The 72,089-nt window shown below is 44.6% G+C and overlaps 1 protein-coding gene and 1 long non-coding RNA gene across 3 annotated transcripts; both read left to right on the forward strand.

The window, feature by feature from the left end:
• The first annotated feature begins 6,413 nt into the window (after positions 1-6,413).
• LOC307218190 lies at positions 6,414-39,071 on the forward strand. Its single transcript, XR_013839869.1, has 2 exons — positions 6,414-6,512; positions 39,017-39,071. It is a non-coding gene; the product is annotated as an uncharacterized lncRNA (long non-coding RNA).
• On the forward strand, positions 19,970-36,483 carry ZFP64 (ZFP64 zinc finger protein; the record flags this gene model as incomplete). Of its 2 annotated transcripts, none has more annotated exons than XM_079979264.1 (6): positions 19,970-20,170; positions 23,571-23,810; positions 25,125-25,286; positions 28,429-28,491; positions 29,955-30,206; positions 34,253-36,483. In XM_079979264.1, 6 exons carry the CDS (start codon positions 20,122-20,124, stop codon positions 35,533-35,535), a joined length of 2,049 nt encoding a protein of 682 aa, XP_079835390.1. In that variant the 3' UTR covers positions 35,536-36,483. The 2 variants fall into 2 exon arrangements, with proteins under 2 accessions (XP_079835390.1, XP_079835391.1); XM_079979265.1 differs by lacking the exon at positions 19,970-20,170 and adding an exon at positions 23,190-23,223.
• Positions 39,072-72,089: the final 33,018 nt, after the last annotated feature.

The raw sequence follows: 72,089 nt of genomic DNA on the forward strand, positions 1-72,089 counted from the left end.
CATTTGCTGTCTTCAGAAACACATCAGAGTTATTGGACCTGGGGAAACATTTTGTGGTTCTCTGGACTCACCTCCATACATAATTAACAGTGGGAAGCCTGCTTGCTTCTCTTGGGGCTAGATCTAGATAAAGTTAGCCGAACATATATCCCATTGATTTCCATAAGAACTAAGTCACATCATGCCTGTATTAATTGAATCAGCATTTAACCATGCTATCATAACAGAACTGCAAGCATCCTGCAGTCTGTGACTGATCAGAGAAGCTAAGCTTTAAAATGTGCAGATACAAATAATAATAGTAATAATATTTTATTTTTTAATTATTATTAATAATAATAATAATAATAATAATAATACCCCACCCATCTGGCTGGGTTTCCCCAGCCACTCTGGGCGGCTCCCAACAGAATATTAAAAACACAATAAAACATCAAACTTTAAAAACTTCCCTAAATAGGGTTGCCTTCAGATGTCTTCTAAAAGTCAGATAGTTGGTTATTTCCTTGACATCTGATGGGAGGGCATTCCACAGGGCAGGTGCCGCCACCAAGAAGGCCCTCTGCCTGGTTCGCTGTAACCTCACTTCTCACAGGTTTTTAAGCAAATGTTGCCTTGTACAAACAGAATATTGGGTCTCAAACCCTCGTTGAGTAAGGCACTTCTGCATGCAAAGACCGGTTCTGCAGATTGAGTTGACAAGACCAATAGTGGGTTCAACAGGGGTTATCTTGTTGCCAAGCCCTGACCTACACGGACGGGCAACAGGATTTCTGAGAGAAGTATATCTCCATCAAACCTACAGATTCAGGGGTCATCAAACTTTTTCAGCAGGGGGCCGGTCCACCTTGTGGGGGGCCGGACTATATTTTGAAGGGAAAAAATGAACAAATTCCTATGCTCCACAAATAACCCAGAGATGCATTTTAAATAAAAGCACACATTCTACTCATGTAAAAACATGCGGATTCCTGGACCGTCCGCGGGCCGGATTTAGAAGGCGATTGGGCCAGATCCGGCCCCTGGGCCTTAGTTTGCCTACCCATGTTCTAGTTATTCAATATGCAACCTTTCACAAAGCATATGTTCTTCCACTAAGTTACAACCCTTTCCCAAAATGCAGTTAAATGTTTCCTGAACTATGCTACATCGTTCCTGAATGGCCTGGGGGTAAACTTGCTGAATGCAACATCAATAGGAACAGCAGAGTTGTAGACAGGTGGGGTACAATATGATAACAGAATCATAGAATTGTAGAGTTGGAAGGGACCCTGCAGGGGCAGAGGAAGGGGGTGCAGTGGCTTTGGGCTGCCCCGGGTATCACCACTGAGGGGGGGGGGGGACAAAATACTGGGTGGCACTCACTGCGCCCGAGCCACACCTCTCTCTTGGGAGAGAGACGGTGAATTGGGCACACACAGGCTCTGCACTGCCCAAACAGTCCACCCACTGCCTCCTCCCCAGCTGCAGGGCAGCTGAGTGGCAGGCAGACTCCAGAGCCTCTGAGTGGCATCCTCCACCACTGCCTGAGGGTCATCTAATTCAACTCCCTGCAATGCAGGAATCTCAACAAAAGCATCCATAACAAATGAGCATCCAAACTCTGCTTAAAAACCTCCAAGGAAGGAGAGCCCGCTGCCTTCTGAGCGAGTCCCTTCCACTGTCAAACAGAGGAGGGTTGGGAAAGCAATCAAAATCTTTACAATGAACTGTAAAGAACTCTATTCAAAAACATTTGTTTTGCTGGTGTTCCATGCGGGACAAAGGGACATGAATGCCACTCAGCTTTTCAGCATTGCTGAATACAGAGGGAGTTAGGTAAAGGTAAAGGGACCCCTGACCATTAGGTCCAGTCGCAGACGACTCAAGGGTTGTGGCGCTCATCTCACTTTATTGGCCGAGGAAGCCAGTGTACAGCTTCCGGGTCATGTGGCCAGCATGGCTAAGCCGCTTCTGGCGAAACAGAGCAGCGCATGGAAACACCGTTTACCTTCCCACCGGAGCGGTACCTATTTCTCTACTTGCACTTTGACGTGCTTTTGAACTGCTAGGTTGGCAGGAGCAGGGACCGAGCAACGGGAGCTCACCCCGTCGCGGGGACTGGAACCACTGACCTTCTGATCGACAAGTCCTAGGCTCTGTGGTTTAACCCACAGCGCCAACAGAAGGAGTTACCCATGTGCTTAAATCCTTCACAAAGACAGACATTGGGGTCCACTGCAAAGCAGCATCAGAAAGGGAGCACTGGCTCTCAGGCTGATGCAATGAGCTGCGCAGTCATTGGAAGCTGCTACAGTTCTTTGCTGTTGGAAAACTTATCCTGCTTACTGAATTGGTGGCAGAGAGAGATTGTCTGCCAGTAGCTTTTAAGGATCTGATCGTCCGTCCCTAATTGGTGTTATGTCACAGCAGATAAAACTTGCAAACTCTAGTACCCACATTTCATGAAAACTTTTATTTCTGTCCGAAGAAGTCTAATTCTTATATTCCAACTAAGCATAATTATTAAAGTACCGGGTGTTTGTTTTTTTAAAAAAAATATAAAAAATCTCTTTTTTTCACTCTTCTGTCTTCTTATTTCTCCTCTAATGAGAGAATATAAGCACAAGAATTCCATCTGGACTTGAACTTGTGACCCTTTTAATTAGTGAAATACTGCATTGACACAGGGTTTATAACACTGGCTTGCATTAGGATATGGGGTTTCATTATGATTTAAGGCCGACTTTGTAAAGTTCACAGCAAGACTGAATTAAGGAAGTTAGACATTTTGCTGGAAACCATTTAAAGAGGCCTAATCTGGCTATCCAGATTAATAAATAGTAAATCAGTGTGTACCGTTTGTCCTCTTGAGTGATAAGAAATATATTTATTTCATTTTATGTCCCACTTTTTAGCAGTAAATCCTCACAAAGCACTGTGCTTTTAATACATATTAAAAAGATGCAATTTCCAGCTTTTCAGAATTCACTTTGTATATACTGGTTCTTAAATAATGTCTTTGCAAAGAAGGAGTTGACGCAATCCCATTCTTTGTATTGGAGTCCACAATGCCCCCCCCCCAAAAAAAATCCTGAAATATTCACAGCAAAATCTATTAGGGAGGTGAGATTCATGTTGTTTTGAACTGCAGTTCAGTTGCTATCCCTGTGGAGGCCAGACAGTATTCTTTAGTTGGGATACTGTCAGAGAATCCCAGGAAAAACAAAGAAAGAAGCAGAAATTGCTGCAATTTGTGTCTGTCTGTGGGCAGAAAAGTAAATGAATCAAACGAATACAAAAGATATTCACAAATGATTAATGACTTTTTAAACTATCGCTTTTACGTTTCCTTTACAATGAAATGTATGTAAGTTACACAAATAGTTAAATAACTTACGCTGAGCAGCAGACAGCGAGGCAAATAATGTTGTATTTGGTGGAAACCAAACTGAGGTGGAATGGAAACGATGCTGATTGTGATGAACACAGGTTGCAACTGTTGCCTTTTTGCATCCATACGTTGAGCAAGTTCATTATACAGAAGAGTCCCGTTGCTGCAGTAGCACTGGAAGAAAGGAAAGTTTTTTATACAGGAAAGATTGATTTGCCAGCCACAAGAATCCTACTAGTGAACTAGGAGTGATGCAGACCCAGCTGGCAGGATTAGTGTGGACGACCACGTCCAAGTGTATCCACTATTGCCACATCCATTCTTCAGGAATTACCATGCATAAATGCTGGAAAACTCTGCTCTCTTACATTTAGAAAGCTCTTAATAATGTTTTGCCCTGCAGTTAAACCACTGCTTCTTGTCCTCACCTGCAAGACAAGTCATTTCCCTTCCGGGAGATTTCTCCAAAGCCAACACAATCTGAAGAGCCACAACTACGTCCAGAGGACACCACTTTCTGTGGTTACCTTGCATGTTGAAATCCTGGCCCCCAGTTTTCCTCTGAAAAGCAGCACTGAAAGGGAAGAAATGGGGAGAATTTAACCCTTCCCCTCCCTGCCACTTTCCCACCTGCAGTTTTTACAAAGGATTAGATCAGCAGTTGGGGCGCGGGTGGTGCTGTGGGTTAAACCACAGAGCCTAGGACTTGCCGATTGGAAGGTCGGCGGTTCGAATCCCCGCGACGGGGTGAGCTTCCGTTGCTCAGTCCCTGCTCCTGCCAACCTAGCAGTTCGAAAGCACGTCAAAGTGCAAGTAGATAAATAGGTACCGCTCCGGCGGGAAGGTAAACGGCGTTTCCGTGCACTGCTCTGGTTCGCCAGAAGCGGCTTAGTCATGCTGGCCACATGACCCAGAAGCTGTACGCCGGCTCCCTCGGCCAATAAAGCGAGAAGAGCGCCGCAACCCCAGAATCGGTCACAACTGGACTTAACAGTCAGGGGTCTCTTTACATTTACCTAGATCAGCAACAGGGAACTGCTGAAACTGGAATTTCAAGAGGAAAGTGGTGGATAAGGAAATGGATGAGTATTCTCTCCCCTGACTTACACATCTTTCCAAACCACCTTCTTACACTGCTGCTTTGCAGAAGAGAACCAGTGTCTGGTGTTTACATAAGCAAGGTGGTTGCAGAGCATGTAGTTCTGGCTCAGGGCCGGAAACCCGAATGGTCTTCCTTTATGTCTTTGCCCATTTCCTGCTTAGCCGTTCAGGATTTGAATACAGTCTACAGTAGCATGCCTTGTGTGGCGTTGTTGTTTTTCTGTATCGAATGCTGCTTTTAGCCATTTCGGTTATGTGATTTCCTTATCTGTATACCTCTGAGAGTGCCTTTACAAGACTTTATAAACAGCTGCTAAGTTTATCGGCCCTGTCATTTGGGTTTTCGTTATGCCAGATAATGATCTCCCTCGTATCTTATGAGAAGATATAATGCGATTGTTTTTAAAAGACAGAGAAGGGAGAGAAGAAAGGCTGGGCTGGGGAAGAGAGAAGGGGAAAAGAAATGAAAATCAAGTAAACGTCCTTTGCTTCATCACTTGTAACCTCAAACAATGTCAGCGCGGTTCCCATCATCTTTGTATTTATTCTTGCTGTAATGCAAGGAGGGGGGGGGAATTATCTCTCTCATTACTTTTGTACTCAGAGCGATCGACAATTTTCTTCGCCCTATCCTCGCCTCTCCCGACACTCTTCGCTCTGTGTTGGGGCGTCTTATCAGGAATGTGGCAATATCTGGATCCAGCTTTGCTTAGTCCTGCCTGCTTTGCAGCAAGCACAGATGGAATGGAAAGGAGGGATGAGAGGCAATTGTCAACAGCTCTCCCTTTTGAATATGGATAGCTATTACTCATGTAATTTGACAGTTCTTGACTCTCAGCTGTATAATGGCAGCAAAATGGTAAGAATTTCAGCAGCCTAACTTCTGTCTTACTTCAAGATAAGCTTATCAACTGTAGCCCGAATCCCTGTAGCTTATGAGCAGATGAAAACTCATGTCATGTTGAACTGCTCCTTGGATACTTAAGTCTTACTACTATTGGATATTTTTTGCATTCATACATATATATTTCTTTCTACTCCCCCACCAACACACACACAACAGGCACTGGTGCAATACCCCATTATACATACCATCACTGGTGCATACCTCGTAAAGCTAAGGCATATCCTCCAAATATACCAATTGTGAGGTTAGGACACCAGCTTCCTTACTTCAGATGTAACATCATAGCTCATATAGCTATATGTGCTCAGTTAAGGCTGCAATCCAGTTACCTGGGAGTAAGCCCCAAGGAAATCCATTGTACTTACTTCTGAGTAGGCATGCATTATTATTATTATTATTATTATTATTATTATTTTCTTAAATTTCTATACTGCCCTTCATCCAAAGACCACAGGGCAGTTTCCAATAAACTATTTATTAGAGTCATTCATTTCATAGAATAGAGTGGATTTTTACTAAATAATAGAAAAAGGTACATCCCTGATGCATAGAGTTGTATTCAATGAGTAGACCCACTGAATTGAATTAGCGTTGCCATCTTTCAAAAAGTGAAAATCTGGACACAAAAGTTGTTTAAGGAAAATCGGCAAAAATGACACTGCCAACACAGGTGGCCATACATCCAGATTATCACGGACGTTTTCCTGATTTCCGCCCGGACACTGCTTCTGACTTCAGTATTCCGGGTATGTCCGGGAAATTCCAAAGGTATGGCAACCCTGATAATGGCCCCAAAACCATCATATCAGTTTAGTTTAATGGGTCTACTTTGAGTAGCACACCCTACAACATTTCTCTGATGAAAATAGGGATGTCCCATTCCATAATGATTTTCCTACAGTGGTACCTCAGGTTACATACGCTTCAGGTTACATACGCTTCAGGTTACAGACTCCACTAACCCAGAAATAATACCTTGGGTTAAGAACTTTGCTTCAGGATGAGAACAGAAATCGTGCTCCGGGGGCACAGTGGCAGCAGGAGGTCCCATTGGCTAAAGTGGTGCTTCAGGTTAAGAACAGTTTCAGGTTAAGAACGGACCTCCAGAACGAATTAAGTATTTAACCCAAGGTACCGCTGTATTTCTTTCCCACACATCTTACTGGGTTGCCCCAGCCACTCTGGGCAGCTTCCAACATATATAAAAACATAAGAAAACATTAAACATTTAAAAAAGCACTTCCCTATACAGGATTGCCTTCAGATGTCTCAGGGCCTGGCTAACTCCATACCCTCCAACATTTCTCCAATGAAAATTGGGACATCCTAAGGAAAAGCAGGACGTTCCGGGATCAAATCAGAAACTGGGACTGCATCTCTAAATTAGGGACGGTATTGGAAAATAGGGTCTGGTGGACCTATGTTAGCCAAGCCCATTCATTTCAATGGGTCTGCTCTGAGTAGGGTGATCGTTGGAAACAACCCATAAAGGTGTGTAGAATATAGATGTTAAAATAAGCTGCCTGCTTGACATCTAGGAAAAATTTGAACAAGTTAACCAGCCTGATCCTTTTTGTGTTTACTTAGCAAGTAAGGCTACTGAGTTCCATGGGCAAAATTTCAATTAAGTGAGCGTAGGGTTGAAACCTTAGCAAGGATGAGTGGTTGCCCAGAGCGCATGGAACTAGTTTTGTCTCAGCTCCGCTAAGAGGGCCGATATCATATTACCTATTCAGAAACGAAGGTTGTGCATTTTTCATTGTAGTCTCTCTTTTATTTTTTTTATTAGTGGAGCTTTTGTCATTTTATTATTATTTATTATTATATACGTCGAGGCAAAAGGATGAAACAAGCCATACATCTAAATAAATGAATTAATCCATAAACAAGTAAATAAAACCTAGGCATTTTTATTTATATATATAAAAACAAAACATTTTGTTATCCTGCTTTTCTGTATTAAAAATAACAGAAGCAAAACACCCGGCTGCTAAGAACAATTCTCTGTGCAAACATTACAGTCAATGAAAATGCATTCAAAGAGCTGCCAAACAACAGATTAAGGACAGCTTCCTATGTTCGTGTGGGAGAGCTTTCCACATTAATATTTCTGAGGACCAGCTTTGGAATAGGAAAGCGGTGTGGTGCATATTTATCCTATGCAGTAATGTAGCAGCAAATTCAGAAGCCATTCTAGAAGTATATAATAATGTTATAGACAATAATAATAATAATAATCAGGGATGTATTGCAACGATCAGTGCAGATCTCCCTGTGTTGCCTTTCACTTAGACCAGGCATAGGCAAACTTGGCCCTCCAAATGTTTTGGGACTACAACTCCCATCATCCCTAGCTAACAGGACCAGTGGCCAGGGATGATGGGAATTGTAGTCCCAAAACATCTGGAGGGCCAAGTTTGCCTATGCCTGACTTAGACCAGCTATTTTCTGTACATGAACATGGGCAAATGATTTGGGAGTGCTCCGATGTTTTATTTCAGTTACTTCGGTTGTGTTTTCCTTGAAGTTCCATTGTACATAACAGAACTTATACATGGTTCTCTTGAAACTGAAGCACCTTGTGTTTTCAGTGCTCCTAAATGCTTAGCGGGTGGAGCATTTTCCCTTGGTTTTCTTCTCCAGAGTGACGCTAGGAGCCAATCCTCAGTGGCTGATTCGTCTCCTTTCACTCTGATTGGCTCCAATCGGCACAAACGGTGAGAAGCCTTATTCTCAGTGGCTGAAAAGCTCCCCTTTTGTGCTGATTGGGTGGCTGTCGGACGCTGGAGTCAGGGACCCTGCTGCAGAAATAGTAGCTGGTTTTCGAAACCCCTGCGACCCCAGACCACTACACCTGCACTCCTATGTGGCCATGGGCTTCTAACATTATCAGGAGGAGTGGCAGTGTAGCAGCTCCCATGCCACTAACGGTATGGGCCCTCAGTATCTGTGAGCGTGCAAAAACATTGCTTGCAACGTAGAACGTTCATGGTATTGCTCTGCCAGGATATGGCCTAGGGATAAAAACACACGTTTATTCCCCAGCAATCCGGGGGCAATGTGGGGTAAGGGGGATGCAGAAGACCCATTAGTTTATCTTTCTTCAGTGCTTTTGAAATGACAAAAAAAAACCCGCTCGGTATTCTTATCAATAATATATTCTTATTTCCTTGTTTGAATTATTTTATTTAGTTCACAGGGAAAGGCCTCTCGAGATGTACACCTTATTTTCATGCGAGCCCCAGGGGGACAGAAGTTGTATCACTCTGAAGTTACCTTTCTATTGGCAGACAGAGGCGACAACTGGTCCACAGACACCAGGGAGCTCTGGAATTTAAACTTGATAGGTGTTTTGCTTAATACAGCTGAGCTGGAATTTATGCTGGTATTGAAGTTTTCAGAGCTCTTTGGAATGGAATTTCACACTAATGAGCCTTAAAAAAAGGAAAATGTCTGGAAGCAGATTTCAAAGAATGTTTGGTTGTGGCGTTCCTGTTCCATGCAGACAGAGGGAAATGACATAATCAACCAAACAGCACCCTCTACCGGACAAAAGGGCATACTCAAGATGTAACATGGAAATTCCAAAACATTGTCTCGTGTGTCGTGCAGCATATGAGCGGCTAACTTATATGATCATAACACAACCACCGGATTTGGGTTCCAACTGATGGGATTTGGCAAGCCAACAAGACAGTGATGAGGGATTGAGGATTGGAGTGATTGTTCTGTGGTATTGTGGCAGTTGACACAAAGCTGTAGGGTAACTTTTGAATAAATGTGTAAATAATAATAATAATAATAATAATAATAATAATAATAATTGCAACCACCAGGTACAGAGGCCTTTGGGGGGGGGGGAGAGACCACAGCTGAGCCTGTATTAAAGGAACAGTTATTGACTCTGCTGACTGAGGGGGTGCTAAGGGTGGGAAAAATATTCACGTTGGTTTTCATTTTATTGCGATCCCAAGTCCCATTCCCTGAAATAAGACGCGAACTGAAGCACACCTTATCCTTAAAAAATTCACACCTCTCTGAACTTTGCAACAACAAAATTGTACATAAATGTATACATTAGGGGGAAGTGTGTGTTTTAAAATGCATACATTTGGGAAACTAGCGTACAAGTGTGTTATATTAGGGAACATTGCTTGCCAAATTGTGTATATTAGGCAAAACTGCATGTTTTTAAAAAATTGTGTTTATGAGGAGAAATGTGCACTAAAATGCTGGGAAAATGAGGAAATGTGACAGCCCAAACTTGGGACTAGAAAAACTGATAGAAACCCAAACTAGACAGATTTGTCCATCCCTAGGGTGCGTCAGGATGAAATGGGGGGAAGGGATTCATTGCACTGGTCATGCAATGGAGATCCATACATACCAAAGGATCCTGTAAAGAGAAACAACAATTTGTGGAGAAGCATGCAAATAAAAAATCCTGGGCAATAGGGCCACAACTTGCTGTCAAGACCATGGTTTCTGCACATTTATTATTATTACTATTATCACTTTTAACTGAATTTGTTTGCTGCTTAAACAAGGAAGTAATGTCCCAAAGCAGCTGAACACATATGCAGTAGAATGAGGTAGAATCCAAAATCTCTTTCAAATGGGCCCCATGAAAGAAAAATTCTACAAAGAACTGACTAAATAAATTGTAGTGCGGTCCTCAATGTCCAGCCTCGTAAGGTTGGGGTTCCCCACCCCCCCTTCCCTCAACACAGCAAAGGGTAGTGAAAAATATGATACTCCCTCTGCAGTCTGAAATGGTGCAATCCATTTTACTATATTGATTCTGTTGCTTGTGCAGGACAGCACCGACTGGCTTCAGAGCAAAGTTTGTGTCATGGCAACTAGCAACCCTCCTTGACAAGCGTGGAGCTGACAGAAGGCCCGCCAGTGAAATGAAGATGTGCAGGTGTGCATAACTTTTAGCAGTGGATTTTGCGTGAAAATGCACTCTTGGCATTTTAAGATGATTGTTAGATGGATATACAGTACAGTGGTACCTCAGGTTAAGTACTTAATTCGTTCCGGAGGTCCGTTCTTAACCCGAAACAGTGCTTAACCTGAGGTACCACCACTTTAGCTAATGGGGCCTCCTGCTGCTGCCGTGCCGCTGGAGCACAATTTCTGTTCTCATCCTGAAGCAAAATTAACCTGAGGTACTATTTCTGGGTTAGCGGAATCTGTAATCTGAAGCATATGTAACCTGAAGCGTATGTAACCCGAGGTACCACTGTATAGTGGTACCTTGGGTTAAGAAGTTAATTCATTCTGGAGGTCCGTTCTTAACCTGAAACTGTTCTTAACCTGAGGTATACCACTTTAGCTAATGGGGCCTCCCGCTGCTGCCGCGCAGCCAGTGCACAATTTCTGTTCTCATCCTGAAGCAAAGTTCTTAACCCAAGGTACAATTTCTGGGTTAGAGGATTCTGTAACCTGAAGCATATGTAACCCGAGGTACCACTGTATTGTAATTTGCCCTTGAACCTTATGGTGAAGGATTAGATGGAGAAGGAGGAGCAGAAAGAAGAAGCAACTATCTTCTCTCCAAGATCAAACTCCTTCCATACCCTATTCTTCCATACCCTTCAACATTTCTCCATTGAAAACAGAGTCAATAATAATAATGATAATAATGATAATGATAATGATAATACCCCCAGCCATCTGACTGGGGTGCCCCAGCTACTCTGGGCATCTTCTAACATATATAAAGACATACAAAAACATTAGAAAACTTCCCTATACTGGGCTGTCTTCAGATGTCTTCTAAAGGTTGTATAGTAACTTATCTTCTTGGCTTGCTTCGTAACTCCATACCCGCCAACATTTCTCTGATGAAAATAGGGGTGTCCTAAGGAAAAGCGGGACATTCTGGGATCAAATCAGAAACTGGGATGGCTTCTGTAAATCCAGGAAGTCACTGGGAAATAGTGACACTTGAGGGGGGTGTATATTCTTCTGGTTTGCAACCCAAGGGTCTGTTTGTGGTGCTGACCGGTTGGTCAGTTCTTATCCCTGCCTCTCGCCCTGTCCACCCCTGGCATGGAAACAGTTCAGGGAACGGAGGACCTAAATGCAGTTGGTCTCTCAGATGAGAGGGGCCTGCTGTCCAGTCTTTCTCTCTGCTGCAGCCTAATGGAAAAACAGCTGCTCCGTGACAGTTCCGTTTGAATTCATGTCTGGGAAACATGAAAGTTCGATCCCTGGTGATTAACTCCTGGTGGCTCGTTCGCACACGTCATCGCTCGTGAGCGATTAGTTCCTCGGTGCAAACGAGCCCTTCGTTACAAATGCAAGTCCATGGCATAGTTCCCCTTCTCTCCCAAGGATCCTTCAGTCCTTGTATCTGAGGGGCAGAGCACAAAGGCTGCTTAACAGCAAGCTAAATCACGACACCTTGCCAAATCCAGAATGATGTAGCCTGCCCACGTCCCTGGATTTTATGAAAGATGGTAAGATTTGTGGAGGAAAAAGCTCAAGGAACATTATTCTTGGTGAGCTTTGGCGTGTACGAGTTAATAAATTCTAGTTGTCTTGGCCCTTAGGAATTCAGTTCTGTCTAAAATTTCAGTTTTGTTTTCCACATTCTTTCCCTGGTGGAGCTTGAACTTGGAAATAGCATCACTCAATGGCTCGTTAGTTTGATAAACTGGTATAAGTGACTCAAGCTTAGAATGGGTACCTCTAGCACAGAAGCATTTATAGGGCTCTGGGGAATTCTGCAAAACACCAGACAGTCCTTGGGTACTGAATCAAAGCAAAACACTCTGAAATCTTTAATGTTTACATGTAGATGTGTGTGTGTGTGTGTGTGTGTGTATCTGTATATAAGTGTGCACGCACAAACATACATGTAAACATTAAAGAACCAGACTGTGATTCAGTACCTAAAGACTTTGTGGCGTTTTGCAGAATTCCCTTGCTTTTCTGCACACACAAGAATGTGTGCGTGGGTATCTGCTGTGAAAATGTCATCACTAAAATATGGAATAGGTTTTTCCCACTTGGTTTCTATTACTAGTAAAGCATTCGAAAGCTTCTGGAATAGAATTACCCATCGAATGCAAAACACCACAGAGTATTCAAAGAGTCCCTCTGCTGGTGTTGCTTTCCATTTTCAATCCAGCGTCGCAATAAAAATGGGTAAATATTAATCTGGAGCTGTCCAACTTTTTGAATCCACCATACATTTGCTGGTTATCATGCACTCCCAGAAGTATTTTGCCTTGAAGCTTTATTTATATAAACATGTGTCGGTATAAATTTTGGAGATAACTAGTTTGGTGTGGGGTTCCTTCCCCACCCCCACTCTTTCCTGAAGTGACATGTCTATCATTGGAGAGCTTCCTTAAATGCCAAAGATCCAGCTGGCAGAATAAATTTCCTGTTTGGGGGTTTATGTGGGTGATAAGGGCAGCTAGCCACTCCTAGGGACCTGAAGATGGGGATGGAAGGAGCACAATGACCAGGAATTAAAAAGGCAGAAATACACCCAAAAGGACAAGAAATGAACATGATTGATGGACAGCAATTAGTAAAAGACAAGCAGGGAAAACAAGGTTTGATATAATGGTGGGCAGGCTTGTAGCATCTACTTTGTTTTCTACCCCAACCCCAAGAACCACCAAATGGATCCAGGAATCAGCAACCTTTTCAGGGTGAATGTAAATGTCATTGTTGTTGCTGCTGTTTTGTTCTTATAAATTAAGGTTACCAGAAGTCCCCGTTTCCCGGGGACAGTCCCTGGATTTGCAAACCAGTTCCCTGACAAAATCCTATCATTCCTACTTAAGTTAAAAAGTGTCCCTGGATTCATTGAAAAAATCTGGTAACCTTATTATAAATACCGTATTTTTCGCTCTATAGGACGCACCCAACCATAGGACGCACCTTGTGTTAGAGGGGGAGAACAAGAAAAAAAAAATCCCCCCCCCCTCTACTCAGCACCCCTTCAGCAAAGCGGCAGGAGAAACGGAGCCCCTTCCATTTCTCCTCCAGCTTCGCTGAAGGGGCGCTGCGCAGAGAGGGAAAGCTGTGCAGCGCCTCTACAGCGAAGCGAAGCCAGGAGAGCAAGAGGGGTCGGTGCACACCGATCCCTCTCGCTCTCCTGGCTTCAGTGAAGCAACCCAAAGCCTCCAGCTTCAGGCAGCTATCCCTGAAGCCTGGAGAGCGAGAGGGGTTGGTGCACACCGACCCCTCTCGCTCTCCAGGCTTCAGCGAAAGCAACGCAGAGCCTCCAGAGCGTGGAGGGAGCGCTTCCTCTACACTTTGGAGGCTTCACGTTGCTATCGCTGAAGCCAAAGAGCCTGCATTCGATCCATAAGACAGCACACACATTTCCCCTTATTTTTTTGAGGGGGAAAAGTTTGTCTTATAGAGCGAAAAATATGGTACGTGAAGGGGGCAATGGAGCAAAGCACACTAGCTTTGTCCCACCGCAATTCCTGTTGCTCTCCAACCTGTGGGATGTGACAATCTAAAGCAAGGTGACTTTTGTAGCCGGGGAAGCTCCTTGTACACTTCAGAACCCGAATAAGGAAAGTTTCTAAAATGCATGGTGAGCCTCAACAACTGGGGCACTGCTAGACTCAGGGCAGAGACCCATGACACACATTTTGCATAATGTTTGCCAGAGGCACCACCTTCTCCGCAGGATTGAGGGAGCCCACGTGTGATGCTGCACAATGCCCCAATGTCCTGCGCACAACATTCTGCCATCACAGTGTTGGTTTGCAAGCCCCCCTCCACAGAGGCTGGCCCTTCTCACTGTCCTCGGAGCTTGCATACCAGTAACCTCCTCTGGCTGATATCCAGACAGACCAGGGAGATTTTGATAGGCGACATTTTCCCAAGTGTGGGTAAAATGCACAACCCCTCCTCCTGCTTCCGCAGGGGAAAGAAAACAAGTCAGAAATCATTTTACATTACGTTTATTTCTGACATTACAGCACTAGAGAAAAACACGTCCTTTCAGTTCAGTTCTTCTAGCAAGTCTGACAAACTTCCTGAACATGCGCACACAGAAGGTTTCAAGTTACACTCTTCACAAAGACTTATCCAGCCTGTGAACGTCCTGGGAAATTCTTCTTTCCCACAGATAGGCGCATCATGTGATGTCAACAAACTGGCTGTCTGCAGCGATGATGTTTCCATATACTGACACACAAAGGGGGCCCTCTGAACATTGAGGGGGCCAGCCCCTTCAAAGAAAAGATTAGGAGGGCCACAGTGCCTTGGCCCCCAGCAGCCGGCACCTTTGCGCGAGGCAAACAAACTCTAGGCAATGTTCAGCACAGAACATACCCACGGAAATGAATTAAGTCCATTCATTTCAGTGGGTCTACTCTGAGTATAATTAACATGGGATATCACCCTTTGGCACAGGCAGATTTGGGACAGCATGATGGGTTCTGTCGCACTGGGCGCAGAGCCCGGGGGTTGCCACAACTATGATTTAGAATGGAGCACAAGAGGCAGAGGGGTGCTGAATTTTGGCATCGCAGAAGGCGCCACCTAAATCTGAAACCGCAAGATCTGCAATTGCCCTCTTGCTCTTGCTGTCAGGGCCTACTGAGCTATGGGAAGTCAACAGCTCTTTCTGGATCCAGTACATTAAATTTGTCTCTAGGTACGTTCAGGTGATGGGTGGCTAGGATCTAATATCGTGTGTCCAAACCTCCCTGCCCATTCCGGTGCAGTGATGAGGATGAAAAAATCCCTGCCCCCTGCACTCCTCAGCTGATCTGAATGGATCATCTGGGTTTGGGGTGCAAGTCTGTATGCAAGTATATACGGTAGGTGTGCATGCATATATTTGCGTGCATGTTTCTGTCTATCTGAATGTGGTGTCTGTGTATGAGTATGAAGGCAAGGGTGAGAAAGAGAATGTGGCCTTGCGAACATTGACCCCACCCACAATCTGGTCCCATCCTCTGCCAGCATACGGCCCTTGCGGGGTTGGCAATGAGGCACTGTGGCCCTTGAGGACAAATGGTTTCTCCACCACTTTTATATACCCTCGGTATTTCGATGATAAATGTAGCACCCACAGGAAACAAACCTCCTACTTGACAAGTGAACTGTTCTTGTTTCTCTTAAAAGCCAAACCTTGGGTTGTGTAATTTTATGGCTCAGATATCTTGATGATGCTACAGTCCACAAACCTCTGAAAAATCCACACAAACATTTTGTACGAAGTACGGCTGGGACAATAAAAAGAACGATCAACTAAGAACCTGAAAGAATAACACTGTTTCTCTCGGTGCGAAGGTGATTTCCTGTTGTCAACTTGCCATGGGTTATCACTGCGAATAATAGGCTTCTGTACTATTATTTTAATGTTCATGTGGTGGTAAGAAACGTCTCCGAGTAGGCTGTGATTCTTTAATGCGGCACAGCGCAATTATATTGAAAATATTGTATAAATTGCAACATGTATTAAATGTCAAAATACCTCCTCTGAATTATGAATTGAAATGGCATTATTTAAAAACATGTGAGAAAGCATCATCATAATTATATGTTATCAACACAGAGACAGATTAGCTATTCTTTTAACATAATTAATTTTATGCACAATGCATTTGTTTTCAGTATTTGTCATTATTCATCAATATAATTATGAATTACTAAGAACTGTTTTCTAAAATCTTTAAGTTATTCTAATTGCCTGTTGATTTCTCCCTGCATCCATCCTTCAATTTTCATTTTGAGCTGCTCGTCAGGCACTAATCCTGACTCCATTCAAGCCTATGTGCAAGTTTTGTTTCATTTCACTGCATCAACTTTTTTTCATACTTCCCCACTGATGGGCATCAACGCCAATATAGTTTGCATGTGCAACTCAACTGAAAAGTGGAAAAGTGGAAAGTTCTGATACAATCCTTTCCAGACTCATTCCTATTTGTAAAAGTATATACCCTGAGAACCCTTGCAGATTAAATTCTTGAAAACATCACAGCTTCCCATAAGCCTCTGCTGGACTGGATGGGTCTTTGACTTGATCCAACAGGGATTTTCTTATCTTTATATAAAAAGGTAAAGGTAAAGGACCACTGACAGTTAAGTCCAGTCGTGGATGACTCTGGGTTGCGGTGCTCATCTCGCTTTACTGGCCAAGGGAGCCAGTGTTTGTCCGCAGACAGCTTCCCTGGGTCATGTGGCCAGCATGACTAAGCTGCTTCTGGCAAAACCAGAGCAGTGCAAGGAAACGCCATTTACCTTCCCGCCAGAGCGGTACCTATTTATCTATTTGCACTTTGACGTGCTTTTCAACTGCTGGGTTGTAAGGAGCTGGGACCGAGCAATGGGAGCTCACCCCGTCGCGGGGATTCGAACCGCCGACCTTGCGATCGGCAAACCCTAGGCTCAGTGGTTTAGACCACAGTGCCACAAATTCCAGACAACTGGACTTCACAAAAGGGGCTCTTGAGTGGCTCTCAAGGAAGGACCATAGTGGGAGAGACACTCCTTTGGATAGCTGGGTTCTAAGCCATCTAAGGATTTACTGTACTTTTCTGTCTATAAGATGAGGTTTTTTTACTCAAAAATAATGTTCAAAAACATGGCTCGTCTTATACACTGATAGTGAATTGGGGGAACGGGTGATTGGCTGCAGCTGCAAGCAGGAACTTGTCGGCGACAATCGCTGGCTGCTACAAGAGCTGCTTTGGATTGGCTGTTGCTGCTCTGATTGCGTTGGTGATTGGTTTTTGCAGCAAGGACTGCTGTGGATTGGCTATCTCTGCTGCGACTGGTGGCTGCTGTACTGGGACGTGTGCAATTGTCAGTGGACAACTTTTCTCCATCGGGTTATTGATTTTCTGCTGGGTAAGGGTCTGTTTGCGATTTGCTGTTGCTGCAAGAAGTGGGCATTCGATTGGCGGCTGCCGGCGATTGTCAGCATTGGTGGGGCGGGTTTCTGGATTTCTGGCAATCCTCCCTCTCCCTCCCCAAAAAAGCTGTACAACTCTGAGCAATCCTCCCCCAAAAAAGCTCAAAAACTGCTAGCCATCTCCCCCCATTTTCTTAAATTTGAGTCCCCCCCCAAATAGGGGGCGTCTTATACATGGGGGAGTCTTATACACAGAAAAATATGGTACAGTATGTCAAAACTGGCACCATGAATTTGGCTCGGCAATAAACAGGCAGCAAGGCTTTAAGGACATGTGTTCCATAGTCTTGACCAACCACATGCAGTCGAGGTGCACATGCTAAAGCTGTAATGTGCATGAACACGAGAAACGCCAGTTTCCAAAGACGGTATAAAAGGGATGCACAAGCACACACTACTGGTGTTAAAATCGATGCACGTGCACAAGAGGCCAAAAGATCTCCAACGTTCATCTCCCCTGATATGTGTAACGGCCCCAAGACTGAAACGCTGTGTAACCCAACAACCAAAAAAAAAAGCAGAAACGCTGAATGAGCATGCCAGCAATCACAACTGACACTATTCCAAACCCAGAAGGCATAAATCAGTATGCATGTGTAATCCTTTTCACCCTTAACCTGACAGAAAAAGAAGATACTCCACCGCTGCAGGCAGTGGGCAAGTACTGCACAAGCGACGTGGCACGGTAATGACAAATGTCAATCACAGGAGGAGCAAAGGGTGGGTGGGGGGGAGACAGGCAGGGCATACAGAAGTCAAGCTGCATCAGACAGTTCTAGATAAAATATCTGAGCATCCAGCAAGGGGAAGCTTCAACATGCAGACATGCAGCTGCCGCTGGAAAGCTCATCATTTTGGCCATCTCTGCCGGAGAACCTTGGCTCAGAAGGATACATTTTGCCTGGGAAGGTGGAGCAGGTGAGACCCTAGCAAGAGGACGCGAAACGCACTTCCTACCGAAATCCCCTCTTGCAGTGGTGAGGAAACGGAGGCACTTCAGATGTTGTTGGACGTCAACTTTCACAAGCCCCAGACAACATAGCTACTGGTCCGAGGTGATGGGAACTTTGGTCCAATAACATCTCAGTGGACTCAGGTTTCCCATCTCTGCTGTATCTCCTGTAGACACAGGACCATCCAAATTTTCTATAGATTCTATAGACTTTGTTGAAAATTACTAGGATGGGGGGAGAGCGTTATCATTATTATTATTACTATTTTTATTATTCATTACACGTATTTGTTGCTTGAAGAAAAACTGGCTCTAAAGGAATCTTAAGGCACTACAAGGATTGGCTAAACGTGCCACATTTGGGGATGTATGGAAGGATTTTACCACGTGTCATTTACATCAACAGCACCTTTTGAACTTTAGAATTCTTGAATTGATCCATTTGATTTATCCAATAATGCAACATACCCCCTGCCTCCCATACGATTGAGTTTTGGCTACTATTATTAAATAAGCAAAGAAATGAAAAGAGACCGATCTCAAAGGGGGAGCAGGCTAATGCAGGGTGAAGGAAGCCCTTCAAATAGTCTCGCTTCAAACAAAATAAACACGCTGCATTGAACCCAGGACAGCCATGAGCATGCAACTGGTACAATATTTGTATCCTATGTTCTAACTAGCAACACCCCCTCCTGCCCACCCCTATACAGTATAGTAGATATATTTGGCGCATCTTATGCATTGTTGGAAAAGACCCTGGGATGAGTCTGCAATGAAGGACGACCTATACATGTTAGAAATAATATAGAATTAATAATAATTTGGATGTCAGTTGTTAGTGGCATCTGTCTGTCTCAAGAGACAATGGGGTGCACCTCCGGGGGGTGGGGGTTAAAGTCAAACCACATTGGTTTTGTATAGTTAAAAAGGTAAAGGGACCCCTGACCGTTAGGTCCAGTCGTGGCCGACTCTGGGGTTGTGGCGCTCATCTTGCTCTATTGGCCGAGGGAGCTGGCGTACAGCTTCCAGGTCATGTGGCCAGCATGACTAAGCCGCTTCTGGCAAACCAGAGCTAGGGTGGCAGAGCACTTTAAACCACTTTAAATGCACAGACCTAAAGTTCCAGAATGCAGATATTGACAGTCTCTGGAGTCACCATGTATCACCGTGATTTCATGCTGGTTTTACACTAATTCTGTGCTGGCACAGCTTTTGTATTGATGATTTTAGCGGCTAACTTCTTGTATTTGTGTTTTAATAATTTAAATTTTCTAGGTGATCAGTGGACTTGTTTCACTGGGTGGCACGCGATTGCCATAAATGAATGGGCAAGCGGGGAGAAAGCAGCTTCGGAACAGGGACGTTTAAATAGATGCACATTCCGAGCACCGAGTGAAATGTCCCCATTCGGATCTACAGTATTGTCCCGAGGATAAAGGAGGCAAAGAAAAAGGGAGGGAAAACCCTTTGCTGCCTTGCCGCAGCTCAGCCAGAAATGCCACCGGTAGAGCCTATTTTGCTACACTGTCCCTCGCTTTTCTCCAGGGTTGCAATCCTGTGTGCGCACTGACCGGGGAGCAAGTCCAACTCAACTCAGCAGGCTTACTCGTGAGTTGCATTGCTACCAGAGGCATGCAAGCGCCCTTTGCTCCCTTCTGTGGGCAAAGAGCCTCGCGACGGCATCGGTTGCTGCTACAGAGCATGCTCCACAGTCCCTCCACATCCGTCCCCGCCTTCTGGTGTGGGGGGGGGGGACACCCGCGAGGACGTTGCAAAGTCTCCTTGTTCGTTCGTTTTTCCTCTCCCCACCCCCACCCCCTTTTTCCTTCTTTGCAAAGCTGCGCCTGGCGCGCGGCTGCTGCGAATCCGCGACGGCTGCGATGAACCCGAGCGCCGCGACCGGCCAGCCTTTCGCCAGCCCCGTGCAATGTAAGTGGCTGCGCGGCTTATCCGCGCTCCCGGGCCCGGAGCTGGCAGAAGCCGCGCGGAGCCTGCGCTCCGGCCGGCCCCGAAACCTGAGTAGCGGAAGAAGCGAGCGCTCGCGCAGCCCGGGAATCTGGAGCGTGAAAACGGGGCCCGGGAACCTGGGTGGGAAGAGCAGCCGGCAGGTTGGGGAAAGGCGGGCCGGAGGGTGGCATTGAGACAAGCTGGGGGCCGGGTGGGGAGAGGGTCAAAAAAAGGTGCATCGCCTTTCATAAGGAACCGGGAGGGTTTCGGGTGCTAAAGCCAGCAGGTTTGAGCATACTTGGTGGGTTTAGTTGCATTTAATTCTCTGCAGGATTGCAGCAGATGGAGGGGGTGACACAATCCGGTTTTTTTGACCGTGCAATTTGCAGCGTGCGCCAAATCGCTGCGTGCAAGCAGATCAAGGCCTGGTTCCAGCACCTCCAATGCAACCTGGTTTGGGGTGCTGTTTTATTCTTCTGCTTGCAAGGAATTCAGAGGCCCTTCCTAGGCCAGGGCTTTTGTTCTTGCATTTGGACTTTCTGTATCCCCCCCCCCCCTAGCAAAAAGTGGTGGGGATGTACAGTATTTGTATGTACAGAAGGCTGCCTCACACCAGATTAGTCCAGTCGTCCAGTACTGGCTACACTGAGTGGCATCAACATTCTTAGTAGCTCAGGCAGTCTTTCCAGTCGCCTAGGATACCTGGTCCTGTCAACTGGGAGATGGCCAGGAGTGAACCTGGAACCTTCTGTGTGCATATGCGCTTCCCCTAAACTACCAGTATGTCCAGCCCCATAACCTCACATGTAGGACGCTCCATGCGCATACTCTCCACATGAGCCATTCTGCAATTGCTCAAGGCTGAACTCAGGACGCATTAGCCTGTCCGGCACCAGAGTAATACGTTAAAAGAAAAGGCGGTTTTAAAAGTTTCTTAAGCGAATGTGCTCTCTCTGTGGGAAGGTTTTAAGAGATCACACAATGGAGCTATTTGTGCTGCTGGAATTTAAATACGTTAAAGCTGCAATCCATTACACAGACTTATCTGGGAGTAAATCCAGTTTGAGTAAATATGCATAAAGTGACATTGCGAGCTGCCTTCCTGTGCGTGATTTCCTGGGATAAAGCTTCCATATAGCGTAAGCAGGTTAAAATGGTTAGTCTAAGGGTGTTTCAGTAGGCAGTCTTATGCCCATCACAATATCACAACCTGACCTACCTGACATTCGTTTTTATTCCATCCTTCTGGTGCACCAGTCAAGAGTGCCATACAGAAATTTAGAATAAATACATTGAAATACAAAGAATTAAGCAATACAAATAAATACGTTTTGAACAGGTGTGTGTAGGAACACAGCAATTTTTTTATTAAAAAAACTGTTTAAAAGTAATTGCAGAGATCATAGGTAGAAACAAACATAGCAAGCAAAATCCTGGTGGAATTCAACCACAACAGAGGGGGTCATCCATGTTTCACAGATATTTCACAATATTGGTGCAGTCACTGAAAAGGCCTCGTCTCATCTCATTCTCCTCTCTGCACACCCGCCATTTAACTTATAGTAATCTGTAGAGGATTTAAAACCTGACATCTTGGCAACTCTCATGCATGAACATGTGCACTATTATCTTGTAACTCCAGCTGGCAATAATAAGGTCTGTGATGGATAAATAAGTAGAACCTTATGTTCTACTTGTTAATTTTTTTAGTCTTGGCTGCTAGACTTGCCATCCTTCAATGCTGAGCTCCATTCCTATGGACTTCAGAAGTTAAATCTTGGAGCAGGGAGCAGATGTATCTTGACTAGTGTCAATGCGCATGGATGCTAAAGCAGTGTGTGGTCTGCCAGCTCACATATTGCCACTACTCCTGGTATACCCCGCGGAGGACCTTAACAACACTTTGGCGGTCCCAAGCCTCAAGGAGGTTAGATTGGTTTGAACTAGGGCCAGGGCCTTTTCAGCCCCGACGTGGTGGAAAGCTCTGTCACAAGAGACTAGGGCCCTGCAGGATTTGACATCTTTCCACAGGGCCTGGAAGACGGAGCTGTTCCGCCTGGCCTTTGGCTTAGACTCACTCTGATCCCTTATATGGGATTTGGTATATAAATTTTCCCTTGGCTTTTTTGCTGGCCCATGTAGGACCAGCATGGATAGCTGGCTCGGGGTGAATATCTGATGTTTCCTCACTTTATGGTATTGATTTATGGGCTACGACTAAAATGAAGCTGCATTTTAAGCCGTATTTTAATTAACTGTTTGTTTGTTTGTTTGTTTTTGTTTCTCTATTACGTTTTATTGGCTGGGGGGAGCGGGGTATAAATAAAAAATTATATATTTATTTAGTGCTGAAGCTTCTTTTGAGCTGCTGATAACCTACTGTAGGATAACATAGTGGTACCTCGGGTTACATCCGCTTCAGGTTACAGACTCCGCTAACCCAGAAGTAGTGCTTCAGGTTAAGAACTTTGCTTCAGGATGAGAACAGAAATCATGCTCTGGCGGCACGGCAGCAGCAGGAGGCCCCATTAGCTAATGTGGTGCTTCAGGTTAAGAACAGTTTCAGGTTAAGTACGGACCTCCGGAACGAATTAAGTACTTAACCCGAGGTACCACTGTACAGTGGACGCTCGGGTTGCAAACATGATCCGTGCGGGAGGCATGTTCACAACCTGCAGCGCCGTGTCTGCACACGTGCGAGTTGCAATTCGGCGCTTCTGCGCAAAGCGCTATTTAGCACTTCTGCGCACGCGCAATCGGCGAAACCCGGAAGTAAGCCGTTCTGGTACTTTCGGGTTTCGGCACATCTGTAACCCGAAAAAGCGCAACCTGAAGCTTGTGTAACCTGAGGTATGACTGTAATGTTTTTCTAACGCAGAGTTCACCAAGGTCAGTGGGCAGACTTGAATTTTTCAGCAAGTGCTGTGGACACCAAACCCTCTTTTTTTCTGCTCTGGATACTCCTCCCCCCGCCCCCCACGAGACAGAAAAAAGAAAGTGAATGCACACGTATTCCACTTTTCTACGCAATCTGGGTAAATGTCAGAGCTAGTTGAATTAATCAGCCTGGAAAAGCACATAGAGCTGAAAGAGGAAATGAGAAAGAACATCACTCTTCCAACTTTCTCCTTCAACTCTATGTGATTTCCAAAGGAGGATACAGTAACCGCCCTCCCTACGTCATGACCAAGTGGGTAGTTCATGGGGAAGCTCAGAGGCTCAATGGGTACCAGGATGCCTGCCATGTTGATGAGCCCTGTCCAACCATTTCTGCATTCTTTCCAGTAACTTGCAAACAATAGACTTGGCAACACATAAAATTTCTTTTGCCATTTCCGTGGTGATTATTAATTGCTTTGTTCAATTTGATGTGTTTTGACAGTTCCAGGAGGCACCACTGTCCTGGTGGAGCTCACACCAGATATTCACATTTGTGGCCTGTGCAAGCAGCAGTTCAATAACCTAGATGCGTTCGTCGCTCACAAGAGAAGCGGCTGCCAGTTATCCGGCACGACAGCGGAGACCACCAGCACAGTACAGTTCGTAGCAGAAGAAACCGTGCCAGCGACCCAGACCCAAACCACAACAAGGACCATCACTTCAGAAACCCAAACGATCACAGGTATTTATCCAGGAAGTTTGGGTAGTGGCATCTTCGTGGCAAAAGTATGGCCTAGCATTGTATGCTTCAGCAGCAGGGGTACCCTGGGCAAATGGAAACACTAAAGCATGGGTAGGCAAACTAAGGCAGGGGCAGGATCCGGCCCAATCGCCTTCTAAATCCTGTCTGCGGACGGTCTGGGAATCAGCGCATTTTTACATGAGTAGAATGTGTCCTTTTATTTAAAATGCACGTCTGGGTTATTTGTGGGGCATAGGAATTCGTTCATTATTTATTTATTTATTTATTTCAAAATATAGTCCGGCCCCCCACAAGGTCTGAGGGACAGTGGACCGGCCCCCTGCTGACCCCTGGTCCAAACTGGTCCAAAAGTTTGCTGACCCCTGGTCCAAACTGTTCCATTCTTATACTACTTGATGGAACTTTGGCCTGATTTTGTATGTCAGTCTTTAGTTACATTACGATGCCATGATGCCGACAGAAAAAGTTGCTGGAAAAGTTTGTTGACCCCTGCACTAAAGCTTTGTCCCACCGGCATCTCCAAAGAAAAGAAATGTCTTTGCTTACGATCATGGAGAGCTGCTGCCAGTCCGAGCTCAGAACATTGGCCTAGATTGGTCATCGGTATGGCTCAATGTATGCCACTTGTGGGTTGTGAACTTGGGGGAAAGTGCCTTAGTGGTAGAGCACATGCCTTCTGTGCAGAATTTCCCTGGCATCTCCAGTTCAAAAGTTCAGATAGCAAGTAATGGAAAAGTCCTTTCTGCCTGACCCTGGCATTCAGTCACTGCCAGTCAAAACAGGAAATGCTGGGCAAGATGGGAGAAGAATCTTAGCTGGTATAAGACAGGTCCCTAAGCTCCCTTCCTTGTTCATTCTTGTACACAGCCGCTTACTTTGCCACCTGTGGCAAATAAAAATCACCTCTAGGTGACCAGGCACAAAAGTATTGCAAAAGTTGGCTCTTTTCTTCTTCTTGCCTGTAAATGATTTGGGAAGAGGGGTAGCTTAACAACTCTCAGCGCCATTCACAAAATACACCTCCAAGGATTCTGTGCAGGGAGCCACAGCTGTTCAAATTCATAGTGCATATGGGAGCTTAGTCTCAAAGCTAACTTAAAAGTTTCCTTCCTGACCAGCTTTGATTAGTGAACCTCGTGGCATTTCTCTCACTGACAAGGAAGCAGTTAAGAAAAAGAAAAAAAGATTGCATTATAGTCTCGAGATTGGGAGTAATTTTATGCTCTTCTTATATTGAGGGTTTGCAGAAGCTATGTGGTTAAAACAAGTCTTCTTTTTCTGGTTGCTTTTGAGTTTCTGCGCCAGAGTTTGTTTTTGAGCATGGCTACCAAACCTACCTACCTGGTGAGAGCAGTGAGCCTCAGCCTGCCGCCGTTGTCACCACTACACCGAAACCTCGCGCCAGAAAGTCCGCCACATCAGGGGCACAAAAGAAACTTAACTGCTGCTATCCAGGTAAAGTATATGCCTGTGTTTAGACCAGGCATAGGCAAACTTGGCCCTCCAGATGTTTTGGGACTACAATTCCCATCATCCCTGACCACTGGTCCTGTTAGCTAGGGATCATGGTTGTAGGCCAAAAACATCTGGAGGGCCGAGTTTGCCTATTCCTGGTTTAGACAGTGTGGCAGTCTTAGGACCATAGAAGTGACTGCTTCTGCGGTTTAGATCCCCTGGCTGTTGCTGGTTCACGGATCCCTCCATTCTATTCTGTTGCTTTGGGGTATATTAAGGTTCAAAATCTCCTTCTTCGCAGGTGGGGGGTGGGGGTGGAAATTGCTATAAACCTCATAGCAGTTGGGGAGGATGGGCTATTTGTTTGCTGTGTTTACACCCCATGTTTTTCTCCAAGGAGTTCAACCGCCTTGAGACCTGTGGTTATAGGGCAGGTATATAAATTCAATAAATAAATAAAGTGGGTAAACATTGTTATTTCCCCTCCTATTCAATCATTCCTTTGTATACTGCCTTTCCAAAGTTCAAACCGTGTGCAAGGTGGCTTGCAGCATATAAAAAAATACATAATTGCAAACATAACAAAACTAGTCATCAACAATAAATTAGTTACAGATAGGTAGCCGTGTTGGTCTGCCATAGTCAAAACAAAATAAAAAAATTCCTTCCAGTAGCACCTTAAAGACCAACTAAGTTAGTTCTTGGTATGAGCTTTCGTGTGCATGCACACTTCTTCAGATACACTGAAACAGAAGGGTCTGGTGACTTCTGTTTCAGTGTATCTGAAGAAGTGTGCATGCATACGAAAGCTCATACCAAGAACTAACTTAGTTGGTCTTTAAGGTGCTACTGGAAGGAATTTTTTTATTTTGTTTTAACAATAAATTAAACATCAAAAAGTGCACAACCAAATTTCCACATAAATCACAAGATCCAGTATAAATATGTATAAAAAATTAACATCAACAGCAACAAACACCTACCCTGTGAGGTAGATTGGCCTGAGAGGCCCAAGGTCACCCAGGGAGCTTCATTGGTGAATGGGGATTTGAACTCTAGTCCAACACTCTAACCACTACACCACACTACCCTCTTTAGCTGCCATTGCTTTGGGAAACATTGCCTGCATATTAGCAGGACTATGATTGACAAAAAATAGTCTTTGGAAGGAAAGAAAAAATGCACTTTCCAGTTAGTGAGGCTCAGCAGTATGGATTCTATATACATATAGATGATACATGGTAAAAATGATAGCCTCCTTTTTCAGGATTTTCTTGCCTTACCCCACCCCACCCTAAGGAGTCTCAGGGGGCTTTGTCCCTCGTGAATTGTTCTTCCGAATCGTTCCTTACATCCTCTGCTTTGCTCTGCTGCTTCCAGAGGGGGGTAAAATAAATTGGAAATGCTTAAACGATTTTAATCAGTGACATGGCCGCAAAGTTTCAAGAAGATTCATGGAAGCGCTTTTTAATTAATTTATATAGCCATTGATCACACAGGCCAAAGTCATGGGAAGGTAGGTGGGTGGGAAGCCTTGCTTGTGTAATTAGGTCAGCTAACTTCATCAGAATGTTCCGTTTCAGAACCTGTCTTCCCTTGAGAATCTTACCTGGAAGTTATGTCCATTTCTCACTGTGCTTCTAACCTCAGACAGTGTTGGTAATTCAGGCAAAACACCTGCACACCTACCTACGAGGGAGTCATTGGACCTGAACCAGTAGAGTGTGGAATCAAATCCTTTCTCAGCTTTGAAGCTTGCTGAGTGCACTTCAACCTTATCTGCCTATCCGGGATCTGAGTGTGGAATTGAAGGGGGATCCCAGGCCAGGGGACCTATCTTATCTGCCCCATGGAGCTGTCCCAAAACTGTGCCCTCACTGGCTGTGTTTCACATCCCGAGTGGCTGGGGTATGCTCTTTGACTCTGCCAGTGTCTCTTGCTTCTCTGGATAGAGGATGGAGAGCAGTGTTATAAACTCAGATATATAAGCTAATCCCCAAATGGCAATTTAAACCTAGGTTACGGTTGCCACAACAGAATGTCTAGGTGCATTTCTTTTTCTTTTTCTTTTTTGCTGTGAAACTACTACTACTTCTGCTTAATTTCATTTCTATACCGCTTTATATCTTAAAGAAAAAATCTCAAAGCAGTTTACAACACAATATAACATCAAATAAAGCAATCCAGAATAAAAGAAATTCAAGCTTCAAGCAAAATATTTCAGATCCTCCTCTAAGTGGCATTTTGCTTTCCCCATATTTATTTACTTAATTTATATAGCCACCCTGTAGCAGAAGTGCTTTAGGAAGCCAGTGTGGCGTAGTAGTTAGAGTGTCGGACTAGGATGGGAGATCAGCGTTCAAATCCCAGCTCAGTCATGAAGCTCACTGGGTGACCTTGGGCCAGTCACAGCCACTTAAGCTACCTCACAGGGTCATTGTAGGGATTAACCGAGGAGGGGAGTGAACCATGTACTCCTTGGAGAAAAAAGTGCAATATAAACAGAATAAATAAGCTCTTCTGCTTAAACCTGGAGGGGCCAGCCTGATGGAGATGTCAGTTGCCAGCTTGACAAACAGAGATTTCCACGTGATCGCAGTTGGACCCTCGCCAGTAGCAAAACGCGCCTGGTGCCTGGCTAATTTCTAACACTGAGGTGTGTGCGAATTTGGGTAGAAACTAGCCTACTGTACGAAGGGGAAATTTACATCTGTTGCTCCACCCACTCCTGCCTCTGCTCTGCCCACCCGAAGGTTGCCCTGAAGGAAATGCTGCCCTGTTTCCTGTTGCCATGTCAACTGCGAGCAACGCCAACGTCAGAAAACAACATGGCTGTGTCTCCCAGCGGACTTGTTGACTGCTGGCATCCATAGAAGTTTGGCGTCCAGGGAAAGGAATAAGGAGCAGAGTTCTAGCAGAGGCCTAGTTCTAGGACATGTATGCCTGCTGAGGACCAGTGTTGCGCTAGGCCCAGGGAGACCTGGGTTCGAATCCCTGGTCATTGAACTCAACGGGTGACCATGGCCACTCAAAGATTTAAAGGGGAGAATTGTATACCCTTCCCTGGGACCCTTGGAGAAAGTGTAGGGTAAAAGTGAATAAATAAATAATAGCTGGCCCTCTCTGTTTTTTCCCTCCCCAGGCTGCCAGTTCAAGACATCCTACGGTATGAAAGACATGGAACGACATTTAAGAACACACACTGGTAAGCAGCCTTATATAGCCTTAAACTGAGTTATATAGCCATAATTTCCCTACCTCCCCCCCCCCCCGAGCCAATGTACACAGATCTCCTGAGCCCAGTTGCGTCCTGCTTACGGGCACAGACTTCGATTGGATAAATACGATAACATTTGGAATGAGTTTATACAAAATGTTGTAGACGATTAGCATCTATATATGTGTTAAGATAATAACACTGGTATCAGTTTATACAAGAATGCATGGGAGTGTGTTACATTGCAATTTTGTATTTGTATTTTTCCTTAAACACATCTTTGTTCTTTTTCCTCCCTCATTTCCACCCCCAGGAGTACCTGCAGACTTGAAGTAACCCTGAGATTTGCAGGTGCTAAAAAAATCTTGGGGGGGGGGGGGGGACTACTTGAGGCGGAAGGAATTGGACAACCCATAAATATCCACTCACACAGAATGTTGAGAGAGTGGGGGGGGGGGGACTGACAACCATGGGAGGGGGAATGGAGAGGCTGGGAAAAGGAAGAAAGGAGACAGAGATATGAAAAAGCGTACAATGAAGCATCCCATTGTCTGGAAAGGTCACTTCTTGGTTCATAAAGGTAAAGGGACCCCTGACCATTAGGTCCAGTCATGACCGACTCTGGGGTTGCGGCGCTCATCTCGCTTTATTAGCCGAGGGAGCCGGCGTACAGCTTCCGGGTCATGTGGCCAGCATGACTAAGCCACTTCTGGTGAACCAGAGCAGCGCACAGAAATGCCTTTTACCTTCTGGAGCGGTACCTATTTATCTACTTGCACTTGATGTGCTTTCGAACTGCTAGGTTGGCAGGAGCTGGGACCGAGCAACGGGAGCTCACCCCATTGTGGGGATTCTAACTGCCAACCTTCTGATCTGTAAGCCCTAGACTCTGTGGTTTAACCCACAGCGCCACCTGCGTCCCATTTTTTGCTTCATTCTGAGAAGCTATTTTAAAGTGTCCCAAGGATGGAAGCATGATTTGCTGATAGACTTCAGTGGATAAATAAAATATTTTAACATAGCTTGGATTTGACCCTCCTCTCCATTAAAAAAAACCACAGTGGAAAGAAAAGGATCCACCAGAACATACTCAATGGGTGTAGAAGGATAACTAACTATTGAGGTGGAAGATGGTGCAGGGAGGGGATAGAATTGGGTGGCTGGAGCCCTTATGGAAAGCATTGCACACTGCAATGTTTTGTTTCAGATCCCACCTGTAAAATTAATGTATTGCAAGCAGATGCATTCTCAAAGCTATGCCTGCCTCTCCGCACATCCTCAGTTTGCTGGAGAAAAAGGCAAATAGAATGGAGGAAACCTCTAAAGTATAATAAGCCCATGACAAAAAGGGAAAGGGAAACATTCTTCCATTAAGGATCTCTTTGTTCCGTGTAATGCAACTGATCTCAACCCTGCTGCACCTTGGCTTTTTGTTGATGCCGTTGTTTTAGGTGACAAGCCCCACAAATGTGAGGTTTGCGGAAAGAGCTTCAGCCGCAAAGACAAGCTGAAAATGCACATGCGATCCCACAGTGGAGTGAAGCCCTACAAGTGCAAGCACTGTGACTACGCAGCTTCCGAAAGCAGCAGCCTGAACAAGCACCAGCGCATCCATTCGAACGAGCGCCCTTTCAAGTGCCAGATCTGCCCTTACGCAAGCCGCAATTCCAGCCAGCTCACGGTGCATCTCAGGTCCCATACAGGTAAGGACAGGGACAGGTCTGCCATATGTTGTCTCATGTTGGGATTGGGGATTAGATGCTCTGTGAGTATTGCAGGGAGGAAAAAGAAAAGGGGGCTTTACGCAGTCCAATGATCTTGCAAAGCCCTAAGCAGAGAGCTTTCCACAGAGCTTTGCGGGCCAGCTGATTGGTGATGTTTGCAAACCTCCTTTTAGCTGTGTTTTCCTGCCCCAAATATTTATATACAAGCACGTCTCACTATGCAAACACAATCACTTCTCAGGAAATCATTTACTAGGCGAGAGTTCACATAACGACTCTTCAAATTCCATTGATTCCTATGGGGAAATTTTGAATGTGTTCCTGACCATGGAAATCTGACCCCCAAATGATGGGAAACCCTCTGGGACCTTGCAAAAGGCAAACAAGGAAGGAGAAAATGTTCTCTTATTTGTCCAGTCTCTCCTATTCTTCCCACCTTAGTTTCTGTTGAAATGGCTGTCGCAAGACCAGCAAAACACCAAAAAGTAAGGCTTCTCTAAGGCTGATTATTGGTTTACAGAGGAGGACAGCCTATCTGAGTATCTGAATCTACAATATGCATAGCCAGGTTCCTCATTTTTGGATAAGTGAATTTTCATAGAGCGAGCAGTTGGATAGCAGTTGGACATGTATGCATATATGATGTCATGTGTGTGGCAGGTTGGCCAAAATGGGCTCACGGGCCAAACAGGGAGGCCTGGTGGCAGGCCGAGTTGGGTCTATAAGGTACAGGTTTCCCAACGCTCACATGTGTATAAAAGTCTAGTGCTGGATTTGTTGGGGAAAACTATTAAGAACCTGGATCACACTGGAACTTCCAAGAGTTGGCCTGCTCAAAAGTTAGCTGTAAGATCTCACATCTTAAGGCGTTCACCAGACATTGCCCATGTCCTCTCCAGGTGCTGTTCCACCCATTATGACTAAAAACTTAAAACTGCAGAGCTGTGTCAGGGCCAAACCAGGGCTGTGGGCTGACCTGCTTCAGTGTGGAGGATCTCAAACTCAGGGTTCCTAGGACCAACAGCTGGAGCTGGAACCTGAGGAACAGCAAGCCAGAGCCCCTGGTCTGTTGACCTGGCATGGTCAGAAGGCCAGGGTGCTAAATCTTTCTACTAGGCATTGCCCATCCACAGGCTTTGTGTTGCTTATCAGGTGCAAGGATTGATGCAGCACACCTGTGCCTAGAGAGGACTTCCCAGGTACGTTGAGGTTCTTGGAATGTGATGCTCTGCCCTTTCACACAACCCTGCTAAAATCTCCAAAGGAAAGGCTCAGCTATTCAGTAGTCCCCTCTTAATTTCCATTCTCTTGCATGGGCATTTCATCTTTTACAAATGAAGCTCTGCAAAGAAAAAGAAAATAGTAATAAATTAAACTTCCTTTGCCAAAGTCAAATCCAATAGGGTTATTGAGGAGGAAAAACAACCGGCGACACAGATCAATCTCTAGATTGGAACATTAAATGTACGGCTGACATTTAGCTTCTGCAGATCTCCTCTAGTATGGCTTGGCATCTGAAATTGGGGAATGTTGGATCGTGTGCCGCACCCGGTTTTCATCAGGAAAGTGGGTAAAAATCCTATGACTGACTCTTGCAGTTCACCCAGTAGTATACACAGCTGGAAGGGCTGGCCTGTAAAACAAATTGAACTGGCAGGCTGTGTGTCTTCATTAATAAAATGTGTATAATAAACATTTTACACCCAGGGTCTCAATTATTAAGCAAGCTTGTGGATTAGCACAGTATGCCACATCGCAATTTGAAATATCTTCCGCCCGATCAATGAAATATGTAGCCGGGTAAGCAACTTGCGCCTACATTTTTTTTTACAGTCTCCCATTTATGAAGATCTATAAAATATTAACTGGTAAAGTAAATTAAGCCATGTGTGTTGTGATTTTTTAAAAGAGCTGCAACGTTCACTGAACCAAGGACCTCCTTACATTTTATTTCTGCCTTAAATGGCACCCCGTGGCTCATTCACTCACTTCTGAGCGTGTGTGCGTGATATACACGGAATAACAAAGGAGCTCCGCGCTGTTCAAGTAGCTTAGAGCAGCAATAAGTCAACAGTGCTGCTTTGTGATGTGGTATTAGTGATAATTGGCTACTCTTTGCGAAACGAAAACCCCGCCGTTCGTATTGTGAAAGGTATCAATACTGTGCATGTTTGCGCTGTATTGCTCTGTTGATTAGGCAGGTCCTACCAGCTGTGGAGGCGTAACGCTACGAAAGCTAAGGCATGCTTTCGGATATAATTCCTGCAAATTGTTGTGCAGAGGTCTGCTTTTGCTCCTGAACATTGGTATTCTCCATTTACTCCCCTTTTCGATGCATTCTGCTTGCTTTCCTTTTCAAACAGATACTTCGTTTAGGGGGGGAAACAATAATGTTACTATAATAATTAAATATGCAAAGCTTGCATATCAGTCTGGCAGATAAATAACTGGAGGAGAGCTATTGGGAGATATGGGGGAAAGCGAAGGGCAGGCAAGGAAATGGTGGCATTTTTTCCTGGGGGAAAATTTGTAGGTTTCAGAATGCAGGTGTCCTGTCTTCCCTCCCCTTCAGATAGTATATATAAGGATGCATTTATTTGCATTTGATGTTGAAGTGCTGGGTTTGTGCATTTGTGGCTGCGGACAAATTATGCCCTGCCCCGCTCAAAAGAAGAGAAACCCATCTCTTTCGAAAGAGGGGTGAGGACAATGAAATTTTATGGTGCAAATTGAGAGAACAGGCACTGAAATGTCTGATGGGGTCTCAGCTGAAAGGGATCCCGGTGTTGCAGTGGGTAGCGTGATGAAGACTTGGGTCCATTCATTTCAGTGGGACTACGCTGAGAAAGACTGGCCACAACCCAAAGTGTCATGGCACCTTCAAAGTCGTAGTAAATTCATTGTGGCCAAAGATTTTGTGGGCTCAAGTCCTCTTTGTCAGATGTCAAGATAAATTTTATTAGCCTTTAGGGCAGCGGTTAGCTGGCCTTGCTAGCTAGGGTTGATGGGAGTTGTAGTCCAACAACATCTGGGGACCCACAGGTTGAGAAAGGCTGCTTTAGGGTGTCCAAAGACACTTGATTATTTTTGTTAAACTGTGGGGTTTGCTTTGTGATGCCCCTAGCTTGGATGGCTTTAGAAGGGGAGGCGGGCAAATTTGTGGAGGATAATGCTTTCAGTGGCTGCTAGCCAAGATGACAGTATATTACGTCCAATTTTTGGAGGCAATATGCTACTCTGAATACCAGTTGCTGGAGGGTCACTAGCTGGAGACTTCTGTGGTGTTTGTGGGATTTCCATGTGCAGCTATGGGATGGCAGCTATGGGAAGAGAATCCTAGACATAGTGGTACTTTAGTCTGAGCTAGCAGGAGTCTCCTCATGTTCATGGGCTAGCTCCAGATTGCTCACCAGAACAAGACAGTTTGAGAATATGATACCAATCCTGGCTCAACTACACTGGCTGCCAATTAGTTTCTGGGCCCAATCCAAAGTGTTGGCATTGACCTATAAAGCCATACACAGCTCAGGGCCTCACTACCTTAAGGTCCATCTCTCCCCATATGAACCACCCCAGAACTTGCACTTCTCTATGTCCCCCTCTCCCCAAGAGGTTTGTAGGGATACAACACGAGAAGGGGCCTTTTCTGTGGTGGCTCCCCATCTGTGGAATGCTCTCCCTAGAGAGGTTCGCCTGGCACCATCATTACATGTCTTTAGACGGCCGGCAAAAACTTTCCTCTTTACCCATTGGCCATTAAATAATCTATGGCCTGTTAAATGTGTTGCAGGTGGGTACTGTTATTATGATTAATTTTATTATGCTGTCTGTTTTTATTCTTTGTTTTTTATTATTATACTCTGTAAAATATGTTTTTAGTGTTCGCCACTTCCTATAAGGGGCGGTAAATAAATCATCATCATCTTTCAGAAACATCAATGCAAATCCATTGGAATTTATCCTTATTGTCCTGCATCTCTCTTGGTCCAAACGCCCCTAATTCGAAACGCTTTTCTCATGGACAGGAGACGCTCCCTTCCAGTGCCGCCTCTGCAGCGCCAAATTCAAAATCAACTCGGACTTGAAGAGGCACATGCGCGTGCACACGGGGGAGAAGCCCTACAAGTGCGACTATTGCGACGTGCGCTGCGCCATGAAGGGCAACCTGAAGTCGCACATCCGCATCAAGCACAGCATGGAGAACGCCTACCGGTGCCTCGAGTGCGAGTTCCAGTGCGGGAACAAGACCAGCCTCCGGCACCACCTGCGCACCCACCAGCCCGAGCAGCCGGTGAAATGCTCGGAGTGCAGCTACTCCTGCTCCAACAAGGCCACCCTCAAGGTGCATGAGCGGATCCACTTCAAGGACCGCCCGTTCAAGTGCGAGTTCTGCAGCTTCGACACCAAGCAGCGCAGCAACCTCACCACGCACATGAAGAAGGCGCACAGGGACAAGGTCAGGGCCAAGAAGAAGGCGGCCGAGAAGGGGGAAGGAGACCGGCCGAAGGAAGGCGGCTCCAGGCAAGTGGCCAGGCTGGAGGCCAAGAAAGCTTTCAAGTGCGATCTCTGCGAGGCCTCGTTTGTCCGGGAAGACTCCTTGCGGAGCCACAAGAGGCAGCACGTCGAGTACAACGGGGCGAAGAACCCGGAGCTGGCCGTTTTGCAGTTCCAGGTGGACCCCACGAGGCCAGCCGGCGCCCCTATTACCGTCAGCCACCTCCAGGTCCCGCTGCAAGCTTCGTCTTACGGCAAAGGGCAGGTGAAGATCATCGTCGGACATCAGGTACCGCAAGCCGGCGGTCTGGTGCAAGCGGCTTCCGTGAACATTGTGCCTCCGGCCTTAATAAGCCAGAACCAAGAAGATCTGTCTGGCAACGGCCAGTTGCAAATCCTGCAGCAAGTGAGCTTGCTGGCTCCCCCTCTGCCCCCGGGGTCTCAAGCGGAAAGCATTTTGATGGGCCAACCGGCCGTGCTCCTCACAACCCACAGTCCAGCGGACAGAAGCACGCCCAGCCAGACTCTGATTCCCGACATCCCCGTCGGCCACGAAGCCTCGGCTACCCAGGCTTTCATCAGCGGTGCTGAGATCAGCTGCTCCGACTTGGAAGGACTCAATGCTTTGATTCAGGAAGGGGCCGGGGAGGTGACAGTGGTGAGCGATGAGGACCAGAGCATCACTGTGGCCACCTCGGTGCCCCCTCCTCCCATCTTTTCCTCCCCTTCTCACACCGACGTGCCCAAGCAAGTCTACTCCATTATCCAAAGTGGTGCAAGTTTGCTGTGTCCTGCAGACTCCATACCAGATTAGTTCTAGAGCAGCGCATTTGCTCAGCGCTCAGCACATCAGATTCGGCCCTGGATCCAGATTAGAGTACAGATGGCAAAGCGATCCCTGGTGTCGTGCCGGTTCATTGCTTCACTCCAGGGGTAGCCCAGCTGTTGTCGGACTATAGCTCCCATCATCCCTGACCATCGGCCAGACCGACTTGGGGGCTGATGGGAGTTGTAGTCCAACAACGTTCTTAGGGCACCGTGTTGACTGCCCCTGCATTCCATGCCTTACTGCAAATAGAGCCCCTCCTCTTACAGAATACAGTGGTACCTCAGTTCTCAAATGTCTCCATTGACGAACGTTTCGGAACTCGAATGCCGAAAACCCGGAAGTGAATGCTTCCGTTTTCGACCACGCGTCAGAAGTCGAATGGCTTCTGTGTGTTTTTCAATTTTCTCAACTGAATTTGCCGACAGCCTCAGTTTTCGAATGTTTCGGAACTCGAACGGTCTTCTGGGATGGATTACATTCGAGAACCGAGGTACCACTGTATTGCGTGCATGTTTTAACAGGCTTAGTGATGGTTATGCTTTTGAGACCAGGGAGCGGAGAAAGTATGAGAGTCTACAAACAGGTGCCACCCAGTGAGGTGCAGTATTCATTACACACGGTTCGTCTCTTGCCCATTCCCGTGCTAGATTGTTCGTTTGGTGCACAGCACAATATTTCACAGCTGCTGGGTAGCAAATACTGTCCCTCCTACACCTCTTGCCCCATTTGAAGGTCACAGCCTTAAAATACATATAGCAAAAGAAGTTGCACTGAAATTATCTCCCAGCTTCACAGCCAACTCCAGTCATGATGTTTGTAACCCAGCGAATTTCAGGGAAGAGTGTGTTGTTGTTTTACTTCCAATTCCGCATTGGCTTTCATTTCCCAGGCTTTCCACAATGTTCAAAGTAAATATAATATATTTTGAAATAACGGCACAGCCTTGGACTGTAATCCTGTGCCGAATTGTAGTGTAATTGCAATTATGCAGAGATTTTTGGTAGGACTAAGTAATCCGAGACTGCAGGGTTCGCTCCAAAAACAGGGTTTGAGGGGGGAGGTCCAACACTTTATATATTTTTTTTTACTGGCTGAATTTCTGCATCTTTGATGATAGCTTGATGTGCATGGAAATAGGCAGAAGATGTTAGTCCTATAGGGCGAAAGGCACACTGCTGCAAAAGCACTGGATCTACATCCAGCCAACCTTCTTAAAGCCAATCCAGCACTGGCTGTCAGCTTCCTTGTCAGTCTCAGGATTGCCATCTGTCAGGGAACTGCCATCGGAGCCAGAGGAGGAGGGAGGGCTCCGGAGGGATGCCGGAGAGCATCCCAGTAGGGAGAGAGGCAGCCCATCTGCTGGGGAGGGAGATCAGCGTAGCACCAGTGGAGAAGGGGGGCAGATGGGGGAATCGGCGAGGGGGCTCCATGACTCCTCGCCGGAGACCAGCAGGGAGAGCACGGGTCCTCCGCTGCCCACAACCTCCCTGCGCAGAAGACTTCCGCGCAGGGAGAGTAGGAGGGGACTAGGCGTCAAAGAGCTTCTTTGCTGGAAGAAGTTCAAGAAACACCCACTGATGGATTCTGCCAGCGATTGAGACAGCCACGGATGGGTGGCTGTCTGGACAGAAAGGGTTCACCCAGGTAACCCAGCCAGGTGTGGCGATGACTTACGCACGAGCAACCCCTAGAACCATTACACCAGCATAGAAATCAGTGGGGGGAGGGGGCGACCTTTCTGTCTGGGTCCCAGCCATCACTGGAAATAGATAAAGGAACAAAATTTGTATACCACTTGATTGTAAAAAACCTAAGCGGTTTACAAAAAAATATATAACATTTCTTAAAAGTTAAATATTTGAAAATATTCAACAAATGGTTAAAAACAACAGTAACTTCTTAATGTCTGGATAGGCCTGCCCAAACGAAAATGTTCTAAGCAGGCGCCAACCGAGTACAGTGGTGCCCCGCAAGACGAACGCCTCGCAAGACGGAAAACCCGCTAGACAAAAGGGTTTTCCGTTTTGGAGGTGCTTCGCAAAACGAATTTCCTATGGGCTTGCTTCGCAAGACGAAAATGTCTTGCAAGTTCCTGCGGGTTTTTTTCCCTTCCCCCCCTTTTTCTAAGCCACTTATCAGCTGATCCGCTAAGCCGCTTATCAGTTGATCCGCTAAGCCGCTTAACAGCTGATCCGCTAAGCCGCTTATCAGCTGATCCGCTAAGCCGCTTAACAGCTGATCCGCTAAGCCGCTTATCATCTGATCCGCTAAGCCGCTTAACAGCTGATCCGCTAAGCCGCTTATCAGCTGATCCGCTAAGCCGCTTAACAGCTGATCCGCTAAGCCGCTTAACAGCTGATCCGCTAAGCCGCTTAACAGCTGATCCGCTAAGCCGCTTAACAGCTGATCCGCTAAGCCGCTTATCAGCTGATCCGCTAAGCCGCTTATCAGCTGATCCGCTAAGCCGCTAATAGCGCTAAGCCACTAATGGGCTTGCTTCGCAAGACGAAAAAGCCGCAAGACGAAGAGACTCGCGGAACGGATTCTTTTCGTCTTGCGAGGCACCACTGTATTGTAAAGGGGTCTGTCTAATGTCAATAGACAGGGAGTTCTAAGGCTTAGATGCTGCTACATTAAAAGATTGAAAAGCGGTAAGGAAAACCTGCCTTGGTCCTGTTGAAGATATAGGAGCCAACCAATAAAAATAAGATGACATGACCTGGGGATTTTGCTCAAAGCAAAAGCCGGTCGACTCCTTTTTGAATATCGGATAGTCTGCATTGGAACCCGAGGGAGCAGCTCTTGAACCACAGCATAAACTGGAATTGTGTGCCGTCCTCCCTTGCAGCCAAACAGCAGTATGGCCTGGGGCAGCTATGGTCTGTGCACAATCAAGCTATATTTGCGATTTGCATGTTTCAGTGCAATAAGCTCACTTATTTCAGGCATTCCATGCATACTCTCTGTCGCCAGCCATGGGGCAGAACATCGTATCTCAGTGCCGTACAGTGGAACCTCGGCTTGCGAACGTGATCCGTGCGGGAGGCATGTTCACAACCCGCAGTGCCACATCTGCGCATGTGCGGGTCGTGATTCAGCGCTTCTGCGCAAGCGCAAAGCGTGATTTAGCACTTCTGCACGAGTGCCGAAATCCGGAAGAAACCCATTCCGGTACTTCCAGGTTCGGCACAGTGCACAACCCAAAATCGCGTAACCTGAAGCATCTGTAACCCAAGGTACCACTGTACAAAACCGCTACCTCGGGTTACCTATGCTTCAGGTTAAAGACTCCGCTAACCCAGAAATATTACCTCAGGTTAAGAACTTTGCTTCAGGATAAGAACAGAAATTGGGTGGCGGCAGCCCAGCGGGAGCAGGAGGCCCCATTAGCTAAAGTGGTGCTTCAGGTTAAGAACAGTTTCAGGTTAAGAACAGACCTCCCGAACGAATTAAGTATTAACCTGAGGTACCACTGTAATGAGCAGATTTCATTGTGTGTGTTCCTGACTATATGGGCAGATTTTTTTTAAAAAAAACTGAAGCACAGGTCACTCCCATTTCTGCAACTTTCAACAAAAGCAGCTACAGTCAATGTATCATTTGGGGGTTCTAATTAACAAGATCACACCTGCACAACGTGTGACCCGCTGAGCACAGCCAGCCATGCAGTGCAGCCCACCAGAGGTTTGCTATGTTGGGCTTGGAGGACCATGTTGTATTAGCCCACATTGCACCATTTCACTGAAAGAATTTGAGCCAGCAATCTGCTTTCTGATATTAACAAGCTTCGTTTGCAAAGGATGTTTGCAGCAGATAGCTGGGGAAGGGGAATGCATCCCATTCCGCCTTCTTTTGTGTGTTGGGAGATAAGCAGTCAGGATTTATTTTATTTCATCCATAGGTGGTGCTAGAACTCAAGCTGAGGTCTGAGCTGAAGTGTGCTACTTTAATAAGGATAGATTTGTGTTCACAGGTACTGCTTGCAGGCAACAGAGCTGTCGAAGGCAGGATGTCTCTGAATTTCTGGCCATCACAGGTGGAGAGAGGGCTGCTCTGTTCATGTCCAACTCGGAGGCTTCCCACAGACATCTGGTTGGCCACTGTGAGAACCGAATGCTGGACTAGATAGGCTGCCACTGGCCTGAATGCAGCAGGCTGCTTTTACATTCTCATGTTCAAACATGATGAAGTCTCGTTTCTTTCTGATGAGTAAAAGGGTAGCAAAGGGTCGATCGGTAAACAGTGCAGAATTGGAACTGATGAAAATTGAATTTGTCATTGAAAATAGTGCCCCTCTTAAGGTTTAATCACAAGCGTGTATTCGCACATACATGCACACGCAATAACAGTTTCTCAACACGAAGGTGAAACTAAGGGTACAGCTTGCATAACTCCCAACAGCTCCCTCAAAGCTTACTGTAGTAAAATAAAATGAAATGCTTACATCGCGAACGTATCTCCCTCTAAAGAGCAAAGCATTAATCATTTCTGACATCTGAAACGATTAATTCTTCCTATCTCTGCTTCAGTTTTTCACTATTCTGACATGCTGTAGAAACTGAACCAGCAGTACAGGAGTTGCCAACTTTTTGTAAGCTAGAAAAATAGTCATGGGCACTAGAGATACACTCCCTGCAACCAAGCGTCAGGGGGCTGGCCCAATACATTTTGACACCTAAGGCAAACTAGAACATAGGGCCTTCCCCCTAGCCAAGGAAGAAGGGGTGAGTGAAGAGCTATGTCAGGAACAAGGGAATAAATCTCTACGGAAGGAACAAGAGGGAGGGGATAAAATCAACCTTACCCAAAGCTTGAAGTGGGGGTAGGGGCCTGCAATGAATCACACTGGGCGGGCACAGAGCCCAGGAGATTTCAGAGGACACTCCCTGCTCCCTAAAGAAGACTAAGAGCACCTCCTATTCTCTGAGAGGCTACTGTGGGGGGAGCTGCTGGGATGGTTTTTTGGGCACGTGTGCCCATGGGCACTACGTTGGTGATCCCTGCAGAACTAAGGTGCCAGTATGGAATCTCTGCATTTTCAGCATGTCCTGCTAATCCGCATGGGAGATTGCAGGTGAAAAAGCACTAGGCATGATGCCATCCACACTAGACTATAAATTCAGAGTACTTGAAACAGCACTAAGGGAGCCAGAACCCTATACGTATGTATTTTCACCCACAAATGTGCCTTTTGCGTTGCTGCGAGAGCAGTGCACTCCCACACAGGAACCTAACGCCACAATTAGGTTCTCTAACCGCATTTTCTGCCTTTTCACTTTCTCGGAGCAAGAGGTATTGAGTTTGTTCAATAGTAGGAAACCAGTATATTTATGTCATTGTGAGGGCTAACCTATAACACTGGGTTTGTGTATAGTTCTATCAGATAAACAGGAAAGATAACCTCCGTGAAAATGAAAAAGCTGATAACTCAAGCGCTGCTCTCTGCACCACAGTGGTGTGTTACGTTTAAAGGCGCCGTTTGTGGGTGTTTTGCTCTCTAGGCTGATGAACGCTCACAATCCAAAGCAGAGTAATTCTCAGGCTGTGATCTAGTCCCTCTCAAACCAATGGAGGTTGTTCAGCCACTGGTTTTAAAGAGCAAAACCTGGACAGGTGTAAAGAATCATCGTCCATCCTTGAGCTTATTTCAGACCTGGACTGCAGCATATATATATTTAATGTACGGCATCAGAATTGTGCTTTATTGTTTTTTGAAGTCATTGAGTTATTGTCCCATCAGTCGGGGTTTGAGCATGGACTGGTAGCAAATCTTCACCTTCCTCCATGATTTTATATACCCTCCCATCAAGTTTTCCATTTCTTTTTCCTGAACAATCAGTCAGCATTCTGTAGTCACAGAGCATGTTCACTGCTCGGTCTTCAGTGGACTGTTTTGTGGGGTCATCTTAGATTATATATCATTTTCATACTTCTGCAAATATTGATGTGTCCCCCCCCCCCAAAAAAAAATAATCTACTGATCCCTGCCTTTTCTGTGGGTGATGCCATTTTGGCTACATAAGCAAAAGTTTTCACGCCTGGACTTCGGAAACAGAAGACTAACAAGTGGGACTCTCATTTTTTAAATCATAGGACATATTCTATTACTCCTCATTATGCACAATAATATAATACCAATCCATGACAATAGCTCTAGCCATACTGAACATTTAAAGCACTATGCTGTAATGTTAAACAGCCATGGCTTCACCCAGATAATTGGGAGGTGGGGGTGGCTGTAGTTTGTCAAAGGTGCTAAGAGGTGTTTGAAGATGCTTGTCCCCCACCCTAGACACTTGAACTACAATTCCCAATAGTACTTTAACAATCAATGGTTCTTCACAGGGAACTCTGGCAACTGCAGTTCTTTGAAGAGAATGGAGTTGCCTCTTAACTCTCAGCACCCTAGAAATAACATTATATAACATCTAAAAGTACAGCCATCAAGCTATTACCCACATAGGTAATAAAACAACAACGTTGCCCCAGCCACACAACAACAACATGTATGTCGCCCATCTGACTGGGTTACAACAACAACAATGTGTTTGTCGCTCATCTGACTGGGTTGCCCTAGCCACTCTGGCCAACAAAGTACTAAAAACACTCTTTTAAGTTTCTGCTTAAAGTTAATAATGAGTGGGGCAGACCCCCCCCCTTCCTCACTGCAGAGGACATGCCACAAATTGAGAACCACCACTAAGAAGGCCCTGTCACGCATAAACTCCTGCTGGGCAGTTTGGTAGGAAATTTCCCACCATGCCTCAGTGTGCACGTGCCATGGCCTCCAACTTCCCGTTTAGTTCCTCAGGGTTTATAAACAGGTTGTATAAGGAAGCTCCAGAGCCACAGCAGGTCACTGTGCCATCTGCAGTGGGAAAGGAGGAGTGTGTTGTGCCACCGCAGTTTACCACTCTCAAGACCCATGGTTACAGGTAAGCAATCTGCTTTCATTCATCCAAATGGCATTTTTTATAACTGGATCCAAGTTCAAGCAGAGTATTTGTATATAACCCACTGCCATCACATTAAAAATGCACAATATCGCCTTTTCATCCATGTTGTAAAATCCAAGGGGATATGGAAACTCTGTTTAACTGGGGTGTGATATTCATGATCTTTTTCTACATATATATATGTGTGTGTGTGTACACACACACACGGCAGTAAAATTGCTTTCTGGTGATGACTTTGCATGAAAAATGCACTGTAAGGAACAATTTCCCCATTGATTATCTTTCCGTGCTAATAGCTTCTATGGCCATTTTGTGGAAAGTTCACTTTTAACATTCATATGTAAATCCTGTAAGCCTTGGCAGACTAATGATTGGGGGGGGGGGGGGAGAGAAACTGAGGTAAAAATAAGGGAACAGATTCTCCAATTCTCCACAGTTTCTTCAGAACCTGTAGTCTAATTAAAATGCATAAATCCCTCACCCACCCCAAAAAGAACTCCCCATAATATATGGTGAGACAATCTTCCCCTAAAGGGCTAAGAATTAATCATTCCTAAAATCTATAACCCATATCTCTTTGCAGAGGCTACACTCAAGCCCAAACTACTTGTGACCTTAACTGTATATTTCCTTTTTTTTTTTTTTATTCACAAATTGCCAGCTCAGGGGGTCCACTTTAGATCAAAACCCTTCCACAATATCTAAAGGGTTAAAGTCATCTCCCTCCAATCACTCTTGCTAGGGTTTGGCTCCCTGCTTGGCAATTTATAGGAAGAAAACTTGCACTCAAGGAGAGAACTCAATATTTAAAGTCGCATGGAGTTTGGCCCTCCCTCTCCAAGATGCAACAGGTGTCAGAAGAACACCAACACAGTGTGTGGAGCGAGGCTGAAACTATCAGTTGCTTGAAGAAGATGTACAGTAATTATTAGTTTTCCTGTCAGCATCAGGGCATCGGAATGTAACTAAAGACTGACATACAAAATCAGGCCAAAGTTCCATCAAGTAGTATAACACTGGAACAGTTTGGACTATCTTATCTCAGCTTAATAAACCGAGATGCAGATTAGCTTTTTGTGTGCGCACAGACCCTTCGCTCATTTATAGTGGGAACATGCAAACCAGGAAGCTTTCCCATAACAACAGCTTCCCATTAGGTTCAAATAAGGCAACTATGGCTAGCAGCTTTGGAACAAGTTGAGATATTATTTAACCTTCCCCAGAGCATGGTACAGTGGTGCCTCGCAAGACAAAATTAATTCGTTCCACGAGTCTCTTCGTCTTGCGGTTTTTTCGTCTTGCGAAGCACGGCTATTAGCGGATTAGCGCTATTAGCGGCTTAGCAGCTTAGAAAAAGGGGGGGAAAGGGAAAAAACTCGCACCTCAAAAGACGGAAAACTCTTTCGTCTAGCGAGTTTTTCGTCTTGCGAGGCATTCGTCTTGTGGGGCACCACTGTATTACACCGTATTTTTCGCTCCATAAGACACACTTTTTCCCTCCTAAAAAGTAAGGGGAAATGTCTGTGCGTCTTATGGAGCGAATGTGTGGTCCCTGGAACCAAATCGCCCCAGTGCACCGCGCGCCGTTGCCCCGCCCTCCTGGCGGCCTCCCCTTTCCCCTGAAGCCCCGGGAAGGTTTGGGAGCGGCGGACAGGCTGTGCAACGTTGCCTTGAGCTCCCGGTCTGCTCTCTTTGAGAGAGGCTTTACGGACGGCCTCCCCTTTCCCCTGATGGCTCCGGGGATGTTGGCCAGAGGATGGCGAGAAGAGGCAGCTGCCAAAAGAGGGGAGGAATAAGATGGAGAGAAGGGGGACCGAGAAGCAGGGCAAAGGGAGAGGAGGTAGGTTGTCGTGAGTGGAGAGTCATGGTAGAGGGCAAAGGGGAGGCAGCAGCAAAGGGGAGAAATTGCAGACGTCGCCTGAGGAGTTTGGGCAAAAGGGATGGAGAGGAGGAGGCTGGAAAAGGGGCCTGTGCTGCTTGGGGAGGGGGGAGGAGGAAAGCCCCCCAAGCCACCACAAGAGGAGAGCGATCCCTGCAGAGGCTTAGGATGGAAGCTGCACCCCGCCAACTATATGGCTGGTGGGCGAGCAGCTTCCCTCCCGAGGAGGCTGTGATTCAGAATTTTTTTCTTGTTTTCCTCAGGTGTGTCTTATGGTCAGGTGCGTCTTATGGAGCAAAAAATACAGTATATATTGGCTTGTTCTGAAGTTTCCCAGTTTGTCCAGGAAAGGAAACTGTAAATCTCTTAAGACTTCCTGGCTTGCTCATGTAAAAGGGCTACCTGCATGGCCAAAAGTCTTGTTCATGTCTCACTGTATTAAGCAGAGACTTCATTGTTAAATTCGGACATTCTTTTCCCAAAATGCCCAGCTCAGCACCTCTGAAAACTCAATCGCGGTCAACCATTCCATTTTGTCCATGGCATCTGAAAATCAAATGCATGATGTGTCTTAACCTAGAGCTCTGTCGTGGCAATAACAGGTATACTGCCAACTCCAAATTCATCTTGTCTTCTGAGTTTAGTGGCTAATGTTTATTCTGTTATACAGAATTATTATTTTTTATTATAAGTGTTGTTGCTACTATTACAATTATTTTTTCATTTATGAATTGCTTCCTGTAAAGCATTGCAAGTGTGCCATACAACTGAAAGATATATAAGACAATTGCATACACATATACATTTACGGGTATCATAAACTTTGGGTTACAAAAGCAGCAAACCCAGAAGTGTTTCGCTGCGCACGCATGCACAGAAGCGGTCCCTCCGGTTGCAAAAACCTCAGGATCTGACCGGAGCTCCGGAACAGATCCCATCCACAACGTGTGTGTGTGTGTGTGTGTGTGTGTGTGTATGAATGATTTTCACCATTACATTTATAAGAACATATTAAATCCAATACAGATGCAAACTGGGATTTAAAAAATCTCCACTTAGAAGACTTGCTTAAAGGAGAAAGTCTTAAATAGATGCTGAAAAGGCAGTAGAGACTGCATCTATCTTATAGGTAATGGGGGATATCTAAAAGGCAGATGCTTGATTCTGACGTTCTGCAGAATAGACCTCCTGACAAGATGGTCTCTGTGACAAGCCCTCTCCTGCAGTGTGCCATGATGGGTTAAGGATGCACCAGTCTTTTAGGTCTCCTGGTCCCAAAGCTGTATAAGAGGTGTCACCCCATCTTGTGGCAAGCTGCACTTATGCATTCATGAAAAGGTACTACTTCCTTTTGTCTGCCCTGAACCAGCAAGACCTCAGTTTGTATTGGTTTGAGAGGGAGGGAGAAAAATAGACTTTGAAAACTCTCACAAAGGTTTTAAACCTCTATTGCATCTGTCGTACGTATACCTATTTCTCAAAAACAGCAAATGAGTTGGTCAGTTTCTGTCTGGACCCTATAGAGTGCAAATGTGAGCCTCCAGATGGGTTCCCCGCCCCCACCCCCCAAAGCTTTTGTGGTATCTGACCTTTGGTTACGCTGGCCAGGGCTGATGGGAATCATGGTGCAAAACATCTGGAAGGCACCAGGATGGGGAATATAAGAAGACCATTACTGGGTCCGAGCCAAAGTCCTGTCTAGTCCACCACACTGTTCTTAGACTGGCCAACAAGTTGCCTGACTGGAAGTGGAACGTCATCATGATGGCTTGTAGTATCCACTACTAGCCTTATCCTCCATGAATTTCGGCGAAATCCTCTTCTTAGAGCCATCCAATCTGGTGTCCCTCATTCCCAAATTGTGTCTAGGGATTGCCTCCCCGGTCTGTTCAATCAAACTGCCCTGCCAGTTCTGGTCTTGGCCTTAAGATGTCACTAATCGACTTGGCCTTGAGATTTCCTCTAGGTAGCTTGGAGGCCAGGAAAGGGAAAAGAGGAAATTTGCTGTTGTTTTTAACATATCTCCCACTTCCTACAGTGAGTGACAGACAAGGTGGTGATGGCAGTTGACTGGCTTGACAGACGTTCATTAAGCCTACTTAATTTCACGGGTTGTCTTTGCTTTGCACTTCCCCCTTCAGAGTCAAGCTAGTGTAAAAACAAATGTGAGCCCCCGCCCCCAAAGGCTCCGAAATAAATAATCCAACAGCCCACCAAGGTGAAAGAGTGAAGGAGGAGGTCAGCAATGCTAGCAGTAGGGTTACATTACACATTCTCCTGATTAAATAAGCTGCAATTACACAGTACTAATAATAATTTTAAAAATCCTTACCTAAGTCTCTTCCAAAAACACCTTATAATTGTGTCCAGTGTTAGTCCTACTCAAAGTAGACCCATGGAAATGAATGGGCATGACTAATTTAGGTGTATTAATTTAAACGAATCAGCTCTGAATAATATTTAGTCGGATGCAACCCATAATTTTAGCCAGTAGCCCTATGCCCAACTATCTGGCATGAAGGCTCATTGAAATGAGAGATTTACTTTTGAGCAAGCATACCCACAATCATAGTTATTTTTATGATGAATTTATTTCTCTTCGTTTTTGCTTCATGACCTGTTGTGTATTTTTATCAAGAGCTGTAAACTTCCTTCATTGATTTTCTTAAAAATAGAGAAACAGCATATATTTTATCATCCTCTTGTGTTATTCTGGTTTATTTTATTATTTTTAGATTTCAGGTGTAAACTGCCAGGGCTGAAGGGCAGTACAGTATAACAATGTTCCATATCAGTAAATCTTTGGCAATGATGTCTTCTTCCCTGTTGTGTTCCCCTCATTCGAATCCATAGGCAATCTGTGTCTAGCTGAGAGCGGGTGGAGCTGTGGTCTAAACCACTGAGCTTCTTGGGCTTGCTGATCAAAAGGTTGGAGGTTTGAATCCGCACAATGGGGTGAGCTCTCGTTGCTTTGTCCCAGCTTCTGCCAGCCCAGCAGTTTAAAAGCATGCCAGTGCAAGTAGATAAATAGGTACCATAACTGCCTTAGCAAAAATTGTCCAGTAGCACCTTAGAGACCAACTAAGTTTGTTCTTGGTATAAGCTGTCATGTGCATGCACACTTCTTCAGATATTCTTCAGGTATATGAAGAAGTGTGCATGCACATGAAAGCTTATACCAAGAACTTAGTTGGTCTCCAAGATGCAACTGGACATTTATTTATATATATATATATATATATATATATATATATATATATATATATATATATATATATCGACTGCCTCAGACCAGCATGGCTACCTACCTGAATCCCTTAGCAAAATGAGCGATTGCTTTGTACATGATAGCACAATTTCAAAAAAGAGGAATGAAAGGGTTAGAAAAGGAAGTTGATACAAGTAGGTTATAAAGCTGAACAACACGTGAATGTGGTAAGGAGTCTGAATAATTAAGCATTTCTTGGAAGGCATAAGAAGTCCACACTTGTCATTCTGCACCTAATGATATGATATGCCCATTCACCTGAGTTCCAGACACACATTTATGCACGGAAATTAGTTGCTTTATTGTCTGAAGATCCATCTCCAGATTTTGAGCCAATGAGTCACCTTGCTCAATGAACTGCATTCCTGTACTTCATGGAGACAGGCATTTCTCATAGCACACTACAGTTATGAATCAGGGAGTGTGAGAAACACACTGTTTAGTTATGCAGCAAAAGAGCAATGAAAGTGTTTTGCAAAAGAACAACGGTGGGAGCTACCACCTTTTTGCAACCCAAAAAGGCAAAGGAAGCAGCTTGCTGAGTGTTCTTAAGTCAGTCTTCCCCAACCTGGTGCCCTCAAACGGTTTTGGGTTCGTGTAATCTGAAGCATGTGGAGGGCACCAGGTTAGGGAAAGCTATTTTAGAGAATCATTTCACGCTGGCAATAGCAATTGTGCAAACAGAGAATGGATGTTCCCTTCCTGTGCTCAGAACTCCTCCTTTCTGTCTGCACACTTGTAGGATACGGCCTGCAGTTGAATGTTACTCCACTAAGAAGCATTGCATTTGACACTGCAGTGATAGAGAGGCTCTGCATTGTAGGGCACTTGTGGTTAAAGGCCATAGCTCAGTGGCAGAGCATCTGCCTTGCAATCAGAAGGTCCCAGGTTCAATCCCTGGCTGAAGAAGAAGTAGAAGAGTTTGGATTTGCTATCCTGCTTTATCACTACCCAAATGAGTCTCAAAGCGGCTAACATTCTCCTTTCCCTTCCTCCCCCACAACAAACACTCTGTGAGGTGAGTGGGGCTGAGAGACTTCAGAGAAGTGTGACTAACCCAAGGTCACCCAGCAGCTGCATGTGGAGGGCTGGCCAAGACCCCCATCTGGAACCAGGGAGAAGAGCCGCTGCCAACCAGTGTCAACAGTTCAGAGCTAGATGAACCATAGAATCGTACCATTGTGGAGTTGGAAGGGACCCTGAGGGTCATTGAGTCTAAAGCCCTGCAATGCAATGAATCTCAGTTAAAGCATCCATGACAGATAGCCATGCAATCCCTGATCCACCTCATGCCCACGGTCACTTAAAAAAAAAAAACGCAATCCCAAGTCACAGACCAGTGTATAGTTGAATCATCACATCATATGGCTGAGACCATATAACACCGGTCCTGAAAGACCTACCTTGGCTCCCAGTACGTTTCCGAGCACAATTCAAAGTGTTGGTGCTGACCTTTAAAGCCCTAAATGCACTCGGCCCAGTATACCTGAAGGAGCATCTCAACCCCCATCATCCAGCTCCAAGGGTCTTCTGGTGGTTCCCTCCCTGCGAGAACTGATGTTTGATGTTTAATGTTTGATGTTCTAATTTTTTTTAATACTCTGTTGGAAGTCGCCCAGAGTGGCTGGGGAGGCCCGGCCAGATGGGTGGGGTATAAGTATTATTATTATTATTATTATTATTATTATTATTATTATTATTATTATTGAAAATTGACCTTCTACTTGACAGGTATCCTGGGGATCAGGATGGACTGTGCCATAAATGAAACCACTGAATTTCTCCTCTCCTCTCCTCTCCACCCCACTCCACGCTCATCTTGCCTGGCTGCTGGGGGTGTGTGAATTAGCCCTCAATCAGGTGCAACAGGTTTTCATGTGGGAGAGGTCGTGCTTGCTATTAGACCAGCAAAATAATAGCAATGCAAAGATTTCATTGCTTATTCTGCTTGCAAACATTTTTGGTAGACCCTAAATTCCCCATGGGACGCAGGTGGCGCTGTGGGTTAAAGCCTCAGCGCCTAGGGCTTGCCGATCAAAAGGTCGGCGGTTCGAATCCCTGCGGCGGGGTGCGCTCCCGCTGCTCGGTCCCAGCGCCTGCCAACCTAGCAGTTCGAAAGCACCTCCGGGTGCAAGTAGATAAATAGGGACCGCTTACCAGCGGGAAGGTAAACGGCGTTTCCGTGTGCGGCTCTGGCTCTGGCCAGAGCAGCGATGTCACGCTGGCCACGTGACCCGGAAGTGTCTCCGGACAGCGCTGGCCCCTGGCCTCTTAAGTGAGATGGGCGCACAACCCCAGAGTCTGTCAAGACTGGCCCGTACGGGCAGGGGTACCATTACCTTTACCTTTAAATTCCCCATATTTGAAATCTCCTTTCCTCTCTTCCCATTCTTATAGTGCAATCCTATGCATAAAGTTCTACTGTGCTCAGAGGGGTTTATTCCCAGGGACGTTTGCACAGTGAAGAGTCGTTTTCATCCATGTGGTGGGGATAGGGAGAAGGGAACCACTGTTAACTCTATTCAAGGTTATTTCTTGGCTAATTGGAAGTCTTTGGCTCATTTGTGCACAGATGATTAAAAGCACAGCTGACTGGAATTCAAAGTCCATTTACAGATCAGACCCACCCAGTTCATGATAGCTTTGCTGTTTAGTTTACGCTGATTAATTTAACAAATGAATTCCTCACTATTCAACTCAGTGTTATTACACAATTCTAAACAAACGCTCTGCAAATAATAGAGGTGATAACAGTTTAACAATGCCAAAAAAGAAAACAGGACTGTTCTTAAATTCAAAAGTTATTGGGGGTGTTCCCCCTGCCTCCATTTTCTTTGTCAGAGACCATTCTTTCAGGAAGTTAACTTTATCAGTCCTAGACTTTTAAAAACAACAACACATATATAATTATTTAAACCTGCAATTAAGGCAAGCACAATTGTCTAAAGTATTTCTACAGTCTAGGCTGTAAATGCTTCTGAATGGCTGGCTGCATATTTAAACTAACCCTTGGCTTTGTTTTATCAAGGCTTTTCAAAATGCGGTAGCTGAATATCTCCTTAGCCGCCACCAGCTTGGTTCACACTGATGAGATGAATGATACACATTTATCTCCGGGACCACAAAGACCTATGACTGTGTAAAACGACTTGTTAGAGGGAGAGGCGTTTTTGTGAAGCAAACCTGCAATTCTTCAGAAAGATTTCTGCTGCCCTCACTTTAGCTCTCCAGACAAAAAATCTCCACACAAAATTGTACCCACTTCAAGCCAAAATAGAGTTTCCATTAATAGATTTGTTGGGATTTGAGTTGTGATGTTGCTTATTATAAAATCAGGAGTGTGGGTTTGGAAGTCTGTAATGCATGGCTAGACAATGAGTTATGTACGAGATGTCATTGGACTACAGCTCCCAACAGCCCCAGTCAAGGTGGCCAATGGGCTAGCATGGTGGGAGTCAGAGGAACCACTGACTTTTGCCTGGCTGGAACATCTGCTACTCTGCCACCCTCTGCCTCTGACCCTGCTCATCAGGGGCATATACCACACTGGATCTGCCTATTTGCAGGTATCTGGTTTACCACTGTGAGACCATGATGCGAGACTAGGTGGTCCTTTGGTCTGATCCAGTATAGTTCCTATTTCTTCATCTTCTCTTTCGCCCCCTCTCTCTCTCTCTTTAAATCCTAGCTCCCAAAATGGTAGTAGCGAGATGAGTGCAAGCCGGTCCTACCATTTGATAGATTGTAGCACATTCTGGATGGGATATAGGGATGAAAAACTGAAGGAAAGAGTTCTGTGTGCCACATCACCTGCCCTGTGAACTGTAAACTAGTGTGCTGTCCCCTCTATAGGGCTGAAGTGAGATCCAGTATTTTTCTGCATGTGGTTTCCACATTGTTCCTTTGGAAAATAATATTGTTATTGTTATTGCTCCTGCCTTCTGGACAATGCAGGCAGCTCCAGCTGAACCCACCTCTCTTTCCCAGAAAATATGAGGACCCCCTCTCCATCTGTGGGGGGAACACTGTTACCACTTCAAAAACCAGACCGCAGAGATCAACCATTGATAATTTCTCTCTTTATCTTTATCTCTTTGTTTGCAGCTTGGAATGCCATCGATACCTTCTTTGTCTTTGTAATTGTTTTAATTAGCTACTCAGCGTGGGCCCCTGACAGCACTTGTGATAGAGCATTATGGTCAACGCAGCAGGATAGAGAAGGCTGTTAACATGAAACACAGACATTATGGTGGGCTTAATTTCTTTGTGTCAAATTTATTCCCCTCCCCTTTTTTGTCCCTCGTTCCCCTGATCTCATTTGGGGGGCTAGGGAGAAGTGTCCTCATTATTATCGAAGCTTACACTAAGTTTTGGCCGTTCATCGGTTTGCCAATAACTTTCAGCACAGATACTGACTAGGAAAATGTGCAACCCAAAAGTTTAGCATAAAAGAAATACTTTTTTTTTCCTCCAGGGGATGGAAATAATGTATTTCATGTTGGTTAAAAGCTTTCTCAGTGATTATTCAGAAAGCTGCTGTGCTCCCCCCCCCCAATGTCTTTTTTTTTGGGGGGGGGGGAGACTCCCTACGCACTGTTTGTTCTTCCAGCACATCCTTCTTTTGTAAATAAGGATCCGGCTGTTCAATTATGATGCAGATCTACAGGAATTAACAGTAAACTTTGGAATGGGTTACCCTTTGCAGAGAATTTTGTCACTTAACAATGCAAAAGTGCTGCCAATAACTATTTGTTCTTTGAAACGCTAGCATTTTTAAGGTCATTTTTTTTCGAAAGGAAACACCAAATGCATTCACACCCACACATATAAACACACACATATATAGGTAGCATTAGAATTGTGATTTTGTTTATAGGGGAGGAATGACTTATATATTTGAATATAAATTGCATAAATTTAGTTCCAAGTTGCTCAGTGCCAATTATTACCTCACTCCAGCTGTGCTTCGGGCATTCATAAAAGCATCTGTTTTATTAACTGGGAATGTAAGGGGCTGTTTTGCTGCTTTAGAAGTAAAGTGTAAACTCAGTCCATTGTGCTTTAAGCTTTAACTTGTTACCATTTTTTTTGTTGGCTTTTGATGATAAGGTGGCTTTTGATGTCGGATTTAGTATGCCACAGAATGGCATGTATGTTTAAGATGGCTGTTTGATTCTTCAAGTATAAAATGTGTATTGGGGATGCTGATATCTGGCATTTGCAAAGTTGTTTAAATGCCACTTAGCTTTTATTCCATTAAGCATCCCTCAGTAAGTGGTTACAGGTGGGGAGGCAACCTGGACCCTTTTATCAATGAAAAAATATAAATCCTGTAAAAGTATTTTGCATCTAGCATGTGTGATATGAATATATGGTACAAATGCACAGAAGTTTAATCCTGTTGTGTGAATAATTGGGGTTTTTTAATACAGTTGTTTCAGAAGCTATTTTTTCCTGTATGTATGTATATTTGTTTGTTTGTTAAAATACATTCAAACGTAAAACTGGCATTGTGTAACATTTGGCTAAATAAAAGTGGGAGCAGAAACAGCTTTCAAGAAAATGTCTAGGTAGCCTCTCAAAGTTTTGGTTGTGTTGGTCCTGCTTCTGAAGTCAACAGTTTTAATTGATTGACTGGTGACGAGGCCAATAATTAATCAGTGGGCATCCCTAATTTCTAATCACATTCCCAATCCAATAAGCTTCTTTCACAAGTGATATACAGTGGTACCTCAGGTTAAGTACTTAATTCGTTCCGGAGGTCTGTACCTAACCTGAAACTGTTCTTAACCTGAAGCACCACTTTAGCTAATGGGGCCTCATGCTGCTGCTGCGCCGCCAGAGCCCGATTTCTGTTCTCATCCTGAAGCAAAGTTCTTAACCTGAAGCTCTATGTCTGGGTTAGTGGAGTCTGTAACCTGAAGCGTATGTAACCTGAGGTACCACTGTACACTGCTCCGTACGGATTCTGCTCTGCAGGACATACAAGAAATACATATCTGTATGCCAAGTGCCTCTGAAAATTATGGGCTAGATAACATGCGATGCAAAAAATCCCAAATGGGATTTGTGGGTTCCCCCCCCCCCCCTGTTAAAAGCAGCCAATGATGATAAGAAATTTGGACTAGGACTGTGGCGTGGAGATGAAGGGTTAACCACAATCCCATGCTGATTCTATGACACATATTGCTCCCTAGCCCAACCCCAACCTCCATGTTGTAAGCCACAGAAGGGGAAATGGGCATGCACACGTATACAAGTGGGGGCTTGAATTACCATATTTAGAAAGCAAACTTATTTGGGGAATCCAAGAAGTCTATGTATCAAGTGGTGGGGTTGTTCGTTTGGATCTCTCTAGATTGCTCCTGTACCTTTATGCTTTCAGCCTTGCCTTCTCAAGGAATCCAGCTTCTTGACCCGTCTCACCTGTTTCCCTGATGGTTACCTAGTTCTGGAGAGCTGGAACTATGTTTCATAGGCTGCCCAGTCTGATGTTCTCGTATGCTTAGTTGTTCTGAAGTTCTCAGGATATTGTGCTGCAACAACTGTTGGATTTCTTTAGTGCTTCCTTGTGCATAGACTTGCCTTGGGCTCTGTTCTTGGGGCAAGCTCCGGCTCGTGATTCCACCATGCCCCCGACACCAGGCCCAGAGTCACCAGGAGGTACCCTTGGGCAGCTACCAGCAAGCTCAGCTTCTCTGCCAGAGCACCTGCCCTGAGCCTACCCATGCAAGTTGGTAAGAAGTTGAAACTACCCAGCATTTTAATTCCTTGCAGTGCTCCCGATTCAGTATCACTCCAGGGCACTGTCAGGAATTTAATTAGCAGATCCAACCTGTGTAATGCTCATCACCCGCCACTGCTGGTACCCACCAACTGTGGGAAAAGCATCCAAGGGCACATTGGCCTCGGCCCAGTATACCTGAAGGAGCGTCTCCACCCCCATCGTTCTGCCCAGACACTGAGGTCCAGCGCCGAGGGCCTTCTGGCGGTTCCCTCACTGCGAGAAGCAAAGCTAAAGGGAACCAGGCAGAGGGCCTTCTCGGTAGTGGCACCCACCCTATGGAACGCCCTCCCATCAGATGTCAAAGAGATAAACAACTACCTGCCCTGTTCAGGCAGCCCTGTTCAGGGAAGTTTTTAATGTGTGACATTTTAATGTAATTTTAATCTTTGTTGGAAGCCACCCAGAGTGGCTGGGGAGACCCAGCCAGATGGGCGAGTTACAAATAGATTATTATTATTATTGTTATTATTATTAATATTATTATTATTATTATTGCTGATGGAACTTCAAACCCGACATCAATCCATTCAGCAGCATGGCAGTGTGGAGACACTTACCTGACCTCCAGGCAGGGGAGTCACTGTTGCTTACCAAGAGGGACAGGGAGAAGGCAACAGTGAGGTCAGTGTTGTACAAACGCACTGCCCAAGCCAATCTGTCACTTCTGATGCTACGTTGACATGATGTTTTTGTCCCTGCCACCCTTCCCCTCTCCCTCCTGGTAAGCAGTAGCAAATCACCTGCTGCCGGGAGGTCAAGTAACCACCTCTACTCCACCCATGATGTCTCCTACTACATCCATGTCTCAGTGTAGATGCATGCTCACATCCCATAAGTTTGTTCCACACCCAATACTAGTCACACCATGTGCCTTGTTGCACATGAACATGTGATACGATAATCTTTATTGTCATTGTCCCATACAGAACAACGAAATTGAAAATCTACATCAGACATTCAGAAACCAACAAGCCTGCTATCCCAGCTATCCCAGCTTGGTTAGCCCCCTAAAAACTCTGATACCCCATAATTAAAAACAATATACTCCCAAAGAGACTACCTTACACTGCGTTTAAAACCAAAATCACATTTGAATAGAAACTGTTTCTCAGGCGGCTAGTCCTAGTCTTTATAACCCTGTACCTTCTTCCAGAAGGCAAAAGCTGAAAGAGATCACTTCTGGGGTGCGCACTATCCTGCACTATCTCTGCAGCTTTCTTATGGCACCTGGAAGCATAGATTTGATCCAAGGTAGGGAGAGTGCTCAATTATTTTCTCCACAGTCTTTGCAACCCAGGGCAACATTGTAGTAGGTGAGATTTGTCCGTGCCACACTAGCACAAATGAAACAAAGGTCTGAGGCTTTCACCCATGCCAGGTGGCAGACATTCCGTTGCAAATCTTTAGGCTTGGAGTATCCACCTTGCATTTCAGTTACAGGTTTCTTTTTTCTTTTCTTAAAAAAACACACAAAACCATTAAAAGGCTCATCATGTCGCCCAAGACTGAAACACACTCAATACGTTGCACAAGAACTCTTGCAGGAACGCTTGGCTAACTTGTGCAGAGCAAACAACTGGTTATAATGGCGGATGATTATTTTCAAGCTTTCATTTTGAAATAGATGGTGAAATGTTGACATACGGAGAGCAAACACCACAAAATCTTTGGCTAGGTCAATAGGTTACTCACAAATGTGTGGGAAGGCTAATCTCGAAGCTCCTGTGTCCTCCTGAAGTGTCCATTGTTTTACAGATTCATAACCCATGGGGCGGGGGTGGGAATCATAAAAGTCTTAGTCTTTCAACCCTCCCTCCTGTTTCCAGGAAATTAAATTTATACACTTGCCCATTATAAATGAATAATTTAAGTAATCCCCAATTTTTATAACCTTGCACAGCACTTCCGAATTAGTATTCCTGTCACAGCAGTGAGGGGTGTTTCTTTCTACTCAGGTGCCACAAGAAGCTGAGATCATCTATATGCATGGCTGCTTTCAAGCTTTATTCTGCAAAACTTAGAATGTTTCTGAGCTGAATGGAGCATGGATTGACCACTGTAACCTGTGTTTGAAAAGTGCTCGGAAACTACAGTTGGTGCAGAATGTAGCAGTCAAGTTACTTTTTACCTGTCTGCTCTAGTCACCTATTAGCTTCCAAGCCTAATTCTAGGTGCTCACATTATAGTGTCTAATGCCCAAAGCAACCTCGGCCCCTAATATCTGAAAGACTGACTTCTCCCCTATAGACCTGCCTGGAGATGTAAGTTCAGCTGAGGCTGTCTTCCTGGTGATTTCACCACACTCCAGAGATTGAGAGGGGTGGCTAGTGAGGGGGCCTTCTCAGTGATTGCCCCCCAAATGTGGAACTTCCTCCCACCAGAAGTGAGCCTGCCATGAGATCTTTTTACTAAAGACACACTTCTTTTCTTTGAAATCTGAAGGGTTTATTTTGGCTTTCCTCCCGTAATACAATGGTACCGTTCTAGAGGCCCGTTCGCAACATGAAAGGAACACAACCCATAGCGGCGTGTCTGCGCATGCGCAGGTTGCGATTTGCCACTGCGCATGCACGTGGTGTCATTTTGCACGTCTGCGCATGCGCGAGTGGCGAAACCAGGAAGTAACCCTTTTCAGTACTTCCGGGTCGCCGCGGGTCGCAACCTGAAAAAACGTAACATGAAGCAAACGTAACATGACGTATGACTGTATCTTGGACCCCCACAATCAGCAGGGGAGATGCCATGTTAGTGGCACCACTTCTGGGAGCTGCCTAGTTAATTTTGACCCATGACAGGATTTTCCCTCGTGAGGTGCATCTGCTTTTTAGGAGAACTTTTAAAACATTCCTGTTTACCCCAGCAATTGATGGCCGAAAGATACTGGCCAATGGCAACTTTGAAATTGGAACTGTGAGAGTTTGTGATTCCTTTTAAATGGTATTAGATGTTGCAAATGTTTTTAGATGGTTAGGGCCTTCTCGGTAGTGGCTCCCTCCCTGTGGAACACCCTCTCATCAGATGTCAAACAGATAAACAACTATGCAACTTTTAGAAGTCATCTGAACGCAACCCTGTATAGGGAAGTTTTTTAAATGTTTTATGTTTTATTGTGTTTTTATATTTTGCTGGAAGCCGCCCAGAGTTGCTGGGACAACGCAGTCAGATGGGCAGGATATTATTATTATTATTATTATTATTACCTTTCACATCTTTGGTTGGGTTGCTATACCTGCTGCTGATTTCACATGCTTCCCCCTTGCTCCCCCTCCTCCCTGAGTACTGACCAACTATGTGGTTTATCCTCTGACAGAACTGAAAGACCTTTAAGGGAAAAGATCAGGAGCAATCAGAAGAGACTGCTATTATCCTAAGGGAAAAGGACTTTGAAGACAGGAAGTAAAGTGGACACAATCCCAAGAAAGTGAGCTGTCTTCCTAGTTCTTGCGTTTCACATGCAGCATGGCTGTGGCTTCCCTGTGGCTCCATTGCATCCAGCACCGTATTTAGGTTTGATGAGGCCCTAAGCTACTGAAGGTAATGGGGCCCTTTATATGTCCAGCTGTCCTTTGTCAACCAGTGGCGTAGCGTGGGTTGTCAGCACCCGGGGCAAGGCAAGTAATTTGCGCCCCCTAACCCGTGGATTTGCGCCCCCTAACCGATGGATTTGTGCCCCCTAACCCGTGGATTTGCGCCCCCTAACCCTAACCCCCAGATGTTGTGCCCGGTGCGGCCGGCCCCCCCTGCACCCCCCACGCTATGCCACTGTTGTCAACAAAAAATTGTCACTGTTTTTTGTGTTGAATATATGCTATATGGTAATTTATGGGCCTAATAGGTATCTAAAGTCATTTGCACATGTTGCCATGCAACCAGTCCATACAGAATGTAGGCACCCTATATATAGAAATGAGCAAACCCGTGATATTTTAGGGAGCAGGCTAGCAGGCGGGGCCCATTACTTAACATCACAGGAGCCTACACAACACAAAACACGGTTGCTGTATATAGGTTTTATTTTATTTTATTTGTTTTTATCTTATATTTTGGAAATGTACATCCAGTTTGGGGGGGGGGGGCAAGAGAGTGGAGCCCTAAGCTATAGCTTGTTGAGCTCATACGTAAATCTGGCACTGATTGCATCCCCTTCTAGAGAGCCAGTGTGGTGTAGTGGTTAAGAGCGGTAGTCTCGTAATCTGGGGAACCGGGTTCGCGTCTCCGCTCCTCCACATGCAGCTGCTGGGTGACCTTGGGCCAGTCACACTTCTTTGAAGTCTCTCAGCCCCACTCACCTCACAGAGTGTTTGTTGTGGGGGAGGAAGGGAAAGGAGAATGTTAGCCGCTTTGAGACTCCTTAAAGGGAGTGAAAGGCGGGATATCAAATCCAAACTCCTCTTCTTCTTCTTCTTCTTCTTCTTCTTCTTCTTCTTCTTCTAGTACAGTAACACCAAAAATATAGAAACTATGCATGATTATAAGACCGGATGGGGAGCAGCAGTTTTTTAGTGTGATCTTTCCAGTGTGGACCGTCCTCTGGCCCACTACTACATTCTAACATGATGGAATAAAATCAGCATAACTGAAAATCCAATGGATACAAACAGCAGAAGGACTGATGTTTTACATAGCGATTTACTAGAAAAAAATTAATACAGTGGTACCTTGGGTTACATACGCTTCAGGTTACAGACTCTGCTAACCCAGAAATGGTACCTCAGGTTAAGAACTTTGCTTCAGGATAAGAACAGAAATCATGCTCTGGCGGCATGGCGGCAGCTGGAGGCCCCATTAGCTAAAGTGGTGCTTCAGGTTAAGAACAGTTTCAGGTTAAGAACGGACCTCCAGAACAAATTAAGTACTTAACCCGAGGTACCACTGTAAAAGGTCTTCTTCAGTGCCAAAATGAAATCAGAGTCAGTACCAGACAAGTTTCTTTTGTGAAGAAGTTTTACCACTAAGAAATAAGTCAGTTCTTTTGAAAACTGGCAGGGATTATTTATAAGTCAAGGTACACTTGACTTCAGGCTTCAAGTCCCAAAGATATCAATGGAGTTTCATTTAGTCACAGCACAGCTCAGTTGCTTTCTATGTGATTCAGTCCCGGGAAGCTTTTGATGGATGGGGCCCTGAGAATCTATGCATCTGCAGCTTCCTGAAAAGGGATAGCATGTTGTGGTGGTTTTTAATGGGCCTAGCGGTATTTATGAAAAGGTCACTGTGAGGGCTGGGGGCCTGGCTGCGTATTTTCAGAACCACTGCCCCCCCAAGACCCCACCGCATGCTGGGCTAACAGAATCCGATGCAGCACCTTATCAGGAAGAGCTGTCAGCGAAGAATTCCAATAATCCAATCTGGAGGTCAGAAGTGCAAGAATAAGCACCTACAAATCGGATTGAGCGAGCAAAATGGCAAAGGCAACTAATATTCCACAGATGACCAAGTGGGCTAATTCACCATGCTTCACGTGTAATGAATGGAGATTGATTGGTGCAAGACATCCCACCGTCCACCTTTTCTTTCATGTGTGTGTTTTTCCCCGAAAGCCTTTACAGTGAAATGGTAACCTGAGGGAGAGAAACTCCAGGAGCCAAAGAAATGAGGAGACAATGCACACTGATGTACACACAAAACGTGCCAGATCGTCATTCCTATCTCTTTGGGGGAATGTCTTCTGTTTTAGCTTTGAAGGAATAAGAAATGGCGGGTTCAGGCTACACCAACACCAATTGAAGCACTAAACCACCTGAAGGCAGCTCAGGAGGCTGCTTTATACTGAGTTAGACCATTGGTCCATCTAGTTCAGTACTGTCTACTCTGATTGGTTGTGGCTCTCTAGTGTTCCAGACAAGGGTCTCGGAGCTTCTGCATGTGATGAAGATGCTCTGCCACTGAGCTGTGCTCTTTCCCCCAAACTCTTATTTCTCAATAGCTCAGACTCTCAGGTTGTGGGATGGGAGGACGCGTTTTCCAAAAATTAGCTCCGGAAGGATGGGGAAACCCTCAAAACAGATTTAGAGGGTGTACAAAGGAAGGAGAGGGGGAGGGTTCTCCATTGCGCTGCCAGAACTGTAGCCTTCCTGCTATATTGTTTGTATCTGAGTTTATATGACTGTTCTGCCTGTGGTAGTTCATCCGTAGTAAGGCCTCACTCACACAGGCAGGCTGCCTCTTGGTGCACAATAAAAGCCACATTCAGCACCAATTTCCATTGATTTTAGTGTGACAGCTAAGCCCTTGCTTAGATAAATAAGGAAACACTTATTATCTAAAATAGACAATGTGGGGAGCAGTGGATAACGGAAGGAGGAGAGGGAGAGAAAAGGGTAGGGAGTATCAGTGTGGACAAATATCGCTGCATGGTACTTAGAGCTCATCCCAACCTGAGAATCAGGATCAATAGAACATTCCCTAATTAACAAATGATATTAATAACACCAAGCCGCCGTTGGGATCGTCCCATGCATTGTTGCTTGTGCCTGCACAAGGGAAATTAGCACCCAAAGCTACCGACGCCTCGAAAGAATAGCAAAAGTGGAGGAAGGGTCACCTGATTCAATTTGAAAGTCAATCAACACTGGAATGGATAAAAGCAAAGAATCTTTCACCAAGTATATTATTAACCTGTGGAATTTATTGCAAGAGGATATTTTACCAAGACAAATACTTTAGGAGGATTTTAGGGATTAGATATATAAATGCAAAAAAGGGGGGGTACAGTCATTTAGTACACTCGCGCACATTAAAGGCCAGAGTACACATTACCTTGTTAACTGAGTGACCACTGGTAATCCATCACCTTGCCCTTGCATTTTGCAGCAACTAAAGCGGATGTGTGATGCCATGTCATCACATTCTCCATTTTTCCAACATTGTTCCATTTCACCAAGTGCAAGGTGGGAAAATGCTGATCATGATGACATCCCAACATGCATCTGCTTTAAATAAGCATACCCAGCAGATACCGGAACTAGATTATGGGTCCCATCTGCACAATTGATTTCAAGGAATATTATGCCACATCAAACAACCATGGTTCTACCATAGGATCCTGACAATGGCAGATTGTTAAGGGCACTGAGAGCTCTCAGGAGACCCTCCTATTCCCCTCACAGAGTTACAATTTCCATAGTGGCCATCCCTATGCCCAGGGAACTCTTGGAATTGTTGCTCTGTTGCAGGAATAGCACCCTTAACAAACTACAGTCCCTGGGACTCTTTGGAGGAAGGCAATACTTTTTAAAATGGTATTGTTGTTGTTCTTGTTTAGTCGGTTAGTCGTGTCCGACTCTTCGTGACCCCATGGAACAGAGCACGCCAGGCACTCCTGTCTTCCACTGCCTCCCGCAGTTTGGTCAAACTCATGTTCGTAGCTTCGAGAATACTATCCAACCATCTCGTCCTCTGTCATCCCCTTCTCCTTGTGCCCTCCATCTTTCCCAACATCAGGGTCTTTTCCAGGGAGCCTTCTCTTCTCATGAGGTGGCCAAAGTATTGGAGCCTCAGCTTCACAATCTGTCCTTCCAGTGAGCATTCAGGGCTGATTTCCTTAAGAATGGATAGGTTTGATCTTCTTGCAGTCCATGGGACTCTCAAGAGTCTCCTCCAGCACCATAATTCAAAAGCATCAATTCTTCGGCGATCAGCTTTCTTTATGGTCCAGCACTAAAATGGTATAGCACTACTTTCAGTGGCGTAGCGTGGGGGGTGCAGGGGGGCCGGCCGCACCGGGCGCAACATCTGGGGGTTAGGGTTAGGGGGCGCAAATCCACAGGTTAGGGGGCGCAAATTACTTGCCTTGCCCCGGGTGCTGACAACCCACGCTACGCCACTGACTACTTTAAATGTATAGCACAGATGGGGCCTTGGGTGGGTGCTGCTGACAGCATGCTTATAAAAACTTTCAGTTTGCTCCTCAGAGCCATCCTGAAGCAACAAACTGGGTACTGCCAGATGAATGATGCTTTACTTTTTTAAACACCATTTATCTACACTGCTATAACTTTATACAGATGTAAATTTTACAGACACGTATTCATAGCTGAACTTAGTAGCTAGCAAGGACAGACAGCTCCCCAAGGTGTGTGGATATAAGCAAGACCCACCAAATATGGGTGTAGCCAAGAGGGGGCAGCTACCCCCCCCCCCGCCCAAGTAAAACAATAGAAATGTTTAACTAACTGACCAATCACGTTGGTTCTGCCCCCCCCAACAAAAGTCCTGCCCCTCTAACAAAAACCCTGGCTACACCCATGCCACCAAACCAAGTCTGAATACCAGTACAACAACAACAATAACAACAGCAGCAGCAGCACCAACAACAGTTGTTGGCACCTGTCTGTCTTGAGAGACAATGGAGTAGGCCTCCAGGAATGATGTCAACCTGCTATGTTAGCAGCACTGAAGTGACCTCCCCGGCATGCAAGCCTGGGCAGTGTGTATGGTAGGGTCGCCATAGATATCAACAACTTTTCTGTCTGAATTTTCAGTTTGAAATATGGCAATCCTAGTGTACAGAGGTCCTGGGCTGTCCAGATGACAAGACGCCACCACCACCCCTTTCGGCTTTGCTGATGTGGTCCAAAGGAAAGCAGAGCAATATGTTTGACACCAGCTTGGCTGCAGAAGTTGCCTGGAGGTGCCATCCAACCAGTCACAGCCAACCTCTCCTGCAACTGTTGTAACTCTCTGGTTAAAGGTTGCGGAGGTAGATGAGCATCGTATGCTCATGGGAGGAATCTGGTCTCTTACCCGGTACCACCATACACAGTCTCTACCCTATTTTCTGTTTTTCGTTCCCATTGGTAGCTCAGATACCTATGGGTGGAACTTCAGATTCCAAACAGCTGCATGGGTGTAAGAAGCCTTTTGTTTGCTCTGCAAACCATTGTTTTAATGGGTAGCGCTGTTATTGTTACAGACCTCCATTTGCAGTGCTGGATTTCGCCTCCCCCTTTTACTGAATATAGATTTTCATTACATTTTTACTTGATAATGGTTTTTGGAGACATAATGGCATCCTTGTGACAAGGGGCAGGAAACTGTGAAGCCATTATGCTCAATCAAACATAAGCGCACCACAGAGCAGTTTAGCGGACCCTTCTTTTGCTGTGTGCAACTTTTGCTTATAATAGAAAAATCTGACCCGGTGTCGTCGGATGCATTCAAAAGAATATTGCCAGAGCAGAGATTACAGGATCGTTTGTGAATTGGAAAGAGATAAATCAATATGTTCATTAGACGTGTGATGCTGAAGAGCCAGCATGCAATGACATCATCAGGTTCCACATGTATCTGACCTATGGGATCCCATACCCTCCAACATTTCTCCGATGAAAATAGAGGTGTGCAATTCCATAATGATAATTTTACTATTTATACCCCACACATCTTACTAGGTTGCCCCAACCACTCTGGGCAGCTCACAGCACATACAAAAACTCAATAAAAAATTAATCATTGTTTTAAAAAAACCTTCCCTATACAGGATTGCCTTCAGATGGCTCAGGGGTCGGATAACTCCATACCCTTCAACATTTCTCCAATGAAATTAGGAACATCCTAAGGAAAAGTGGGACATTCCAGGATCAAATCAGAAACCAGGATGGCATCTCTAAATCAGGGCTGTCCCTGGAAAATAGGGGCACTTGGAGAGTCTGGGATCCTGCAAAGGTTCCTTTTACCAGATCAGACTATTTGCCCATCTAGTTCAGTAACCAGGATTCTCAGGTATAGGCCTCTTCTACTACAGTGTGGGGACCCTGTGGTCCCCCAGGTATGGTTAGAATGCCAACTACTCCCATCATCCCTGACCACTGGCCTTCTGGCATGGACTGGTGGGAGTTGGGAGTCTTAACAGCACCCAGAGGTCTTCACCAGGTTCTTCTTCCCTGATCCACACACACGTGCACACACACCTGGAAATACAAGGGGTTGAATCTGGAACCTATGCAGAGCAGATGCCACACCACTGAGGGGCAGGATCTTTCCCCATGCAGCTGCTCTCTCATTTGCCAACCATCACAGTGGTTTCATGAACATTCCATAAACTGCTTTAACAGTCTTTCCCACTCCTCAGGAAGAACATCTACAGGCAATTCTATGAGGCAGCACCTCACAATCTTAATCCAGACTTGAATGAAAACTCAGATAAAAAATATTTACTTAAAACACCCATATATTGAGATGGTGTTTGCACTTTCCATTTCCTGTAGAAAAAGAAGAATTTGAAATGTTGGAGATTTCTTCTCCAAGTTGAGACATCTCCTCACCCCACCCCCATTCATTACTGAATTGAAGAAGGGGTGCTGCAGCAATCTACCAAACCTGTGGGCTCTTTTATCACTTTGCTGCCTACAAACACCTCCACACGATAATATGTTTCCTTTGTTTTCTTCTGGAGTGCAAAATTAAGCCTGTGCATGCACCAGACTGTTGATGTGCCTGTGGATCGCACAGATGTGCCATTTTGCCCACATGCGTGCTTTCAGTTGAACACTGTCTCCATGTTCCCTATCCATACTAGTGAGCAGTTTGCAGTGCTTGGTGGGAAGTATTCACACAGTGTTCCTTGTCTTTTCCCCTCAGTTGGTGCTTCCTCACTCTTCCTGAGTTCTGGAAACCTGAGGTCGATTTGTTTAACCTGTGGGTGCAACCAATGTTTTATTTCTATTTTGGAAGTACCAAGTTTTCCAATATACAAGACTTGCAAAAAAATTTGCAGATTGAAATTAATTTTAAAAATGCACGCACATTGTTCCAGCCCCCCACCAGCAGCCTATCAATGAGCTCCTTGCCAACAGAATTAGGGGTTGTGTTGAAAGATGGCAGTCAGCAAAATATGATCACACGGCTAAAAGGGAAAGAAGAATGGTTCGGTGAGATCCATTGCTGGATAGCATGCAGAGTTATGATGTGGTTATTTTCTTTGCGTGCAAATTGGGAGTATCTAAATTAAATTCGGGGGGGTAATGAGGACTGTCACTTGGATGAGGAAAACATAATATGGACAACACACACAAAAGGCACACATGGGATGCATTTTATAGTGCCATGTGCACACAGCCTAAATTGGCTTAAAATTACTTTCATTTCATCATGTTGACCAGAGCCACATAAAAAAGCAGTAAATAAAGAGGGTTTTGTTTTGTTTTGTTTTTAAAAATTCAGCATAACAGAAAAAAGAAGCCCAGCACAATCTTACACATATCTACTCAGAAGTAAATCTTGCTGCATCTAATAGGATTTGCTCTCTGGCAAGAGTGTCTAGGATTGCAGCGTTCAGTGTTAAAACTAAGGGGGAGGCCAGGGGTGGGGTATTTAAAACATGTTCATTCAGTGCCACTTAAAAAAAATAAATGGTCAGGTTCAAAGGTCAAACCCTGTGTGCTTTCTGCATTACATAACCTGCTGCATCGCCGCACAAAATCTGCTAAAATAAAACTTGCTTCCGTGAGCAAGTTGTCAGTTTAAGCAATTCGTCTGAAATGGAACTCTTGCATTTCTCTGTTTAACAACAACAAAATCCATTTCCCTTCAATCTTTGCAAATATCAACAACATTCTGGCCCACTGTAATCAAATACTTTCCTCAAAAGGCATGGAATGTGCCATAATTTGTCAAAGAACCCTTCCTGACAAGTTTTTAGTAAAGTCCACTATAGCCAATCTTTCTAGTCCCCCCCCCCCGTTTGACCCATGTAGCAAATGACCTTTAACCTTATTTGGGCCTCTTTTATGAGCCTCTTTCACTCTGGCAGATGGCTAAACTATCAAAGGTTTTATGAGGAAAAATCTGTTTCCCAAACTCACCCATGGTATATTTCGTTCCACGTTAATGTGAGCTATCAAGACTTTAAATTGAAAACACAAAAGGTATGTAGCAGCAGCTGGTCTCACAAACAGCAAGAGTCGCTACCTGGTACTTTGTGGAAGGGAGCAGTTTGCATAAAAGATAGCGCAGATGAAGATAATTTAAAACCCAAAATTAAAATCGGCTCACATTATAATGCTGAAGCAAGCACAATGGCAGCTCCACTCGAAACGGGATTAAAAACTGTAATAAACTAAAACTTCGACTACCGTCCTTTCCCCACTTATTGAGAATCAAGCCGCATTCAATTAATTTCTGAGTTGACATGATCAGGCTTGCACTGTGATCCAGTGACTGCAAAATTCAAATGTCCAGCACAATAAGTAATAGATGACATTATTTGCTTGTTTGTTTACGTACTGCATTTCTATCATGGCCAATAACTGAAGTTATCCAGGCAGTTTGCAAGAAATTTGATTAAAACCATAAGGCAGTATCTGACTCAGTCATACTCAATAGTATACCCACTGAAATCAAGAGACTTTTACCGAAGTCTGCCAGTTTCAATGGATCTACCATGAATGTTACTTTGTTAGATACTGTCCACTGTGCATATGTGTGTGTTGTGTTTTTATACAAACACAACACACACATATGCATTTTGTATATTTTAAAGTGTTTTTATACGTTTTTATTGTACTTTTATTGTACTGTGAAATCAGTCTGAGATGCCTCATGAGGAGTGCTTCATAAATTATTATTATTATTATTATTATTGACCCGGAAACTTGAAAAGAACATGAAGGAACATTCTTTCACCTCTGGTGGACTTGCCCTAGAGTGAAGGCCTTCTGGGAAATGATATATAATGAGTTGAAAAAGGTATTTAAGTATACCTTCACTAAGAAACCAGAGGCCTTCCTTCTGGGCATTGTCGGCCAGAAGGTGTTAAAGAAGGACTGAACATTTTTTATGTATGCAACAACGGCAGCAAGGATACTCATCGCTAAGAGCTGGAAAACTCAAGATCTACCCACACTGGAAGAGTGGCAGATGCAGCTGATGGACTATATGCAACTGGCCGAGATGACTGGTAGAATTCGAGACCTGGGAGAAGAGAGGGTTGAAGAAGACTGGAAGAAATTCAAGATTTATTTACAAAAGTATTGTAATTTGGCAGAAGACTAAGAAGGATGCTAGATCATAAATAACTGCCTACCATTGAATTAGACTTGAATTTGACGATAAGTGAGACTGAGGAAAATATAAAATTAATTGAACGAGATTTAAGAATGTAAACAAGATGATAAATTGCTGGAAAAAGGTTATAATGATGTAAGTGGGAGCGGGAGACGTGAGGGAGTCCAAAGAAGTTTTGAAAAAACGTGTTATGATCCATGTTATATTGTTTATCATTTTTGCATTTTGTATTTATTTAAAAAATTTCAATAAATATTTATTAAAAAAAAAAAAAAATATTATTGACCCGGAAACTACAACTAATCCAGAATGCGGCAGCTAGACTGGTGGCTGGGAGTGGCCGCCAAGACCATAAAACACTGGCCCTGAAAGACCTACATTGGCTCCCAGTACGTTTCCGAGCACAATTCAAAGTGTTGGTGCTGACCTTTAAAGCCCTAAATGGCCTCGGCCCAGTATACCTGAAGAAGCATCTCCACCCCCATCTGGCCTTCTGGCAGTTCCCTCACTACAGGAAGTGAGGTTATAGGGAACCAGGCAGAGGGCCTTCTCGGTAGTGGCGCCTGCCTGGTGGAAACCCTCCCATCAGATGTCAAGGAAATAAACAACTGTCTGACTTTTAGAAGACATCTGAAGGCAGCCCTGTTTAGGGAAGTTTTTAATGTTTGGTGTTTTATCGCATTTTTTATATTCTGTTGGGAGCCACCCAGATGGGCGGGGTATAAGTAATATATTATTATTATTATTATTATTATTATTATTATTATTATTATTATTATTAAATTAATATACACACAAAAATCTAAAAGAAATGAAAACAGGACAGCATAACACCAGGATGAAACCGATGGCAGAGGAAACATTGCAAAAGAGATGAATGAGTGCTTTTTATAAAAGGACTAAGAAAATAAACAATGGCTTCTCTGCCTGGCGCTGAAAAAAGCTACAGTGTGGATGTCAGGCCTTCCTTTTAGTACCCACTCACCTCAGCTTTTTCTGCCACGTCATGCTACTCAGGTCACCCATGACATCCAGGCACTTTCCATCTCTTGAGGCCAGAAAGACCCTGAAAACTATAAAATGCAATGCTATTCCACAACCTTGATGAAATATCTTCACTATATCATCTGCATTCCTGCTTATGGGATGCCTTCCCTCCCTAATGTACAGTTGCCTACATTAATTTCTTCTTGGTATCAACTTGACTGGATTTATTAGACTTGTATATTGCTTTGTACTAAGAGGAAGAAGACGCTCAAAGTGATTTACAATATATCTAATGAAAATAAAACATGATAAAAAAACCTGTTAGACCCATAAACAGTATCAGTACCATAACCATTATGATAACATGCACATTAAAACCCTGACTGATTGTAGAACAATATTATTAAAGCTACTCTTACGAGCGGGAAAATGAAAAGTTTTTATCTTGCTCCGAAATTATATTAAAGGAATGCCTCCTTGGGGGAATATGGGGGTGGTTATTCCAGGGAAGGTCCATTCCCTGGTCACTTACCCTCTGGGAGACAAAGGCTACATTCCACAAGGGGTTTATTGTGTTAATTCTTCTGGTTATAATGCTGGTATTCCTGTTCTGTTTTCTAACATTCCTTTAACACTGCAGTACCTCGTGTTATGGAACCATGGATCTTTAAAAATCGAAACACCATTGTGTCATGCCAAATTTTAAATGGCAAGAAGGAATTGTATAATGCCAGAATGCCACCCCATAATTTTGTCAACACAAAACTCCTGCAATTTCCTGAGTTAACAGAGTTGCAAATGGATTTTTTTCTGGAAACAATTAACACAGCAATAAGTGCTAAACATCCAGTAGATTGCACTAGATTTCCAGAAGTGGCGTTTATGTCATGTGAAAGATCACATAAATGAGAAAATGAACAGGTAAAGGAATAAAATGCTGTCTGAACGTAGGCAAAGGAGGACCTCAGATGATGATTGCAGTGTTAGTACAAATTCCTACAGAAATAAGTGGACCTTTAGGTATTGGGATCCTGAGCCACATATAATACCTATTTATTTGTCTAGGAATTCGCAGGATCTTAACAAGTTAGCTCATGCCCAGCAATGCATGTTGTATTAAAGATGGTTTTAATATGTAATGTATGAATGGTATTTTAATTAAGTACTTTTACCGCTACCGCGGAGCTGCATGTATATTTTTTGTTATGCTATTATGGGATCGGTAACAATGAAAGGTGGTGAGAAATTCCCTAAATAAATGCACAATTGCAATAATTGTTTTTCTCTAATAACGATTTGATCAATTATTTAAATACAGAGCTCTAAACCCCCTCCAAGCTCCCAATGAGCTCTCAAGGTTTCTGCAATGCAGGTGCTACAAACATTCAGCTTTCCTGGTAGTTAATGTAGCAAGCGCAGAAAATGTCCCACCACTAAAGAGAATGGGGCAACAGACTTCCTGCATGTATAGGTGAGTCACTGGGGAAGAGCTAAAAAAAACTGCTAAGAACTAGCTAATTCTTGTGCATCGCGCACGTATAAAATCTGCTCTTTTGCTATGTGTGAAAAATATGCCACATCCAGAAAACCACCAATTGCATGTGCAGTGTGCACCTCTGGCCTCCATTGTCATTGATCTCTACTTAGAAGTAAGCACCATTAATTTCACTTGATTTTCCATGCAAGCAAATATTCTCAGGATCATACGCCTTATGTTACTTGGCCCTAATCAAAGATTCAACCTTTCTGCTTCTAATGCACTTTCCAGTTTGTTAAGTGGCAAATCGTGCCTAATTAGATTAAATTGTGTTAGAAATAAAAACAGAATATTGATTGCCTTCTTGGTATGGATATAAAGGAGAACATGCAGCAATCACTTGAGATTCTTACACACTGTCTACACTGAGTTGTATCAGACGAAGCTGTCCTGTTGACACAAGGAATTTTTTTAAAAATATATATATTTTATTGGTTTTCTTGGATAACAAATATCCAGTATCAATAACATTCATTTTCCAATTTTCCCCCTCCCTATTGACTTCCCTCTGCTTCCATTTCTGGTTTGTTACATCAAATGTTACATTCTGCTGTTTGTATATAATAATATTTTGTCACATTGTAAAATTTCTTATTCTCTGTAAATAAAATTGTAAATGTTTATTTAAATTCTGCCAACGAGTCTATGTTTTTTTGTTGTTTCTGCAAGTATATGGTAAAAGGTTCCCATTCTTTTTCAAAGTCACTATTGTCCTTTTCACGCAATTTGTCCGTTAACCTTGCTAACTCTGCATGATTCATCAACTTTTCTTGCCGTGGTTCTTTTGATGGTATTTCTCCAGTCTTCCAATTTTGCGCTCTGTTTTCCTTTCGAGAAATCTTGTCCTAAAATACCTAGCAAAAAAGCTTCTGGTTTTTTAACAAAGGCTATTTTAAACATTTTTCCCAATTCATTATAGATCATTTCCCAAGAAATCGTTTGATCATTTCGCAGAAGGAATTTTGTTTGCATAAGGAAACTTCCCCTCCTTCTCCTCTGCCCAGCCCTCACCAAATTGACATATGTTAGCAGAAAGAGTGCATAAGATAGCATTCAAAACTGCTTAATATTTGAAAAGAATGCTTACAGTATCAGTCAAAGTTGCATGCAAAAATAGTTGTGATTCCTGCATTTCATTTAGATGACCCTCAGTGTGCCTTCCAACTCTACAGTATTATCAAATTCACATCAAAATGATGATGAACTTTTTGTGAGGACAATTTTTTTAAAAAAAGCAAATTGTTGCACAAATGTGGAGAACTAGATTTAAGATTTGAAAAATGAGAAACCCAAAGGGACACACTTGTGGAACCCAGAGTCATGCGGAACATTGCTGCCACCAACCTGGAGCTTCCACAACCTTACTACTGCCTCACCTTGCCCTGTCCTCACCCTGGAGATTGTCACATGGACCACTTATAAATGCCATCTCCAGCTCCTTGAAAGATTCCATCAACAGTGTCTCCAAATTTTTTTGCACATCGCCTAGGAAGACAGGCGACCAATTGCCACTGTACTGGAAGAAACAAAGATCACCAGTGTAAAAGCAATGATTCTTCAACATCAACTTCATTAAACTGGTCATGTTATTCAGATGCCTTATTATCGTCCTCCAAAGCAACTACAGTGGTACCTCGGGTTAAGTACTTAATTCGTTCCGGAGGTCCGTACTTAACCTGAAACTGTTCTTAACCTGAAGCACCACTTTAGCTAATGGGGCCTCCTGCAGCCGCCGCGCTGCCGGAGCACGATTTCTGTTCTCATCCTGAAGCAAAGTTCTTAACCTGAAGCACTATTTCAGGGTTAACGGAGTCTGTAACCTGAAGCGTATGTAACCTGAAGCGTATGTAACCCAAGGTACCACTGCACTCTATTCCAAACTTTAAAATGGTAAGCATAATGCTGGTGGTCAACAAAAGAGGTTCAAAGACTTTCCCATGGCAAATCTTAAAAAAGTAGTATAAACACATTTGCAGCATTTTGCAATTTTATTTTTTTAAAGAAAAACACCTCCTGAAAATTCATCAACATTTTTGTGTGAATTTCTCCTAATAAACACATTTTATATGGAGTTTTGACTAATGTACACATTTTTGTAACACATTGTCTACAACATAACA

The sequence above is a fragment of the Podarcis cretensis genome (assembly GCF_951804945.1).
Source record: "Podarcis cretensis genome assembly, chromosome: 6".
NCBI lineage: Eukaryota > Metazoa > Chordata > Lepidosauria > Squamata > Lacertidae > Podarcis > Podarcis cretensis.